General features: G+C 45.8%; 1 protein-coding gene across 3 annotated transcripts; it reads left to right on the top strand.

Annotated features, from left to right (window-relative positions):
• Positions 1-30,171: 30,171 nt before the first annotated feature.
• On the top strand, positions 30,172-69,694 carry SMPD4 (sphingomyelin phosphodiesterase 4). Of its 3 annotated transcripts, XM_075897972.2 has the most exons (21): positions 30,172-30,311; positions 32,351-32,410; positions 32,708-32,787; positions 34,573-34,659; positions 35,089-35,231; positions 35,368-35,443; positions 36,192-36,300; positions 36,829-36,881; positions 37,526-37,677; positions 39,636-39,768; positions 43,875-43,946; positions 49,431-49,520; positions 52,582-52,727; positions 53,388-53,478; positions 55,286-55,386; positions 58,068-58,231; positions 59,044-59,249; positions 59,917-60,150; positions 65,822-65,953; positions 66,778-66,906; positions 67,650-69,694. In XM_075897972.2, exons 3-21 carry the CDS (start codon positions 32,749-32,751, stop codon positions 67,974-67,976), a joined length of 2,484 nt encoding a protein of 827 aa, XP_075754087.2. In that variant the 5' UTR covers positions 30,172-30,311; positions 32,351-32,410; positions 32,708-32,748; the 3' UTR covers positions 67,977-69,694. The 3 variants fall into 3 exon arrangements, with proteins under 3 accessions (XP_075754087.2, XP_075754089.2, XP_075754088.2); XM_075897974.2 differs by lacking the exon at positions 49,431-49,520; XM_075897973.2 differs by lacking the exon at positions 32,351-32,410 and having other exon boundaries at positions 30,243-30,311.
• Positions 69,695-71,659: the final 1,965 nt, after the last annotated feature.

The raw sequence follows: 71,659 nt of genomic DNA, 5'->3' as shown, positions 1-71,659 counted from the left end.
CCTGCTCCCAAGCCCTGATTGGCCTGGGGACAGAGGAGAGTACAAAGTCTCCTCTCCCCATCTTGTCTACCACCACTAGGGGATCCCCGCACTAGAGGGAGCCACCAGCTGTTCAACACAGCTGGCAGTTCCCTCTAGATGCCACGTGACCCTGGCAAGAGGCAAGAGAGTTCACGCACTCCCTGGCCCCCTCACGCCTCCTCCCAGCTGCGATGATTGGCCTGGGGGCGGGGGAGTGCACAAAGCCCCTTGCCTCCCAGGAAAGTGTGGCCCTGGTGGCACATGGAGAGGACCCATGTGGCTGGGCTACCTCAGGGACCCTGCTAGGCTGCTGGCTGGGAGCCGCCTAAGGTAAGTGACTCCTGGCCAGAGCCTGCCTCAGGCACCGCAGCTTCTTGCACCCAGCCCCTCCCACTTCTTAACCCCCTGTCCCAGGTCAATACCCAAATCCTCTGCACACCGCCCCACATCACAATTCCCTCCCGGACTCTGTACCCTCCGCTACACCCCTCCCCGGGTCAAAATTCACTCCTGCACCCCCACTCCCTCCAAAACCCTGCACCATAATCCCCTCCCAAGTCACAACCCTCTTCTTCACCCAAACTCCCTCTCAGACCCCACACCTCCTCCTGCACCCCAGTCTCCTGTCCCAAGCTTCCTTTTGCACCCAGCCTCCAACCCAGACCCCGTGTCCCCTCCATAAAAGTGTGGCCTTTGACCACTTGCCAAAAATCTTGGAATGACCCCACATAAACAATTATTGCCAACTCCTGAGCTAGGCACTATATTTACTTCATGTTGTTGGGGAAATTAAGGTTATCAAAGCACCTGGAGGCTAAAACATCCCCAGGATGTGTGCGCCATAATCAATCATCACACACAACAATACGCTGTGTTCAAAAGCTGCTTTACACACTCAGAGCGAGAACAATCTTAATCATAATTGCTGAACACACTTCTGGCAAGGAATGATATGTTTATGGAACTGCCCATCTATCATAATGTGTTGTATTTTGCTGTCCGTGAACCTAAGTGAACACTAGAACTGACTCTCCTCCACTGGAAAATCTTAAAAAACAATTAATAGTCTTGCAGCACCTTAGGGATTAACAAAGCATGTAGATGGAGCTTTCATGGGCACAACCCACTTCTTCAGATGAATGGAGTTATTCAAGGACCAGTTTCTAAATAAATAGGGTCTGCAGGGGGAGAAGGTAAAATAAGGAGGGCGGGGGAAGGAAAACAGGAGGAAGAAATAGCCAGTGTGGCCATGCTACAAGAAGCTGATAGAGACGGTGCTAATTGTTCTTGAGTACCCGTTGTTTTGTTTTTCATGTCATGAGGATGTGGAATGTGATGTTGATTGCGGCCTTATTGGGGCTGGTTCCATTTCCCCATGGCCAGGCCCCAATACCGCTGTGGGATTTGTGCAGGCAGAAGGATCCACCCTGGGGTCTACATGGAACGCACTGAAATCTGTAGGCGGAGGTGGATTATGGTTTCCTGGAGTCCAGGACCAGAACAAGCGGGGGCTTCCCACCTCTTCCACTTGCAGTCCCACTCCGTTCCGCCTCTTGGTTCTACCCAGAGTTCTTCTATCCCACCTCCCCGCTGCTGCTGCTTTTGCCCCTTTCTGCACCCTCCCACTGTAGCCCCCAGACTGGAGAAGCTCCGTCTCAGCCTCAGCCTGCAGTGAGGAGTGGGAACTCCTCCACTCCTAAGGCCCACAGCAGGGATGAGGTGCTGGGACTTCTGCCAGGGCAGCACGTCCTGCAAGCCGGGAACTTCTGCAGCCGCGCAGGAGAGATTTAGATGCCAGACAATTAACAGAGTGCCCATAGCTAGGTTTTGTTTCTGTGGGTGGTGCACATTCGCACATACCTTGGTGCCTATAAAAATTTATTCTGCACCTGGGTGGAAAAAATCTGCACGTGAATGGAAGAGATTAAAGGGAACATTGGTTGGGCAGACCAAGTCAGGAAGAAAGCCATTTAAGATAATGAACCTGCTCTGAAAACTAAGGTCAAAACCAGGCCTACGAATGTCTTTCTGGCAAAGTATGTTTTGCAGAAAGCAGAACTTCTAGGCTACGTCTAGACTACAAGCCTCTTTCGAAAGGGGTTTTCTCAAAAGATACTTTCGAAAAGTCCTCTTTCAAAAAAGAGCATCTAGACTACAAGTAGATTTTTCGTAAAAGCGAGCCGCTTTTTCGAAAAAGAGTCTAGATGCTCTCTTTCAAAAAAGCACAGTTTGCATTCAATAGCAAAAGAGTACTTTCGAAAAAAGGCATTATTCCTCGTAAATTGATAAAAAAAACTGCCACGTTCTTTTAATTTACTTTCGAAAGTTCGTGGCTGCAGCCTAGACGCAAGTGAAGTTTTTTTGAAAAAAGGCCATTTTTTTAAAAAAACCTGTAGTCTAGACACACCTCTAATGTCCAGTTATAAGCATGAGTCCATGCTGAGTACTATGCACTTATCTTACTTAATGCAACAGTAGAATGTTTTGTAAATGTACACAGTTCTATGAGAAACCAGCAACTATCAGCTAGGGGCATTATTTTCTCTTTAAGGCTATGTCTGAGTACTAAGTCTATACAAGTGCATAGTACTCAGCATGGACTCACGCTTATTACTGGACATTAGTGGTAAGTCTAGACTACAGGGTTTTTTCCAAAAAACTTCACCTGCGTCTAGACTGCCGCTGCATTCTTTCGAAAGTAAATCGAAAGAACATGGCGGTTTTTTCGACAGCAGTAAACCTACTTTTACGAGGAAGAACGCCTTTTTTTTTTTGAAAGAGCTCTCTCGAAAAAAGGCATTCTTGACCACAAACAGGACTTTTTCAAAAGAGAGCGTCCAGATTGCCTGAGTGCTCTCTTTCGAAAAAGCGGATGGCTTTTTCGAAAAAAGTTGTGGCTGTCTAGATGATCTCTTTCGAAAGAAGGGTGTAGTCTAGACCTACCCTCAGTCATCAGGTATGGGCAGTCGGTGAAGATAGGGCTGGGGGAGGCAAGCCCCTAGACCTACCTCAAGCTCCACCCCTTCAGAGGCCCCGCCTCCACAGGAGCCAAGCTCCCTCTACCCCTTGCACGCGCAACCCTCCACGTATACTCAGAGAGGGTGGCCAGACATGTGCATGTGCATGCCCCAGCCTCCCTGGGAGGGAGGAGAGCACAAAGCCCCCACCTCCCTGGCCCCCAGAGCATGGGGTGGGTGGGCAGCACGTGGCCCCAGCCTCCTAGGGTGCACAGCATCCAGCTACAGCCTCCCTGGCCAGAAGCAGAGGAGCACAGACATTGGAAGAAGCAACACTCTGCCCCCAAAATGCCTACAGTAGGCATTCTGGGGCTGGCGCGTGGGCGGTTTGGGAAGGCAACACCTTCTCCTGCTGAGCATACTAGCCACCCATGTCTTCTGGTACAATCAGGAAAAGGAACAAGATGATGCTCTCGGCTTGCTCACATGGACAGCTGGAGTACCGCTCTCCTGACAATTGTAGCGGGTGATATGACATTAGTGAGGCAAAAAGTGGAATGAGAGCTCTGGGAACAAAGTTCCATGTCAGAACAAGAGCCAAACTTTCCCAAAACTTGGCTTTGGTTTATCTCCTTGCCTGACATACAAAGGTCACTGCATGAAGTGCTGCCAATTCATACAATTTATCATGAGTGTTGCAATACTTGGATTTTTATTAAAGCTTTCGGGTTCTGGAGTCATGATTTATGTAAAAATCCCGGCTTTCATTTTTAAAAAGATGTTCTAGCTCTCATTATGTACAAAAGCTTGAAAACAGGAATCCTAATGGCTCAAAATACAGAAAGCAAATAAAGATCCAAAATATATTATTTTCTAAAATCTCATTATTTTTAAGTCTTTCATGATTTGGGGTGCCCCTTATTCATGATTTCTGAACACTTGGCTTTGGCAATACTGCCATCTTGCTTTAAAACTAGTGCGTTGTCTAACATCCTCTGCCTGTTAAAAGCTGACAAAAATGATATTTGTAAAACTGTTAGTAGAAATTAATTGTTTTTTTTTAATATCCCAACAGAAATAAAAACAGTTTATTTCTTGCCCTTTTGTCTCTTCTTTAGGTTGCTTAGAACAGAGCAGTTTTAGAACAGCAGCCCATGCAAGGCTATTCTATTCACATGTGTGCTGTTTTCCTACTATCCTCTGTCGCATGTACATCTCAGCAGCCCCTCCAATAGACACTGTCTCAGATGAAGCACCACCTGATACCTTGTAAGGGATTTTACAGGACCTGTCAAAAACCTCATAAGTTGGAGCAACTATTTTCAATCAGAGAGAAATGATTTTTTTTTTCATTAAAAGAGTTCCCAGCAGTAGAAGTGAACAAGGACAATCTTATTTAAAAATGTTCCACTCTACTGGAGACTCTGACTCTGAAATTGGGGCCCAGAGGTTCCATTCCACAGCTGCTCCAGCAGGTGCCAAACTGGGATGCACAGCTCCTGACTGCATGGAACAAAGTAACCTCATCTGGGAAACAGAAAGGCCTGTTGGAATACAAAGAACAACAGAGTCCCATCCTGTGCATAGGACTGGGCTCATTACAAGAACAACATTCTACAATGGAACCTGATTCCCTATCTCAGGATACGTGTAACAGGCCAGATTTTGCCCTGTTACAATGTCACTGAAGTCACTGGAGTTGTAACAGGGATGGATTTGACTCTCTTTAATTTTTAACATCGGATGACAAAAATCTTTCCAGTGCTTGATTTTTTCTCAGCTGTGTTTCCAGTCCAGGACTAGCCTGATGGGACTGATGAAAACACAAAGGCATCTTCTGGGGTAAAACAACTGCATTTGTTCAGCATGGATGGCAGCAGCTGGCCCATTCATTTTGGGCGAAAACACGAATCTCAGCACAGCGCTAGTTCCTTGTGGGACAGTCTGAATTAGTACCCACTTAAGTCAATGGCTGTTTGCTGGATCCAGTCACATTACCTACATTTTTGAACCCCTGCATTCCAGCTGTTACCTTAGCAACAGGCTTTAATGAGACCTGTGCCTGTTTAAAGAGGAAGTGTGAGCAACTAACTGTTCCAAGAGCTAAGTGTTCAGCCAATCACTAAGAAAAACGAGTTTGTTTACATTCACAGCAGATAATGCCACTTGCTAATTATTCACAATGTCACCTGAAAGTGATAAATTTAAAAAACAACAAGTGGTCTGGTAGCACTTTATAGACTAACAAAACATGTAGATGGTGTCATGAGCTTTCGTGGGCACAACCCACTTCTTCAGATGACCGGAGTATTGGATGTCCAGGACCAAAATAAATAGGGGAGAAATGGGGGGGGGAGGAAGGAAAGGAAAAAAAAGACAAGAAGAGGCAGTGGGTAAAAAATATATCAAGGGGAAAGTCGAGCTGGAATGTAATAGGAAAAACAAATACAGGCAGTCCCCGGGTTACGTACAAGATAGGGACTGTAGGTTTGTTCTTAAGTTGAATCTGTATGTAAGTCGGAACTGGTACATATTGTAGGGGAAACTCTAGCCAAACATTTCTCCAGAGCTCAGTTTTATTCTCCCACACCTCACTTCCCTCAGTCCTTTATTCTCAAGCTGAGGTGTCTGCTGAGAAAAGCCGCTCTGCGTCTCCCTGGTCTGCTGGAGGGGGCGCTAGCTTCGCGTCTCCCTGGTCTGCTGGAGGGGGGCGCTAGCTTCGCGTCTCCCTGGTCTGCTGGAGGGGGCGCTAGCTTCGCGTCTCCCTGGTCTGCTGGGGGGGGGCGCTAGCTTCGCGTCTCCCTGGTCTGCTGGAGGGGGGCGCTAGCTTCGCGTCTCCCTGGTCTGCTGGAGGGGGGCGCTAGCTTCGCGTCTCCCTGGTCTGCTGGAGGGGGCGCTAGCTTCGCGTCTCCCTGGTCTGCTGGGGGGAAGCAGCTAGCGCAGGGTTGCCTCACCCCGTTTGTAAGTAGGGATCTGATGTAAATCGGATCCATGTAACCCGGGGACTGCCTGTAGTTTCTAAGTACCTAAAGGCTGGATAGTCAAAAAAGGCAGATAAGAACCAACTTCAGCAACTTTCAACAACTTCCACCCCACCGTCAACCTCAGCCTGGACCAGTCCACACAGGAAATCCACTTCCTGGACACTTCAGTACAATTAATTAATGGACAAATCTCCACCACCCTATACCGGAAACCCACCAACCACTACCCTTACCTTCATGCCTCTAGCTTCCATCCTGGACACATTTCCCAATCTATTGTATACAGCCAAGCCCTAAGATAGAACCAGATTTGCTCCCATCCCACTGACAGAGACAAACACCTACAGGATCTTTACAGAGCATTCCGAAAAGTGAAATGCCCACCTGGAGAAGTGAAAGAACAGATTGACAGAGTCAAAAAAGTACCCAGACATGAGCTACTTCAAGACAGACCTAAAAGAGAAAACAACAGAATTCCACTTGTCATTACCTACAGTCCACAACTCAAACCCCTCCAACGCATTTTACACAATCTACAACCCATCTTGGAAAATGATCCCTCACTCTCAGACGCCTTGGGAGAAAAGCCTATTCTCACTTACAGACAACCCCCCAACCTGAAACGAAATCTTTCCGGTAACCATGCTACGCAGCTACAACATAAACATCCAGGAACCCAGTCCTGCAACCAGCCGTGGAGCCAACTTTGCCCACATATCTATACCAGGGTGTATCTAGGCCACAGGGATTTTTAAAAACAAGTGGCCTTTTTTCAAAAAATCTTTTCCTGCATCTATACAGCCGCCACGTTCTGTCGACAGTAAATTGAAAGAACACGGCGGGGTTTTCAATGGCGGTAAACCTTGTTTTATGAGGAATAACGCTATTTTCAACAGAGTTCTGTTAAAAAACGGTATGTGTGGACATAGGGAAGGGTTTTTTTTTTTTAATAAAGGCCTCCAGGAAAAAGCCCTGGTGGACACTCCTGCCAGACCTTGCATCTCTATTGTTCCTGCCTGTTGTCATCTTTTAAAGGCCCAGGGACCCAGGAGTAGCACTGTGGCCGCTCCAAGCAGGACCCTGACTGCTCAGCTCTTCCTGGGAGGCTCATTACAGCCAGGCCATGGGCACAAGCCCCGAGATGCCCCTGGCCCTTCCAGGGACACATCCCCACCCCAAGCCAGGGGCAGCAAACACCGGGCACCCTCATGGTCTGGCCCCAAGATCAAAACTCTCTTGGAGCTCTGGTCCGAGGAGGCGTCCCTGCAGTCCAGGAGGAGAAATGTGGACATTTATGCCCGACTGGCCCATGGCCTTGCTAAGAAAGGCCACCACCCTGCACACTAGAGCAAGTGAGAACAAAGGTCAAGGAGCTGCGGCAGGGGCATGTTAGGACCCGTGAGCGCAGCTCCCGCTCTGGGGAAGTAGCACACTACTGCGCGTATTATGAGGACCTGGACCAGATCCTGGGGGCAGGGGAACCCCTGTCTCCACAGAAGGTTGTGGAGTCTGGGATAGAGACCCCTGTGCAGCAGCGGCCACAGCTCCAGGATGACACCCCAGAGGACCAGCAGCTCCCAGACGAGGAGGAGGAGGAGATCAGGAACACAGCGGCCCTCCCCCTGGAGCTGGACACCCAGATGCAGGAGGCCTCCCAGACAACTTCGGACACCGGGGAGGGAACATCAGGTGAGTGCTGTGAGGGTCCAACACACACAGGGCAGGGGAGGGGGAGCAAAGTGGATGGTGCGGTGCTGTGACATGTCATGCTGATCACAGCCTGGGGGGGCGCACACGGCCGACCACAGGGACAGCCGTCCTACCCCTGCACCCGCATGGCTGCGAGGCATCACCTGCTCCTGGCAGCAGCGATGCCAGATGCAGGCATGGGTTGGGGCCACTGGAATTGCCACACAGCTCCAGGCCTCTCAGCAACCTGTGGGAACCCCAACTGTGGCCTGACACTTGTCTGTGCTGCTTGGCCATGGGAGGTGTGGGGGGGAGGGGGGCAGGATGTGGCCTGCACACTGCCTGGGAGCCAGGGAGGCCATGGCTGCTGGGCAGGCCACACCACGCCTTGCTGAGACCACATCAGCATCCCCTGACCCTAGGACAGGTACTGCCTGCTGAGAAGAAGGGCACGCCCCCTCAGGGAAAGAGTGAGCATGCATGACTGACGACTTTTCCCTCTTGTCCTCCACACCCAGGCCAGCTGTCCAGGAGGGGCGCGCCACACCTGCCCCACCACCCAGACGGCAGCATGGAACCTGCCGGCGCTGGCGCACGTACCTGGACCTGGTGCAGTGCTGTGACATCTTGGTCCTGCAAGGGATGCAGGACACATTTACACAGAGGATGCAGGCAGAGGTAGAGTGGAGCAGTCGCACTGCAATTTGCACTGCTATCCAGAAGGCGATGGCCTTCCCCGATCCTGTCCCTGTTCCTGCTGCTCAGCATGTCCCCCCCACCACCCCGTTGCCCCCTGCCATCCCAGACCCCAGTGCAGCCCCACCTCCTGCCCAGCCCCCTACTGTCCCAGGTTGCATACATGGCTGTCTCCGAGCAGGACCCGTACCCAAGGTGGCAGGACCTATTCATTCAGGTGGCAGGACCTATTCATTCAGGTGGCACCCTCCCCCGAGCCTCCCTTCCCCCTTCCAGTTTTACATCCCCCTACCCTCCTTCTTCGAGGTTTATATCTTACACATGAGAGTGAGTGAAGGAAGCACTTCAGTTTGTTAATGAAAAGTTTATTTTTCTTTACAAAAGAGTTATACTGGTTTCGTTACATACAACAGTGCAATAAACTGTGAGCATTTTGTAAACCACCCCTGTCTCTCTTCTCTGTGTATGTGTACAAAGTGGGGCAGGGATGGGTTTGCGGGGGAAGGCACTGGGGGCACGGAGCAAACCCACATTTGGAAGGCCCTGGGGAAAGTCATCGGGTTCCTTGGGAGAATCTCTCCCTCAGGGCCTCCCGAATTCACAATCCCGACTGGTGGGTTTGGTGGATGGCAGCTGTCTAGGGCTGCTCAAACTTCCTCCCCTCCACATCAGCCCATGTCCCCTACCCTGGGAGGAAGGCCTCCCTTTTCCTCTCCACCAGGAAGTACAGCACACAACAGGCAGCAACCACCTCGGGGATGTTGCGTTCCCCCGTGTCCAGGCGAGTGAGTAGGCATCTAAACCTGCCCTTCAGACGCCCGAAGGCGCATTCTACCTGCAAGCGAGCCCGGTTCAGGTGGGAGTTAAACAGTTCCCTGCTCGCCTCCAGGTGTCCAGTGAATGGCTTCATGAGCCAGGGCATACGGGGGTACACCGCGTCGGCCACGATTCACATAGGCATCTGCACATCCCCGACTGCAAAGTTATGCTCTGGAAAGAATGTCCCAGCCTGTGGTACAAGTATGAGTTCCGGAAGATACAGGCATCATGTGCCTGGCCCGACCACCCCACACAAATGTCAGGAACACAGTGGTCGACCAGGGCCTGCAGCACCCTGGAGAAGTAGCCCTTTGTGTTAATGTCCTGGGCTGTTCGATGGGGCGGTGCGTGGATCGGGATGTGAGTCCAGTCGAGTGCTCCACCGCAGTTCGGAAATCCTAACCCCGCAGATCCGGCCACAATGGTATCCAGGTCTCCGAGGCAGACAGTCCTGTGTGGCAGCTCCAAAGTGATGGCCATCACCACCTGCAGAAAGGGACAAATAGAAACACACAGAACAGGACATTAGAGGAGTTGCCTGAGCTGATGAGAGGTGCTCCCCCAACCTTCTCCTCCCAGACCCAAGAGCCCACCCTCAGACAACCCCCCCCCCACCCCCGCACCACTGCAGGGTGAGGCCAGGAGGACTTCTACCACTCCCACCCCATCCCCCATTCCCTCTTCCCAGTCCTGACCATCCCCCTTATCTGCCTCCCCCCCCCCCCATGGACTGTCCCCATAGAGTGACTTACCTCCATCAAGACGGCCCCATCAGTAGACCTCCCCACGCCAAACTGGTGTCCCACCGAGCAGTAGCTGTCGGGGGTGGCAGCTTCCAGGGGGCAATCATGACTAACTTCTGCAGGGGGGTGGCGGGCCGCAAGCAGGTGTCCTGGCGTTGCAGGGCAGGGGTGAGCCAGGCACACAGGTCTTGGAAGGTGGACTTCTGCATCCGGAAGTTTCAGAGCCAAGCCTGGTCATCCCACTGCTCCATAACAAGACGGTCCCAGCCGGTGTCCAGCCTCCAAACTCGCCTCTACAGGGGCAAGGGCAGTGGGGCTGCAGCCCGAGTGAGAGGCTCAGAGCTGGGCTCTGAATCCAGATCTGGCAAAAACATCATGATGGTCTCATGAAGATGCAGCAGAACTTCCACCATGACAGTGTGGGGCCATCACCTGCCATGGGGCAGCTCCGGCTCCACGCAAAAAAAACAATTAAAAGACCAAAAGCAATCAGGAAAGTAACTGCTGTGGTGTCCCAGAAAGCAGGGCAACCAGAGCAAGCCCTGCAGAAGTTTTGCTGTCCCTCTAGGAGGTAGGCAAGCCAGCTGCAGGAGCAGAGCAATGGCTGTTCAGGGGGTCCCTTTAAGCACGTGTCTCTGAAAAGGGCACGTAGCAGCACCCAGAAGTAAATGCTGTCCCCGTGCCTTGTCAGAAGCGGTTCCGGGTGCCTTTTTTGGTTTTGTTTTGTTTTTTTTTTTTTTCAAAAAAGCCTCTTTCGAAAAAGGCGTATTGTCTGGACATAGCCCTAGTGAATTCATTACTGAAGCCAACCACATAAGTCACCAAATCAGAGGCTAATTTAACTGCACATCCGGTAATTTAATGTATACCATCAAATGCCAGCAATGCCCCACTGCAATATATATTAGACAAACTGGACAGTCCCTACGGGAAAGAGTTAATGGACACAAATCAGATATCCGAAAAGAGAACATACAAACACCTGTTGGAGAACACTTTAACCTCCCTGGGCATACAGTAACAGATCTTCGAGTAGCTGTTTTGTTACAAACCAATTCCACAAGCCAAATACACAGGGAAGGACTGAAACTACAGCTCATTCACAAGTTCCATTCTCATACCCATGGACTGAATAAAGATACTGTTTGCCAGTCAACCTCCTAAACAATGAAGGCGACAATGGTTTTGTGTCTATGTAGACTCTCATGATACCATTTACATGTTTTGTCAGTCGTTAAGTGCTACCTGACAATTTGTTGTTTGCTATAATTAATGGTTCTTATCTGCCTCTTTTGACTATCGAGCCTTTAGGTACTTATAGAGTATTTATTTTTCCTATTACATTCCTGCTCCGCTTTCCCCTTGATATATTTTTTACTCACTGCCTCTTCTTGTCCCCTCCCCCGCTCCCATTTTTTCCTTCTCCCCCTCTCTCTCCCCCTTTTCCCCTATTTATTTTGGTCCTGGACATCCAACACTCCAGTCATCTGAAGAAGTGGGTTGTGCCCACGAAAGCTCATGTTCCCATCTACATGTTTGGTTAGTTTTTAAAGTGCTACCAGCCCATTTGTTGTTTTTTTTAAGTTTATCCTGTACAGACTAACTTGGCTACCCCCTGAAGCACCTGAAAGTGAGAACAGGCATTCACAGGGAATTTCTGTAGCCAGCATTGCAAAGTATGTATGTGCCAGTGGTGCTCAACATTCATATGCCCCTTCATTCCAGAGGACATGCTTCCATGCTGATGATACTTGTTAAAAATAATTTGTTAATTAAATTTTGACTGTACTCCTTAGAGGAGAACTAGCTCGGGGAAGGGGTGCAGCAGGACTGAGAGGGAGAGGGGTTGGAAGAGGCAGGGCGGGGCTTGAGGGAAGGGTGGATTGAGGTGGAGCACAGGTGGGAAGAGGAAAGGCAGGGGAGGTCCTGGAATGAAATGGGAGGGTTGCCCTGGGACTGTACCCCACTAGGAATGGCCCTAGGTATAGAGGCAGGTAAATATATCTGTCTGCAATTGGTTAACCCATGTATTGGATATGGTCAGTGTGTTGTTCAGAAAACAAAGAGTTAAATACGTTCTATGTGTGAAGCTTTCCTCCTTTCAGATCCACATAGAACTCCATTCTTACGATTTGCTTTCCCTTTCTGTGCTACACTGTTCTGACTAATGTAACCCTCACACTAGGTGTGTGGGTTACACTAACACGCATAGCAGACCTGTGAGTGTTAGGGAGAGCACATTCAGCGTGAGCTGTTGAGAGCTGAAGAGGAGACTTTTTGCTCAGAGTGAGTAATGTGAGAAATCGTTTCAATGAGTTATGAATTTCCCTTTCTCCCGAGCCATTTCACTCTAGGATTTGTGCCAGCAGTCATGTTCATGACCTAGCAGCCAGGATACATTTCAGTCAGTGATGCGCTGACTGGACATTTTTTGAACTCTTCCACCCTTCTCTGCAGAACTAACACCCAAACAATTTTCCAGCCAAATAAACCTGTGTGCCAGAGCTCTCCACCATCTGCTTACTGGAACTGATGAACATTTGGTAAATATCAGTTAAACTATCTTAACCTTCAGCTCCTTAAAGCATTTGTGTATCTGCAAGGAAATGGGCACATAGGATTTAATGGAGCCATTTCCAGCTTCTTTACATTGGGAGTGCTCTGAGTACAACACCATCCCTTGCATATCCAAAAACTACGTGGAAATGCAGAAGCAGACGATAAGTGGTATCAAAGATTTTTGTATAAAATATACTAACTATAAAGTGACTAAATACAATACTAGAATGGAATACTCCAGATTAAATTCTGTGCTACTGTGAGCTCCAGATTAAACTAGGACAGTGGTTCTCAAACACATTTGACTGGGCTCCCTTTCTTTGTGTTTGTAGTCATTTTCGCCCCTTCACTCCCAATCCATAGACTGCCATCCGGCTCTGAAGAGACAGAGGGCAGCAGCTGCTGGATGGACACCCGCTCTGAAGGCAGCAGCATGCCTGGAGCAGCAGCACAAAGATCTGCGAGTGTACTTGCAGGGTTCTTCTGTACAAGCTCTAGCCACCCAGACAGGGCTAACAGCCAGGACTCTGGAAAAAAATTACATTATATATATAATGTATGTATAAAAATAACTCATACAGCTCACATCTTCCTTGCCATATTCCCTTGGGAGGCTGACCCCACAGTCTTAGAAACCACTGAACTTGGATGATATAAATGTTTCTTCATGATAAAATGTTGACTTGCCTTTGGAATTACATCAGCATAGAGGTGATATCACTATCAGCTCGTGCTACGCATTTCTTTGCCCAACACCGGGGGAAAGGGGGGGGGGAGATTAATACAACAAACCAAGACAATCAAACAACAATTCACCCTATCAAGATGTACTTCTAGCAGACGATAAACAGCTGACCTTCTGCTTCAAACAGCCTGCCAGCTCCGGAGATTCCTTATAGAAACTAAGCCATATGTTGTTACCCCTGCTCAGAGACAGTTGTACAAGTTGAACCTCTCTAGTCTGGAATGCTCAGGACCTGCCCAGTTCTAAATGAGAGAATTTTCTAGACCACGGAAGGTCAATATTGTAAAGCAGCATTACCAGCAGTTCTTCCACGGCTTGCTGGGCTCTTAGAGGACACGTAGGGGTAAATTAGAGCTAAATAACACTAAAAGCCAGGACTGGAGGCAAACAGACTTTATGAAACCACAGGAAACGGCCACACCCAAGAAAAGTGGACATCCGGTTAACTAAAATCATGCTGGACCACAAATGTTTCTGGACGAGAGAGTTCTGGATTAAAGAGGTTCAGCCTGTAGTAGTGAATACAAGAAGGGAGTAAGAGTCAAAAGACCTGGCTCTGTGTGACAAAGGTAAGTGGCTTTAACTTACCTCTGTTTCTCCTTCTGTAAAAACTGAGATAATAATCCTAATCTTACTTTGAGATTTCTACACGAAAAAGAACCATACGGGCCTGACGCCAGTGCTATTTAAATTAATGGGAGTTTACCCATTTACTTCAATGAAAGCAGGAACAGACCCTATAAAGGAAAAGCCTCATTACTGATGACTCTTTACTGGTCCCCCACATTTTATTAAAACTGGTGAATTAACAAATTTCACACCATGAAGTTATATTACTCACTCAATTTCACAAATGTTGACTGAGCCTTTCCCATAAGTCCCATCAATTGTTCTGCTTGCACTTAGTCACAGAGACACAAATCATTTATCGCACAGCTTTCCTGCTTCTTCCTGTCTCCAGTTAATGTTATAACCCACTGACAATGTAGCTAGGCCAACGTCTTTAATCTCTAGCGTAGCTCATCCATCATCGCCTAAACATATTACAAAACTTGCCACAAAAACTAGTAAACCTTCCAGATCTGACTATGGAGATACAGCAGAACCTTAGAATCATGAGCGAAAGCTTCCACTTGGGAAAGAGGAAGCTTTCCTGCTCAGGCCATACCCCCTTTTTACTATCTCCCTCTTTTCTTCCATCCCCCTCCCTGTGTATCCCCTGCCCCTGCTCACTGTCTGCTTACCCCCTTCCACCCAAATCCCTGAACCCACGCAAATTATTTCTGAAAAACTCTCCACTTTTCTGCAATTTATTTTTCAATGAAAAGAAGCATGTTTTGTACCATGTTGCAGACCAACAGAAGGTACCGAACTAAAGCACCAAATTTGAAAATAAGTAATGTCAGTCACAGGTTTTTTATATACCCTGATATCTGACATGCAGGCAGCTCGCAAACCCCTGCCCCTGCCCTCCCTATCCCGCCAACCTTTTTCATTGATCCTGTGGAACACAGAATGGCAAGCATCAGTTAAAGCTAATTGAGAATCTCTGTCCTTTCGTCACACAATCAAACAAGGTGTCAGGCCTCACACTTGGCTGGCATTTGCCCCCTGACAGGAAGAAAATGGATGGAATCAGACTGCAAACGTTGCCACTTCATTTTCTCTTCTTCTCACAAACAAGCCAAGGGCTTCCTGTGTTGAAACAGCAAAAAGCACCCCAACAAGGCATAGGAATTGCCAAAGACATGGAACTTTGCGGTAAAATACAGGCTGGCTGCAGCATTAACAACAACAGCGCTGTTCACCTCCTTGAACCCAAGAAGACAAAATGTTCCCCAGAGGCAGTGCTGGAAAAAGTAGCCCAAAAAGTTATTGAGTAAAAGTACTGCTACTCTGAAAAGAATGTAATCAAGTAAAAGTCAAGAATCCTTCTGGAAAATGACTTGAATAAAAGTACAAAAGTATCGCATCTTAATTGTACCCAAGTATCCAGAAGTAAAAAGTAGCCTATGAAAATGTAAGGTTAACCACCTGAGTTATCATAGGACACCATTATTTTTCATATTATATATATACACACACACATAAATATATATAATATGCATGTATATATATATCTATTGAGGGGGAAAAAAGGGTCTCGGCCTCTTTAAGAACCACATGTCCTGAGCGGGCTTCCGTTGGAAGCCAAGCCACCCCAGGAAAATGCTGGTGAAGTCTCCTCTGACAATAGGTGCCGGAAGGCCCAAGAGGAATGGCATTCATTTCTGGAATGCTGGGAAAATAGGTACCGGTATGCATTTTTAGCATTGTAATAATTAATTACAAAAACATTTGTTCAACCTCATAAGCTGTTGATTCTTAAAACGATCAGAGTCAAGCCTTGCTCTCCTAGGACAAAATATGAATCCTTCAACACAGAAGAGTCTTCCACAGGCCCCTGAGGCAGGCAGAGGTGTGTTGGGCCTGATAGCTCCCTGATGACAGGAAAGGACCCCAGCAGATTCATGGTGTCTGCTGAGCAGGCTAAATACCCATAAAGCTAGCTGGCAGTTTCATTTATATGAGAAGACTTCATTGAAGCAAAGAAGTCTTCTTCATCAGACGAGCCAGTCTACTGCTCAAGCGAGTCCAGTAGGAGCTCCATCTGTTGTCTGATGTAGTCAAGACTTGTACTGGAAAATAAATTAATGATAACTAATATAAAAACTGAGGTTAGTTATGAAACAAAATAAGAAGCGTTACATATGTAGTTAAATAAACTGCATCCAACAAAGTACGTTTATACAATCCACATAAAGCTATCGTCATAAACTAAATCAGACAGCTACAGAAAAGAGAACTTTACATACCTCCACATGCTTCTTTAAATTGGGCAGCAAGCTGATGGACGCTGCCACTGTCTTTGGTAAACAAAGAAGACATCAAAGGTGAACTGAAGATCCTATAAAATCTTTCCATTCAAAAAGATCCTTAAGGTATGGCCAGGGGTGAACCGTACTGTTGTCCGCCATCTTAAGTATAAAACAGCAGCCTTTGACAAAGAAGATGCTCCTTCTGGAAAACTGTAGATTGGGGTGAGGAACCTTTTTGGGGTTGGGGGCCAGTGATATACAGAAAAATCAGTCAGGGGCCACACAAGTGAAAGGCAACTCCCGCCCCCGGAAAAAAACAAACAACCCCCACTGATACGGCCCCCACCTGAAATACCTCACTCCCTTGGCACTCCCTCCCCACAATGGAGAGGGGAGGGGAGAGAAGGCAGGGAGGGAGGCCTAAGCTTTCCAATAACTTTTTTGAGGTGCCAGGGTTAGTAGATTTTGTAAGCCCCACCCCAGGCTCTGGAGTGAGGCCAAAATGAGGGGTTCAATGTGCAGGAGGAAGCTGCAAGGGAGTAGGATATGGATGGGGGTGAGAGTGGGGGTCTGGGTAGACTGCTAGAGCAGACTGGGAGTGGATGTCTGGCTGGGAGGGAGGTGAAGGAGTTGGCTGAGGGTGGGGTTTCTGGAAGGGGGGGAGGTGAGTAACCAAGCACTTCCCGAAATGGGAGTGGAGTAAAAAGTACAATATTTTCTAAAAAAAAGGTCTTGAATAAAAGTCGAAGTATCACAAAAATAAATGACTCGAGTAAAGTGCAAACACTGAAAAAACATATTTGGGTAGTATAACGAAGTATTTCTGCTTCGTTACTTTTCACATCGGCCCAGAGGCAGCATGGTGGAGCCAGCTTCATGTACCAGTATCCCCAGAGGTGCAGGATCCAAATCCCAGCCCTGTGCTCACCAGGCAAATGGAATTCCCCATCCAGTGGAAAGAGTTGAGGCCTGTCCTAGCAATACCTCCTCTCCTCCCTGTCACCACATTCCTCCTTCTTCTGCTCCCCTCTTCTTCCTGCCACACCCCTCTCTCCCCAGGTTCCCACAGCCCTCTCCAACCTAAAGTTCCCTCTGCCCTGCCCATCACAGAATTCAAAAAGATTAAAAAAAACTAATTGTCCCAGCCTCAGCCACTGCCTACCAGTGGAAACCCTCCGAAGGGCTCCTGTGGCCCAGGTGAAGGGGATCCATTCCTCCTGGCCATTTATTGCTCCACCAAGTCCCACTTAGCTGCCGTTGGGCCTGCGGACAGGCCATCACCAGTAGGGTGGCCAGGTATCCAGTTTTGAACCGGATAGTCTGATATTTGAGCTTTCTGTCTGGGAAACAAATTGAGAAAATTCCAGACATAGAAATGTCTGGTGTTTTCTAATTAAGTAAGTTTTATTGTTATCATGAGTATCAGTACGTAGTTGCGTTCTGCGTGAGCGTGTCTACCAGCCAGGCCGTATGCAGCTACGCAGACGAGGAGAGAAGGGCAAGGCTGGGGCAGGATGGAATCCCTGAGACTGGACTCCCTCGTGTGCCCCGCTGGGACTGTGCGGGGGACGAGCAGCACCCCGGGATCTGCGTACGCCCGCGTCAGCCCCGCTCCCCACCAGCCGGTTCTCCCCAAGCAAGCCCCACTCTTCCTGACCCCCTCCGGGCCATCCCTGCTGCCCACCAGCCGGTCCCCTGCCTCTGATCTCCCCCGGCCAGCCCCGCTCCCCCATCCCCCTTCCCGGCCAGCTCTGCTTCCCGCTCGCTGGTTCCCCCCGGCCAGCTCCACTCCCCCCAACTCCCTCCCGGCCAGCCCTGCTTCCTGCTGACCGGTCTGTCCATCCCCCGCTCAGCCCCCGCTCCCCCCGTCCCCCCGACACCCTCCTAACTAGCCCCGCTCCCCTCCCGGCCGGTCCCCCCTGCCGCCCCCTGTTCTGAGATCATGTGTGTCCAGTATTTTTTGAAAGCCATCTGGTAATCCTAAAAACAGGATGCCTGCAGCCACAAATCATCCAGCCCTACTTGCAGGGCATACCCTTACTAAGGACACTCAGCATAAGGCTGGCAGACCTACCAGCATCTTGGTCTAGCCCTTTAAAAAGTCAGAATAGGGGGCAGAGGCCCCATGGGGCCCTGCTTTCATTATCCCTGACTGTTCTGGGAAATTGCTCCAATAATGAGAGCAGCAGTGGGAGGATGAGTCATCCCATAAAATTCCAAAATGAAATTCTCATGTAATGCAGGAGGAGGGACTACTGCATGAATAAAGTAGAAAGGTTTTGGAATTTAAAAAAAAATTGCAAAATTGTACTTCTCAGCACTTTCCATCTGATGACCTCAAAGCACCTCACCAAAACCAATGAATTTACACATACTCCTGTGAGGCAGGCATGTATTATTATTACCGTTCCTTTTTTCCAGACAGAGAAACTGCTGTTTTTTATAAATCAGTGGGAAAACTCTCCTGAGAACAAGTCTTTCACGATGGGCCCAATGTCCTACTGGAAGTCTATGACAGGCAGGGCCATTAAGAAATCCCCAAATCTACACATTTCTAGCAGTGGGGAGCCCAGCCCACTGGCTGCATTGAGGTGGGAACATCACCCAGAATTTCCCATGTCAGGGCTGTTTCCTACTCTGGGAACACACAGGCTACGTCTACATTGGCATCCCTTTCCGGAAAAGGGATGCTAATGTGACGAGTCGGAATTGCAAATCTGCGGGGGATTTAAATATCCCCCGCGGCATTTGCATTTACGTGGCTGCCGCTTTTTTCCGGCTCGGGGATAAGCCAGAGAAAAGCGCCAGTCTAGACGTGATTCTCCGGAAAATAAGCCCTTTTCCAGAGGATTTCTTATTCCTACTTAAAAGTAGGGGGGGATAGAAGTAGCTGCCACCACCAAGTGAAATAAAAGAAAACCCCCTTTCTTCTTGAGCCCAGGAAGACAGCACTTGGACTTCTTCCAGCAGGGTACCCCCATGCTTCTTTACCACAAGATAGTGTGAAAACAATGAGAAAACAAGCTGCAGTCTCTGGTATCCGACCTCTGAGTCTGAGGCATGCATGTACACCCACACAGACACTCACACCCACACACCGCTCCTGTTTCTTTCCAGAACACTAGGCTCAAATCATCGTCTTAAAAACTGCTTTTATTATCAAAACAAAAAGATCTACTTGACAAAGCATATTTGGTTGGTAGGTGTTACAGAGCAACTGAGTAAAACAAATTAGAACACAGAGAACATCTCTGGGTGTGCTCTTAGATAGTGAGTGGGGGAGATCCACACAGAGACATTTTACCAAACAACCAAAACAAAGAAAAATACCCTGATTGCGACTGAATGCACCTTTTCCCTCTACTCACGATCCGGGCTGATCCATACTTCAAGGCCCAGTTCACTCCTATGCCCAATATTTCTTATAGGCATGGTAACTCTCATTACTGCCTCTGCTCCCTCCAGCCCGTAACTTAGAATTCTCTTTCAAAAGAGAGCAGGCAAGGTATCTAAATACAACTCAGATTTCAGCACTGTATCCCCTGTGGTTCTTCTGGCCAGAAAGATCAGCTTTCGAAAGGGAGATCGGAAGAAGATATGCAAATTCCTGCAGCATTTGCTTATCCTCTTTCAAAAATGGAACTTTTCTAGACAAAGCCTTTGTCACTGGGTGCGGCGCAGTGCTCCTCCTATCCATCACACCCCACCTTCCCCAGTGAGGCTGCCCCTGACCCCGACACAGAGTGAGGGCTGGCTCTGCCCCTCTGTGCTAGGCGTACCAGGTGTGACTGGGCAGGCTCAGCCCAGCATAACCCAAGCATGCAGGGCTTAGAGTTGGAAGATCCGGGGGTGGGGCAGTCAGGGTGTGGGTGGCACAGGGGAAGATCTGGACGCACAGGGACTCGTTGTGGGGTTCTGCTGTAGGGGCGACGGGTTGTGCTCAGTGGCTCAGTGTGCTTAGTGGGGAGTCCGGGTCCTGGGGAAATGGGACTTGATGGGGTGGAGCTTGCTGAGGCTCCGTGGGATGGGAGTCTGGGTGTGGGGAGCTCGTTGGATGAGTCCAGGTGTGGGGGAGCAGGGTGTGTCAGGGTGAAGGTTACAGGGTCCTGCTTAACCAGGGAGCCCCAGCTGCTGCTGATGGGACCTGGCATGCAGGACTCCTGCTTCCCCCCAGCATTCTTCTCCATCTCCCCACTGCCGGCGAGGAACCCAGGGAGGCTGCCCTCCCAGCACACAGGAGGGGAGCCCAACGGGCACTAGAACTCGGCCAGCAAGCTGCGTTCAGCAGCAGAGCTGGGCAGCCCTGCATTGGAAATGTCAGCTTGTGTGTTCCATGCACGCTCTGGGGTGGGCGGTTGAACCTGACCCTGAACCTCTTCTGGTCCATGCAGGTTCCCTGCCACTAGCCCTTCCCTGCCCCCCGGGAACCTGCATGGACCAGAACAAAAACATCAGCCCATGGAACCAGGCAGGGGTTTCGTCATGGCAGCTGTGGGGGAAGACAGAGCCTTCCTTTGCCTTATAGACATGCCACCCATGCTCAGTATTACAAACACCTTGGGAATAGAGAATGTTCATAACTAATTTCCCATGTCTTTTGGCCAATCCGTACAGTCTCTGGGACAAAGGACTGATGGACACAAATCAGACATCAGGAATGATAACACACACAAACCTGTAGGAGAACATTTTAACCCGCCTGGACATTCAATAATGGATTTAGAAGTAGCCATTCTTTTACCAAGGAATTTTATTACCCAAGTACAGAGGGAGACTGTTGAACTGCAATTCATTTACAAGTCTGACATTATCAACATGAACTTGTATACAGATATTAACAGGTTAACGCACAAGAAAGGCAATTTCCCCTGCCTTTGAAATTCATGTGTACATATGAAAAGCTATGAAAGGGACACATCCAATATGATTCAATTAGCATCATTAGCACTGGTCCTACAATGGATAGGTAATTGCTCTTGCTGTTATACATTCTTTGGACTCTGTAATTCCCACTCCAATTCATCTGGTGAAGTGGATTTTACTCATGAAAGCTCATGATATATCTGTTAGTCTCTAAGGTGCCACAGGACTGCTCGTTGATCATGAAATGTTCATAACTCTGAACAAAAAGTTATGGTTGTTCTTTCAAAAGTTTACAACTGAACAATGACTTAATACAACTTTGAAATTGTACTACACAGAAGAAAAACAAAACCATCTTTTAACCATCTTAATTTAAGTGAAATAAGCTCAGAAACAGTTTCCTTACCTTGTCAATTTTTTAAAAACTTTCCTTTTTTAAAGCAGTGTAGAGTTTGTACAATACTGTACTAAATTTGCTTTTATTTTTCCTCACCTCCAATCCCACCTCTACTGATGCCTGACTGCATATTTTTGGTTCCAAATAAGGTATGGAGATTCTGTCTCTGGCGTTTGTACTTCTGAAAGTCTACGTTAGCTCTTTATTACCACCTAGAGGAAATAACTTTAAGAAAGCTTTTACTCAACCGCGAGTAATCTCCACTTTCAAATGCATTACTATGAAATGCAAAATATCCTTTCACCAATCTAGGAATTTTTATTTTGAGAGAATTGATAGAGACATTTCCATTTATTTGCAATGTAGCATGAACAGTTATATTCGATCACAAAGTTGTATGTATCAAAACAGCTTCTTACCACGAATACATTGAAAATAACTGATGTTTCTGAACAAAATGTTCAATGTGAAACGCACAACAAAGAAAAGGAAAAGAGTTAGAAAACCAAGAGTTTCCTAGGCCTGCTTCAGACATGTCAAACTGTCCACAGAACACTGATGATACAAGGAGTCCTACCTGTGCCTGTCAGGGGAACAGCTGCTATCTTTCCTCAGTTATTCCTAACTGTCAGGGTGGTCAAATATTGGAATAAATTGCCAAGGGAGGTGGTGGAATCTCCCTCTCTGGAGATATTTAAGAACAGGTTAGATAGACATCTGTCAGGGATGGTGTAGACGGAGCTTGATCCTGCCTTGAGGGTGGGGGGCTGGACTCGATGACCTCTCGAGGTCCCTTCCAGTCCTATGATTCTATGATTCTATGATTCTATTTGGCTGTCATCTCATCAGCTGTTTTTCAGATGCTGGTTGTCCTTTGGCCTTTAAGTGTTTGAGAAAAATCTAAGCTCCGGTGGAGACCAACATTTTTATTAATCTATAATTACAGCTAACACTGTATTTTTCTCTTCCTTGTACCACCGTTCATTTTTTCACTGATGAATACCAACATGGCTCTTGATTTTTACTACAAATTGCACCGCTATAAACTGGAACTTTCTGGTCTGGCAACATCCGTGGTCCAGAAGAGTCCTGGCTCACTGCAAGGAGTGGGGGGGCTGGGAGCCAGGATGATATAGGGGGAGGGAAAAGCAATATGTGATTAGCTGGGCTGCACGTGGTAGTGGGCGGGGGAAAGCTGAGAAACCTGGTACATGGCTCAACTGGACTGTGGAGGGGGGAGGGAATAGGAGCTGGTGCATGGCTCAGCTAGACTGGAGGGGCAGCTCCGTTGGGCTATGGGGGGAACAAGAAAGATGGCTGGGGAGGGGGCAAAGCAGGTGGTAGAGCTGGTAGCAAGGGGGAGGGCCAGAAATGACCTCCCCTTATCCAGAAAAATCCCTCATCCAGGACCAGTTAGGTCCCTAGTGAGCTGGACCAGGGAGGTCCAACCTGTAGTGCAGTGGTTGTCCACCTGTTTACCGTTGTGTATTACACAGGCCACAGCCAATACTACCTCTATGGCCCTGAGGAGGTCACATGTGCCACTGATCTGTGCTGATCGGGCCACGAATGACCTGCGGGCCACGAACCGCTGCACTAGTGAGAACAACAGCGTGCAAACAATTTCTGCCTTTATAAATATTCCTGTCCAAGCAGCCTTTCCCTTTGACTGATGTTGCACTGATGTAAGCTCAGTTCTCAGGTTCATTTACCATCAGGACTTCAATGGGGGAACTGGGAGAGAAGGGATGAATGCTTTTACCTCTTCTTTTTAAAACAGTAACCGTGGCAAATGGAAATTCTGCTTAGTCATCTCCACTACCACCTACTCCCACGACCCATTTGGTAACTGACAGCATCAGGGGCTATTCAGGAGGCTATGTCTTCTCCCCATGAGGAGAGGAGGTTTGTCCTGGTGTTGCCTGAGGACATACAGCCTCTTCCCACGCCGCTATGGAGCATGTTGTTTACCAGCTGCTCTCCAGCCTCCAGACGTAGCTACATTTCAGTGACCTCTGTGGCTGGAAAAGTGACAGAATGGAAAGGGCTAGAGACATCAAATGGCGTGATAATTGTGGCTGTCGTCTTGCAGTCATTTATGAACATATGAACTAACTTTACACGTGTGAGCCGTCCCATTAAACTCACAGGGCTATTCAACTTGCGGAAAGTTGCACATGAGCATGAATGTTGGCAGGGTCAGGGCCCATGTTTCAATTCCATTCAATCTATACCTCTTTCTAAATTAGACTAATGAGATTTTACATATTAAATTTAATCAGAGATTCATAGAATTTAAGGCCAGAAGGGGCCATTAGACCATCTGGCCTGACTTCCTGTATAGCACAGGCACAGGCGCCGAATCTGCGGGTGCTCCAGGCCTAGAGTACCTAGGGTTGTTAGGTGTCCGGTATTCACCCGGACAGACCAGTATTTTCACCTCCTGTCCGGTAAAAAAATTCAGAGAATACCAGACACCTAAGATGTCCAGTATTTTCTGATTTTTTTCCCCAGCCAGGAGATGAAAATGCCGGGCACGTGGCAACCCTACAAACACTCAGCGCCCGGTCTCCCCAAGTCCCCCCCTGCCTCCCAGCACCCGCAGCCCCCTGACCCCAGCCCCCATGCTTACCTGGTTCTGCAAGGCTGCCGGCACAAAATGGCTGCCAACCAAGGGGAAGCATTGCTCAACCTCTCCCCTATTCCTATCCCTGCACTCACTCTTAAAGGGGACATGCTGTTTTAATGCCGTTTTATTTTAATTTTTTTTTTGTCTCCCCTCCCCCCTTTTTTTTCCTTCAACAGAATTTTTTCCGGGTGTTTTTTGTGGGGGGTGTTTGGTATTTTTGTTTCAACCATCTGGCAACCCTAAGAGTACCCATCTGCAACGAAGCCCCCCCGCCCGCTACCTCCAGCCCCTCTCACCTGCCAGTGACCTCACAGACAAATTCCTCCCCCTCTCTCTTAGACCATCCAGTCTGCTGTGAACAGCTTTCTCATGTCATGCAGATTGGCTCTAGGAGGTAGGGGGAAGAGCTGAGAGGAAGGTGCTTTTGGGGTGTGGAGGAGGCAGAAAAGAGGTGGGGCAGAGGCAGGAACTTGGGGGTGGGGTAGAGCTGGGTGAACTGAGCACACCCCAGCTGAAGGGGAAATCGGTGTCTAAATGACTGGCCAGAGAATTTCTCCCACTTACCCCTGCATTGAGCCCAGTTATGTGTATGGTTAGAGCATATCTTCCAGAAAATCGCAGGACCCCCCCGCGGCTGCGGCTTCAGTCCGGGAGCCTGTGGTCTGCTGGGGACCGTCCCCAGCAGACCACAGGCACCCAGACTGAAGCCGCAGCCGCGGCGGGGTCCCTCGCCTCTGAGGCTTTGCCAGAGCAAAGCCTCAGGGGCGCGGCACTCCGCTGCCGCTGCGGCTCTGCTCCCCGTGTCCCTGGTCTGCTGGGGGGGGGGGGCGCAGCTAGTGTGCTCCCCCCCCCCCAGCAGACCAGGCTTTTGTTTTGGACTCTGGGGCAGAGCAGCTAGGGCGCTGCCGATTGGTCCTGCAGCGCCCGCTCTGGGCACTACTGGACCAACCCGGCAGCACCCCAGCTGCTCTGCCCCAGGCGTCCCCAAGTCAGCTTCTGCTGAAACTGACCAGCGCTGACTACAGGAAGCCCCAGGCAGAGTTGCTCTGCCCCGGGCTTCCTGGAATCAGCTGCTGATCAGTTTCAGCAGCAGCTGACTTGGGGACGCCTGGGGTTCTTAAGTTGATTCTGTATGTAAGTCAGAACTGGCGGTCAGTTTCAGCAGTGTCTGAATCTGGACGCCAGTTCCGACTTACATACAGATTCAACTTAAGAACAAACCTACAGTTCCTATCTTGTACGTAACCCGGGGACTGCCTGTAGTGCTAAATTTTCAACAGAATATCAGACAGTACTTCTGCGTTACTCACCTAGATCCCTTGCAAAAGTCTTAACGGTAGCTACATACAGGTAATTACATATCAGTCAAATTTGAGATCTCATCAAAGAATTAAATCAGGTGTGATCCACAAGACCTATTCTTCGTAAAACTGTGTTGATTGGCATTAATTACATTCTTATCCTTGATTCTTTATCAGTTGAATTCCCATGTTATTAACCTTTACATTAATTTGCTTAGGATAGGCTAGCCGCTAAGACCCAAAGCATCCCACTTGTCCTTTTTGAATACAGGCACAAAATGAGCACTCTTCTACTTGTCTGGAATTTCCCCAGGACTCCATTTAAAATTAACATCCACAGTTCTGAGATTTCTTCAGCCAATTCCTGTGGGACTTTTGCATACAAATTAGCTAGGCTTGCTGACTCTTAAATGTTTATCTCTAAAAGATGTTGCTTAACATCCTCACTTACGAATAGATGGAATGTACTTTATCATCCTTATGTGATTCAAATGCACCATCTTGTTTCTTTCCAAATACAAGACAAATGTTTATTGTACATTTCTGCCTGTAATGTAACATTATTAACAATATTATCATCTCCATCTAATAATGGACCTGTAACATTGCTAGGATTAATTCTGTCCCTAATATACATTAAAAGCTCATTATTGTCTTCAGCCCTGCTAGTCATATATGTTGTCCTGATACATTTAGCTTCATTTATGAATTTTCTACACTTCTTAACTTCTTATACTGATTAGTATCTGTTTCTTCTTTTTTTTCTGTATGTTATATATTGCTGACTTCGCTTCACCTCTGAACTAGGACGTATCTTCAGCCAAAGTGGAACTTTGTCTTAGCCAACTAATAAACCTTTCTTGAAGAACTCCCAGGCTATGTCTACACTGGCGGGTTGTTGTGCCAGAAATATGCAAATGAGGCTAAGCATGGAATATCACCGAGACTCATTTGCATACCTTATTGCGGAAGAGGTTCTTGCGCCGGAAGGAGTGTCTACACTGCCCCTTCTTGCGCAAGAAAAACCCTCTTGCGCAATGTCACTACGCTGATTATTTTCAGGAAGAACAGCATTGCGCAAGAGGGTTTTTCTTGCGCAAGAAGGGACAGTGTAGACGCTCCTTCTCGCGCAAGAGCCTCTTCTTCAAAAATGGCGGCTCATTAGGTATGCAAATGAGGCTCAGTGATATTCCACGCTTAGCCTCATTTGCATATTTCTGGCACAACAGCCCTCCTGTGTAGACATAGCCCCACTGTTCATTTACATTTTTCAGTCATGTATCAATACATCTTACTCATAATTTTCCTAACTTTGGAAAAGTATTTCTTTTCAAGCACCAAGTTTATATATAACTGGTTGGGACTCTTCTCTGCTTGCCCATATTGAAAGTAATCAGGCCATGATCATTGGTCCCTCAGCAATCACCAACTTTGAGTCCAGGGATTAATTCATCTTTATCCATTGCAAGGAGTTTCACAATGTTATTCTCTTAGGATGGGTGCATTATCAATAATTTTTAAACCCAACAGTGATGTTTTACAACTGTCTCCATGAATCCTGCCACACTTATCTCCCAAATGGAAGTTACTCTTAACAACTAGGGATGTGAAGGTGTAAAGGTGTATATGATTAACCAATGAGTCTGGGGCTCATCAGTTAACCTCCATGGTTACACACACATAGGCTGCCTCTGTATCAGAAGCAGCAGAACTGGAGGGGTGTACGGCGGGAGGAGGCTTCACGCGCTCTCCCGCTTCCAAGTCCTGATTGGCCTAGGGGTGGGGGAGCGTGCGAAGCCTCTTCCCGCCCTGCCAGAGACGTGTGTGCCTAGTGGGAAGGGGGGGCAAAGGGGCTCCCCCATCCCCAGACCAATTATGGTCCGAGGATGGAGAAGCCCAGAACCATCCTGGCCCCGCCCCTTCTGATTTAGGCCCCGCCCCTTCCGGGGCTGCTCTGGGCCAAAAATGATTGCCCACTCCTGCTCTACAGCCTTGTATTTATCCTGCCCTGACAACCATGAATTTCTCCTCAAAGATGTGGCCCTCAAAATCAATGGAGACTGCAGGGTATCAAACCTGTCCTACGTGAAGCTCTCTGCCTCAACCAGCAATTAAATGCAAATTCTTCATCAGTGATCATTTTTCATGATAATTAAGGATGTTAAAATCCGGTTAATTGACTAATAAGAACATAAGAACGGCTGTACTGGGTCAGACCAAAGGTCCATCTAGCCCAGTATCCTGTCTGCCGACAGTGGTCAGCACCAGGTGCCCCAGAGAGGGTGGACCGAAGACAGTGATCAAGCAATTTGTCTCTTGCCATCCCTCTCCAGCCTCTGACAGAGACCAAAGACACCATTTTATCCCCTGGCTAATAGCCTTTTATGGACCTAACCTCCATGAAATTATCTAGCTTCTCTTTAAACTCTGTTATAGTCCTATCCTTCACAGCCTGCTCTGGCAAGGAGTTCCACAGGTTGACCACGCGCTGTGTGAAGAAGAACTTTCTTTTATTAGTTTTAAATCTGCTACCCATTCATTTCATTTGGTGTCCTCTAGTTCTTCTATTTAGGGAACTAATAAATAACGTTTCTTTATTGGCCCTCTCCACACCACTCATGATTTTATAGACCTCTATCATATCCCCCCTCAGTCTCCTCTTTTCTAAACTGAAGAGTCCCAGTCGCTTTAGCCTCTCTTCATATGGGACCTGTTCCAAACCCCTGATCATTTTAGTTGCCCTTTTCTGAACCCTTTCCAATGGCAAAAATATCTTTTTTTTGAAATTCCATCAACTAGTCGACTAGTCAATAGGCACTTCCGCATTCCTACTTCCCCCAACTAACCCTGCATTCTGGGGAAATGCCACACAGAGCCCAGAATCAGCTGGGAAGTCCCCAGCTGATCCGGGGCTCCACTGCTGCCCCTTTGATACATGTGGAAGTGGCATTATGCAGCGGCTGCCCCTTTGAAACGCTGCTTTGGGGTTTCAAAGCGGCAGTATCCTGCACAGCTGTGTGGGGTGCTGCTGCTTTGAAGTACCTTTCCCGCACCCTTTGCTGCCTCAGTCTCATAGAGGCAGCAAGGGGGTGGGGAGGAATCGACTAGTTGACTAATCAGATAGTCTTTTGACAAGCAAATGTTTATCAGATAGTCGACTAGTCTTTAACATCCCTAGTGCTAATACTAATTATGCCTCTGCTGAGGTGCTTTTATTCAAGAGCATTTGATTTCACACATTTAGCATCCCCCAAGTATTTAGGTTTGTTTGTTTTCATGGAAAATCTGTGTTTACAAACTGAAGGAGGAGAGATCTGCTAGCTCCCACATCACAGTCACCAATTTTTGTGATTTTATTATGAGTCCTATAGATCAGTGGTTGTCAAACTACAGTTGCCACCCACTACTGGATCAGACACTGGTTTGCATTGCTGAGGGTACTAAAGCAAGCTTCCTGCCTGTCCTGGCCTCACAAATCATACTGCACCCCCCTCCCCCCCCCCCCCCCCCGAGGTGGCCAGCTCCAGCTCCCAAGGAGGGGGTCACAGATCATTAGGGATAATAAGCTCCACTTTCAGCCCCCACTCTCACCAATTGGAGCTGGGCAGTAGTGCCTATGAGTGAGCAGCATCCTTACATACATAAAGGGAGGAGTTGGGCCTTCTGCTGGCTGCTTTGTACATACCGTATATTCTGGTGTACAAGACGACTTTTGATGTTAAAAAACATCCCCCAAACATCGGGGGTCGTCTTGTACGCCTGGTATACTCCCAGGCGCGCCTGGGATGCCCCCCCGCCGGCTTCCCCCGAGGCTTTGCAAAGCTGCTGCGGCTTTGCTCCCGGTGCCTCTGGTCTGCTGGGAACCGTCTCCAGCAGACCAGGGACACCGGGATCAAAGGAGGCGGAGGGGCGCTGGGCTATAAGATGAAACCCTATCTTTTAATTAAAAAATTAGGGGGTCGTCTTATACGCCCAGTCGCCCTATACACCGGAAAATACGGTGCTAGTGTAACCCATACACCACCAGGTGGATTTGAACCTGGGATCTCTACAGCTCAAGCGTTGAAGCCTCTACTACAGCTTGAGCTATAAATCCAGCTGGAGTTCAGCTAAGGCCCTAGAGCTCCCTGGTTCTGATCTCTCTCTGCAAGTCCTCTAAGTGCCACTGCATGGGACAGTGAAACATGCTAGGAGGTCCTAGCGCTGGGCGTGCAGTAACCAAGTTAAAAGCGACGAGGAGTCCTGTGGCACCTTGTAGACTAGCAGATGTGTTGGAGCATGAGGTTTCGTAGGCACAGACCCACTGCGTCAGGTGCATGTCAGATTAGGTGGGTCTTTGCCCAGGAGAGGCTCTAAGGTGCCACCGGACTCCTCGTGGCTTTTGCAGATCCAGACTAACACGGCGGCCCCCCCGAGCCTTGACCAGTTAAACACGAGGCGGGAGTGGCGCCGAAAGGCTCCAAAACCAAGTGGCCCCCGTGCCGATTTGTACAGTGTGTAAGACCAGCCGCGGGAGGCTGTGCCTAGCTGAGCGCAGGCAGGTCCCAGCGGGCTGGGGGCACCACCAGCCGGGGTCCCTGCAGCTCCCGGGGCTTACACAGCCCCGGGCTCCTGCAATTGGGGTGCCTTAGCGCCCCTTCTTCGGGCGGCCCCAGCGCTGCAACCTGCTGTTCAGGGGGCCTGGCCGGTGGGTCCTGCCCTAATACAAGGACCACAATCGCTCCCCCCGCCCCGGGGTGCCTTGGCTAGCAGGATGCAGGCCGTTGCCAACTTCCCGGCCGGGCGCCATTGCCGCGAATGGGGGTCCGGACGGCCCGCTCGGGAAAGTTGGCAACGTTCGGATGCGGAGGAGGGAAAGCGCCACCTCCCCACTGCGCATGGGCACCGCGCGCTGCTTTCCCGCCCGCCCGGGAGAGGGGCAGGGGCTTCCGTCATTGCCGCGCGCCCAGAGAAGTGACGTCAAATGACCGCGCCGGTCCCGCGCAGGGAGGAAGACGCGGCGGCGGGTTGAAAATGAGGCGGGGCGCGCGGGCCGGGACAGCGGGCTGAGGTGCGGGGGGGCGGGGCCTGGGGGGGCTGCGGGCCGGGGCCCCCCGGTGTCTGCCCGGGGGGGGGCTGCGGGCCGGGGCCCCCCGGTGTCTGCCCGGGGGGGGGCTGCGGGCCGGCCCCCCGGTGTCTGCCCCGGGGGGGGGGGCTGCGGGCCGGGCCCCCCGGTGTCTGCCCGGGGGGGGGCTGCGGGCCGGGCCCCCCGGTGTCTGCCCCGGGGGGGGGGCTGCGGGCCGGGCCCCCCGGTGTCTGCCCCGGGGGGGGGGCTGCGGGCCGGGCCCCCCGGTGTCTGCCCGGGGGGGGGCTGCGGGCCGGGCCCCCCGGTGTCTGCCCGGGGGGGGGCTGCGGGCCGGGCCCCCCGGTGTCTGCCCCGGGGGGGGGGCTGCGGGCCGGGCCCCCCGGTGTCTGCCCGGGGGGGGGCTGCGGGCCGGGCCCCCGGTGTCTGCCCCGGGGGGGGGGCTGCGGGCCGGGCCCCCCGGTGTCTGCCCGGGGGGGGGCTGCGGGCCGGGCCCCCGGTGTCTGCCCGGGGGGGGGCTGCGGGCCGGGCCCCCCGGTGTCTGCCCGGGGGGGGGCTGCGGGCCGGGCCCCCCGGTGTCTGCCCGGGGGGGGGCTGCGGGCCGGGCCCCCCGGTGTCTGCCCGGGGGGGGGCTGCGGGCCGGGCCCCCCGGTGTCTGCCCGGGGGGGGGCTGCGGGCCGGGCCCCCCGGTGTCTGCCCGGGGGGGGGCTGCGGGCGGGGCCCCCGGTGTCTGCCCGGGGGGGGGCTGCGGGCGGGGCCCCCGGTGTCTGCCCGGGGGGGGGCTGCGGGCGGGGCCCCCGGTGTCTGCCCGGGGGGGGGCTGCGGGCGGGGCCCCCGGTGTCTGCCCCGGGGGGGGGCTGCGGGCCGGGCCCCCGGTGTCTGCCCGGGGGGGGGCTGCGGGCGGGGCCCCCCGGTGTCTGCCCCGGGGGGGGGGCTGCGGGCGGGGCCCCCCGGTGTCTGCCCGGGGGGGGGGCTGCGGGCCGGGCCCCCCGGTGTCTGCCCGGGGGGGGGGCTGCGGGCCGGGCCCCCCGGTGTCTGCCCGGGGGGGGGGGGCTGCGGGCGGGGCCCCCCGGTGTCTGCCCCGGGGGGGGGCTGCGGGCCGGGCCCCCCGGTGTCTGCCCCGGGGGGGGGGCTGCGGGCCGGGCCCCCCGGTGTCTGCCCCGGGGGGGGGGCTGCGGGCCGGGCCCCCCGGTGTCTGCCCCGGGGGGGGGGCTGCGGGCCGGGCCCCCCGGTGTCTGCCCCGGGGGGGGGGCTGCGGGCCGGGCCCCCCGGTGTCTGCCCCGGGGGGGGGGGCTGCGGGCCGGGCCCCCCGGTGTCTGCCCCGGGGGGGGGGGCTGCGGGCCGGGCCCCCCGGTGTCTGCCCCGGGGGGGGGGCTGCGGGCCGGGCCCCCCGGTGTCTGCCCCGGGGGGGGGGCTGCGGGCCGGGCCCCCCGGTGTCTGCCCGGGGGGGGGGCTGCGGGCCGGGCCCCCCGGTGTCTGCCCGGGGGGGGGCTGCGGGCCGGGCCCCCCGGTGTCTGCCCGGGGGGGGGCTGCGGGCCGGGCCCCCCGGTGTCTGCCCCGGGGGGGGGGCTGCGGGCCGGGCCCCCCGGTGTCTGCCCTGGGGGGGGGCTGCGGGCCGGGCCCCCCGGTGTCTGCCCTGGGGGGGTTGCGGGCTGGGCCCCCTGGTACCCACTCCTGGGGGGGGTCCCAGTTCTTGGGGCAGTTGCAGGCTGGGGGGGTCCCAGTTCTTGGGGCAGTTGCAGGCTGGGCCTCCATATCCAGCTCCTTCGTAGGGTTTCCTCCCCAGGGGGAGGCTGCTGGGACCTCAGCATTCAGGGCCCTAGAGGGGTCTAAGCACCCCTGCTCCCCAGCCAAGAGAAAATCTTCCAGGAGCCTGCTTCTCTTAGTCCCTTCTTTGTTCTTTCCTGAGAGACAGCAATTTGGGGGTAATGTGCTTGTGCTCTCCATGTCGGTAGCCACCACCTCAGGGGGAACTGTAGCCTTAATTGTTTGCAATCTCTCATCTGGGTAGTGTCTTCTTTCTGCAGCTGGACCAGTGCTTCCCTGAACACGTCATACAGTCCATGCTGTATGAATTGCACCCCCAGGTACGGTTTTGTGCTCCTGCAGCAGCTGCAGTCTATAAGCAAGGCTCTTTTTGCATCCCCCTTTTGCCTCCCACTCAGTTATGTTTTCATTATGAATGTGCTAGCAACTATAAGGGGAATATAATGTAGTTACCATTGTTAGGGATCTGTCTTGGTTTAATCCCGTCACAGAGCCATAATAAACATACATTTGCCTGTTTTTGTGCATAAACGTAAACGTATCAGAAAGTGAGTTTTACCAGTGTTATAACATGAGATTTTAATATTCATGAAGATGTTTCTGACTTTTCTTTGCAGTGTTTTCCTGAGGCCATTTTGAGTATTATAGAAAGACAGTTATGGCTGTTCCTCACTTACAACAGCCTAGCTTCCTATTGGTAAGTGCCAGTACGAATGGTCATCGGTATTAAGAAAGTATTATAATGCTATTACTTTTGACTAATGAATTGCTAGATAATCACTTAAAAATTTTCATCCTCTACACATTAATTCCTGGCAAATTATCTACAAGAAAAATGCACAGCATATAATCCAAAAGCAATCTGTGAGAATGGCATGGAGAAAGTTCCAGATCCTCTTCTCAAATACTCTAATGCACGGGTTCCCAAACTTTTTGACATGGGGACCAGTAAATCAATTCACGAACTTTTGGAGGACCGGTAACATTCATTTGCATATTTGCATATTCATTAATCAAATGATGAATGTTCAAGTAAGTTGTTTCTAGTCCTCTCAAAGCCCCAGTGCTAGCTTTAGCAAAGCTTTTGATATGGTCACCCACAATATTCTTGCCCTCAAGTTAAGGAATATGGATTGGATAAATGGACTGTAAGACAGACAGAAAGCTGGTTAGACCAGGGTTTCCCAAACTTTTTACTTTAGTTGGAACCCTTTTTTTTCAGTACTGTTTTTTGCAGCCCAAAAATATAAACACATAAAAAACAAACTGAGAAAATACCAGACATAGAACATGTTTGGTATTTTCTCATTAGGTATGTTTTATTATTATTAGATGTATCAGTTTGTAGTTTCGAACTGCCTGGCTGGTAAATGTGCTCAGACTGCATGAGTGTGTCTACCAGCCAGACAGTTCGCAACTACTCGAGAGGGGGTGTGTGTGTGGGGGGGAGGCACAATAGAATCCCTGGGCTGGAATCACTTGTGCTTTGCGGGGTGGGCAGCGCCCCAAGATCTGCATATGGCCGGGTCAGTCCCACTCCCTGCTGGCTGATTTGCTCCCCCTACTGCACCTCTGGCCAGCCTCGCTTCCCCCAATCCCCTCCCAGACAGCCAGTTCTCCTTGCTTCTCCTCCCAATCTCCCTTGGCCAGTCCCACTGCCCGCGTCCAGCCCTGCTTCTGGCGGCCGCTTCTCCTCCCCCCTCCTCCATCTTCCCTGGCCAGCTCCCTACCCCCAACCTCGCGCCCCCTGGCAGCCCTGCTTCTGTCAGCCTCCCAATCTCTCACGGACAGTCCCGATGCCCAAGGCAAGCCCAGCTTCCAGCGGCCGCTTCTCCTCTACTCCTTCTCCTAATCTCCCCCGGCCAGCCCCCTGCCCAGCTCTGCTTCTGCTGGCTGCCCCTCACCCAATCTCCCTGGCCTGCTCTGATTCCCCCGTCCAGTGCTGCTTCTGATGGCCGGCTCTCCCCTCCTCCTCCTCCTTCCTTCCTTTCCCCCCTCCTCCCAGGTACGCATCTGCCGGGCGCCAGAAGATCCAGCTGCAGACTCTGCCCAGGCCGGCCAAGGGCTTGGGGAACCTGGCGCCACACAGGCACTCCGGGCCCAGAACATCCCAGCAACCACACCAAGGCCCGGTGCTTTTTCCCTGTAGCCCAGTACTAGGCCACGGCCCATAGTTTGGGAAAGGCTGCTCTAGTGTTTGTTGGCCATTCTAAATGTTATGTAGTCCTATTTTCATAGAACTTAAATGGTCACAATTTGACTACTTGTTCTTTATTTAAAAATTGTAATGTAGGTCAAAGTAGGTTAAAAAGTCCAAGTTTAAAATATTAAGTCTTATGATGGAAACAATGACAGCCTGTTGCTTTGTTACAAGCGCAATATATAACACTGTTACTACAGAATTCTCTTCCAAAATCTTTGCCAGTGTTGTCCTTTTTACTTTCTCTTGAAGTGATCTGATTTCAGTTTCTGTCCATAACAGGCCAGTTTGAAGGCAGATTGCATGAACAAGCCCTTTGTTCAGAGGTGCCATGATCTGGAGATAGTAATTGAAGACTTTCCTGCCAAGGTACAGAGCAGCATCCTTTATGTTAGTGTTTGAGCTATGCTTCAGTGGAGTTGTATAATTCTTATTTTAATTTTTTTTCATTTGTGCCTTTTGTAAAAAATTTGAGATCCTTCTGTGAAATTTTAGGAGTTCAGTAGTTTCCCAAATGTTACATTGCTGTTCCATTAGTAACAAAACTCCAATATTTTAATTGATCACATTTAATTGAATGCTCTGCACAGAGAAGTGTGTCCTGGCAGTAGCAAAAATTATGTACATGACACATATTGACTGTAGTTGGTGGAAATTGTGTCATGCATTCAGATGTCTGAAATTTAGGTTCTTCCAGACAAAGAATCTACTTGAACAGAAACCTTTCTTTTTTAAAAATTATATTTAGCTGTCATCTGTTATGATTGCACTTTTTTTTTTCTGGTTGTTTTCCTGTAGGAACTGCATGCCATCTTCCCATGGCTGGTGGAAACTATTTTTGGTAGTCTGGATGGTGTTATTGTAGGTTGGAATCTTCGCTGTTTGCATGGAAGAGCAAATCCTACAGAGTATGCAATTGCCCTGGATTTCCTGGACCCCAGGTAACTTCAGAGCTGTGGAATATACGTGGTGAATTATAAACTGGTATTTGACTGACTTCCCATTATTTAAACATATAACTAAAATAAGGGTGGGAAGAGAGATGCTCACAGTGTTTTTCCTTGTCCTTGCTTCCAGTGGCCCAATGATGAAGCTGGTTTACAAACTCCAAGCTGAGGAGTACAGATATGAATTCCCAGTCTCCTGTCTTCCCGTAAGTAACTGTTAAAGGCCGTGTAAGAGAAAATACACTATGGTATTTGAGTTACTATTCCATAGCATAGTAGGCTCTGGAGACTCGCTTTTTAGCTTGTTGATTGTTTCAGAGGGCTGTTAGAAGCAGAGAATGCATCGTCAGGGATTTCATAGGAAGTTGTGCTGTTAGCTTGTATTACGATCAGCAGGGCTCGCCAAGCTGCGGCAAGCCCCGCTTACCAGCCGCATGGTTCAGGATGCTGTGCATGCGCAAACTGCGCTGCGCATGCGCTGATCTTGCTGCAGCGCCATGCCGGGCTATAATCTACTTGTCTGTGGCTCTAAATTGTCGAGCCCTGACTGAGCAAATTTCTGTACTGTTCAACTAAGAAATGTCACTTTTTTTTAATTTGGATGCCAAAAGGGGCACAAGACTATATTTGTCTTAATTATCAGTAAACATTGGGGTTTAAAACTTCTCTTCCAAGCTTCTCTTACTCCTATCATCACATACCTCTCAGACACTTCATTTTTGTCTTAATGAAGATTAGCTATCCTCCTGGTCATGGAACATAACGTTTTATGGTTGAAGGAAAAGAAGTGTCTGTGAAAGCATTGTGAAATAACTTTTCCATTGCTACCAGATAGCCATAATCTAATAACAAGAACAGATATCATTTTACAATTTAATACAAGAATATATTCTCAAATGCATCCACATTTTCTGAGTAGCTTGATAGAAATCTCAATTCTCCCTGTCTTTTCAGGGCCCTGTGAAGGCTTCAATGCAAGAGCGAGTCCTACCAGAATGTTCACTGTACTACAACAAAGTCCATTTCCCTCCATCTGGAGGCCTAGGTTCAAACTTGGCCCTCAGTATCCTTTTAACAGTTGAAGAGTTTATATTTTTTTAATTCCTTTTAATATTTTAAGCTACTAAAACTGAGAAATGCGGTTCTGTTTCTGTTTGTTTGTTGAACTTCTACAGTGAAGTGTGTTAGTCCATTACTTCTGTGTTCAGATTGCAAACACGGTAGGTGAATCATTAGACTTAAATTTGTTTGTCGTTGAAATCTTGAATCTTTAACAACAGCTATGGTAAAATTCTGGCCTCATTGAAGTTGATGGCAAAACTCCAATTGACCTTCAGTGGGGCCAGGATTTTACCTTTCATGTTCCATATATACTTCTAGGTTGTTTGTCTGGTAGAATGAGAGAACCTAAATTACCTGACAGTGTCTAATAAACACTGGGAAGAGAGTGAAAGCTCAAATCTGAACTTGCTGTTGAGCTATAGAATATCTTCTAACCCTAGCACTGAGACACTGAAGTTTTAAAAAGCCAGTAAGTTCATATTGTGTTTCCTGTAGCTGTACTTATTGTATCCTTGACTTGTCTCTCCAGATCCATTTGAGTATTACATGTTTTATTTTGCAATAAGTCTTATCACACAGCGGGTAAATACATTTTATGTTTTTTTACCTTTAAAATGTTTTATTCTGGCAAGCCATTTCTTCACTCCACTTTGAAAGCTTCCATCTCTTCTCTAAATGCATGAATCCAGATAAACTAAATCTTGTACCTGTTAACTTGTAAATACCATTTGGTATGATGAAAACACAGGTAATGATTATAAACCTCTATAAAATTATACACATCCTTCCTCTTCTCAGTGCTGCATTCCATTGTTGGTGGCTGAGGATGAATAAGGTATAAAAATGTCAGCTTTCTGTGCACTCTATACCTGCTGAAAATGTGGGTCATCTTTTTTCCTTTGTTGTACAGACAATGCACATAGCAATCTTATATTGGACATTAAACTTCCATTGTTTTTAGCAGTATCTACTGGTGCTGTCAGATGTGAAGTCCGATATGGTCTACGGACTCATTGCAGAAGAGCTTATGAAAATATAGATCTTTAAGAACAGAATACAGTGATCCTCCAGTATGATTTTTTTATAATGTAGGCAATATAATTTCATCCAGTAATTGCTCCATCAGACCCACAATGAGATGCATCAGGTCCTGAAATCCTGGTACCCAATGACTTATTGTAACAGTCTTTGTATTTGCTTATTGTAGCTATATGTATATATTCCAGAATTCTCCCACTACCCAACATGTCAGCCCTTCCAACAACGCTTACTTCACTCTAGTGGACACATACCTGAAATGGTTCCTCCCCACGGAAGGAAGTGTTCTTCCTCCACCGTCTTCCAATCCTGGGGGAGCCATCTCTTCACCGGCTCCTAGGTAATGACTTTGTAAACTTGCACTCTTAATGATAGACTACTTGAGTATTGCTCACAAACTGGCTTGCTTCAGTGTTGAGTTTGTGCCACAAATTGTGAGAAAATACCACCAATTTTATATTGTGCACATGTATACTAGGGATGTTAGATACAGTGTAGTTGAATAGTCGTGTAACTGCATGAAATCTTATCAGTTAAATGACTATTCGATAGTCCCCAGGGGCAAGTCTGGCAGCCAGTACACTCCTAGCCCTGCTCCTGGGGAGCCCCCTCTGTATCTGACAGAGACAGCAGCATGGGCAATGGGACAGGTGGCACTGTGGAGCTGGTGCTGGGGGAAACTGACTCTTAAGCTGGTTTCCCTCCCCCCAGCACTAGCTCTTGCCTCGGGGGGAGGGGGAAAGAGAGGAGAGGGCAGGTGCATCTGCAGAGCTGGCACTCATGGAGAGCCAGAGTTGACCCCCTGCACATATTGGCTCCACCCTGCCCCCCTCATGCTGTTCTGCTGCTTCTATTAGAGAGGCAGCAGCATGGAGGGAGTGAGAGGGGGCAGGTGGATCTGGTGTTCATGGGGAGCCTGCTTAAAGCCAGCTCCTTATGGGCAGTGGCCTCCTCTTTCCCCCCACCCCCATCTTACACTCTCCCCTCTCTCTATCAGAGGCAGTATGTAGTTAAGATTAACCAGTAAGACAAGGCAACCTATAATAAACGTGATTGTACATATATAGTAGACTTATACAGGTGTCATTGAAAGTAGAGAAGCTTCTATCCTGACAGTTTGCTAGACTAGAATAGTGGAGCTGGAGATGAGTTATAAATATGGTTTGTAGCTCTTGGATTTTTTTTTTCATTTAGCACCACTAATTATGTTGCTTGCTGTATGCTGTGACCAGTGTGGGGGGGACAGTGACCATTCACCCAGGAGTGGTGTATACTACTGAATGCATTTGCGTGCAGTCAGGGAGCAGTTGAGCTGATTTTGGCTGTAACTCCAGGAACCTCTCACATTCTAACAACTTTGGTGCTGACTTTAGACAATTATGGCAAACAGTACTTTGTGTGATAGCTTTTTTATATTGCCTGCTTCAGTCATCTCTGCTGCTATAATCTTTCATGTCCTACTTGAGAATGTCAGTGTTTTCTTGCAAGCTATCAGTTGTTGTGGGTTTCTTACTAGATCTCTTATCCCCAAGCATGGGTAGAATTTTTATTTTACTAATCAGTATGTAACAAGGCATCAAAGTTTGTGAAAGACTATGCATGATTCTCTGTTGATTGTTTGAACCACAAAGTAAAAGGGACCTGAGAAAAGAGTTTCAACCTCTTAATAAAGTTTAAGCTTGTATGTAGTTTTAACTTGCGTTTCTCAGTTAGCCGTGTAAAATTGACATGAAAAATTACTACCGTATGCACAAAATCTGTCTACTTATCTGCCCTTTACAATGATTAATAATGACAAAACTGAAATTCACCTGCAATGGTTGGGAATGTACAATTTTGTAAGGCTAATTTTTAATTTGGTTTTGTATGTGTTGTTTTTATATTAAAAAAATCTTTATTCAATAACAATAGCATTTTGAGTGACTTCAAAAAGCCATCTCTCAGGCTTTTTTCACACTTAAACTAGATTAAATAATTAAAGTCTGTTACTGAACCAGACAGTTGACTAATGACCAATCTCACAATCAAATTGAATAGACGGCAGAGCTAAATAAAAGCAGAATGCAGTGTGTGGTATGCACAGTAAAATTAAACATTATAAATGAAAATAGGCGCAGAATACTGACTTGTACTGTAGCTAGTAACTATAAACTCTTGCTTAATTTTAATTCTGAATTATGCAGATTTACTTACAAAAAATAAGAGTTTTATGCTATGTCCTTGTAATTTTAGTGTATGACTTCTGTACCTGTACAGAGGCCTATTGACTTCAATATTTATATGCACTTCTTTTTAAAGATCACCAGCAGTGCCTTTCACTTCTTATGGCATGCATCACACTAGCCTGCTGAAACGGCACATTGCCCATCAGCCTTCAGTCAATGCTGATCCTGCTTCCCAAGAGATCTGGAGATCAGAAACATTGCTTAAGGTGAGTCTGATTTATTTTCTTAGTTATTTCAAGGTAGAATGGCTGGAAAAGCTTATTTGCAAGTAAGTCTTTTTTTCCCTAACTGACAATCACGGTGCTTTTCCATTCCTCTCTAGTTTGCAGTCTGCTAGTGGAACTGAATAATGCAGCTGCTGTTTTCTGTTAACCTCTTGCTATGTATTTTAGAAATGTGCATCTGTCTGTCCGTCCATCTGTGAGTCTATTTGTTCCAGAACTCCTCCTAAACCATCTACATGTTTTGTTAGTCTTTAAAGTGCTACCAGTGTATTTGTTGTTGTTAAAGTTTTTCCTCCTAAACGGTAAGACTAAGACCACCAAATTTGGTATATAGCTTCCTCTTATCATAACATAAGGGGGCGGGGGTAGAGAAGGGGACTGCTAGCTACCTATTGTATATTTCAGAGAGTTTGTCTGTATGCCTGTTTGTGTGTGGATCTGTTCCCCACCCTTACCCCATCTGTGCCTGCTGCAGCTGCCATGAACAGGTGCTTCTCCCTTAGCCCCACACTGTTGTGGTGAGAGAGGACTTGGGTTGTCCTCTCTCCTCAGGGCAGTCTGTGCACTGTACTCCTCAGCCCCAGCCCTGCCCCAGATCAATGATTTGGATGAAGAAAAAAACTTTTGAGTTACGGACTTGAGCAATGCCAGGCATGTCTTCTAGTAACATAAAAAGACACTGCTACATTATTAAGCAACAGTTCTCATTCTCATTTGGATTTCAGGGGGCTAATTCTCTTCTAGCTTGTACCAGAGTTGCTCCTGGTTTAGGAGAACATCAGGAACTAGGAGTATATATATTTAAAAAAAAAACCCTTATCTCTTGCCCCCATGCTGAACTGAAATATTGATTTGTACAGTGTTCATGACTGTAGGATGTTTATGCAGAAGGATGATCTAGTGACTAAAACATGATTGGGAGTTTGTAGGTTTATTCCTGGCTCTGCCACAAACTTCCTATGTGATTCTGGACAAGATAATCTTTGCACCTCAATTTAGGGACTCAACCTGTAAGATAAGCATATGAGGACTGATTCATTAATGTTTTTGCGTTATTTGCATTTCTCTTATGACTTCTAGCCAAAGCATTAATAATATTATGAGGAGTCGCTTGCTAAAAGACCTAAGTTGTTATCTTTTCCAGTAAGCAAGCAAGCAAAAATCAATTTTTAAATCCTACAGATTAAACTGTAATCCTACAGTTAAGGTGATCGGGGTCTCATCTCCCAAAAAAAAAAAAGCTGTCAGTGCGGTCAATGTAGTTTTATTTTAAGATATTGTGACTTTTATAATGTGTCTTTTTCAAATAAAGCTGCTCTTCCCTTAAGTATAAGGGTATGTCTTCATTATGGAGCTAAATTGGTACTGCTCTAAGCAAATGCAGTAGCATCAATTTGGTGGGTCGGTTGAAGGTATTCTAAATCAATGGGAGAATGCTTTTGTCAGTTTCTGTGCTCCCCAAGAAGTGTAAAGTCAGTCTGCCAGAGAAGGTGCTTGTGTGTGTCTTTCTGGCACCTCTCCCGCTGACTCAGCACATTGTAGACACCACAGTAAATGGATCTAGCTACATCAGCTTTAGTTACGTCATTCATGTCATGGAAGTAACATAGCAGATTGATTTACTGTGATTGTGTAGACCAGGCCTAAGTGATGTGGTTCTTGTTCATTTCCTCCTCCATGCTCCAGTCATCAGCTAGGCAGTTGAAAAAAACCCTCTTTAAATGATTCTTTCCATTGCCACATATATGTCTGTGTGTAGTCTGTAAATTCTTCTTTTCAAGGATAATGTATTTCTCTATATGAGGGAATTGACTAACATATATTGGGTGCTATTGCACACTCAATAATAAAACAACAGTATCTGAGAGTCATCCACTGAAGTCTGTGCCTGCATCACCCCCAAGCGTTTTGCTTTCCCTTGATTAACAAATAAACGAATATTTCACTTGAATTGATGTATCTTGGCCTTAAGAAACCTAACCTTATGTTGGTAGGTCTTGCTTCAGGATTCTTAGATTCTAAAGAGTAAACTGATCATTGAACTTCTATTCCTAAAGCAAGTTGGAAGGGAAGTGAATTCAGATGGAAGAGTCAAAAGGGATAGATAGTTCTGCTAAGGTATTTCAATTCAGGGATGGATAAGTAATAACTGTAGGAAATGTGTGATGTGCCTGTTACGTAGTTCACTTGCAGCCTTTTCCCATCTCCCTTAGAGAGAGAGACACACACACGTTCTTATTAAATAGATATGCCAGTTAATAAATTTAAAGCTACTAAACTTGGATCACTGGTGTTCCTAAATGAGTGAATACTGCATACAGATGTGGTTGCCTCATCTCAAAAAAGATACATTGGTATTGGAAAAGGTTCAGAAAAGGGCAACAAAAATTATTAGGGGTTTGGAACGGGTCCCATATGAAGAGAGATTAAAAAAACTGGGACTTTTCAGCTTAGAAAGAGGAGACTAAAGGGGATATGACAGGTGCATAAAATCATGACTTGTGTGGAAAAAGTGAATAAGGAAAAGTTATTTATTTACTCCCACAGTATAAGAACTCGGTGTCACAAAATTAAATGAATAGGGTTAAACAAAGTTTTTCTTCACGCAGCTCACTGTCAACCTGTGGAACTCCTTGCAGGAGGATGTTGCGAACACTAGGACTTTAATGGGGCTAAAAAAGAGCTCGATAAATTCGTGGAGGTTAGGTCCTTCAATGGCTATTAGCCAGGATGGGTAGGAATGGTGTCCTTAGCACTGTTTCTCTGGAGATCTGGAGGTAGGTGACAGGAGAGGGATTACATGAGGATTACCTGTTGTGTTCCTTCCCTCTGTGGCATCTGGCATTGGCCACTGTCGGCAGACAGGACACTGAGCTGGATGGACAGTTGGTCTGACCCAATATGGCCATTCCTATGTTCTGCTATGTGACCTAAAGGAGGAACTCTTTTAGTGTTTCAGAACTGTTTACACAATTCTTCAGACTTTACGATGTACATCATGTTTCTTAAGAGTGTGCCATGAGTCCACTTGGGAAAAAACACTAGCAGCCCACACAGCTTTATTTTCCTAAAGCAGGGGTGGGGAAACTCAGGCCCAGCTTGCCTAGATCTAGCCTCTGAGGGTCAGGGCCTCCCCTAGCATTTGGGAGCCCACACCGGCGTTTCGTCCCCGCTGCTGGAGCACACACTATCTACTAGGCTGGGCCCCCTAGGCTTTGTGTGGGAGATCACATAAGTGGCTTTTTTGCTTTTCACTTGTGTATGACCCTTAACTGATTTTTTTCTGTGGGTCAGCAGCCCCCAAAAAAGGTTCCCCACCTCTGACCTAAGGGGTCCATAGTAGGTATGTTAGTTTGTACATATTTACACAATTAAACAATGATAAACAATGAGCCCAGGCTTATCAATTAATCAAGTTAACCCTAATGGTTACACATACACGTCCCTCCCCTTGCTGCCTCTTTATCAGAGGCAGCAAGGCAGGGGGGAGGAGGGAGGAGCTGGTGCCCATGGGGAGTCAGTTTTTAAGCCAGCTCCTTGTGCCTGCTGGCCTCCTCCTCCCGCGCTTCTGCCTCTTTTATTTATATGAGTTGTTTTGACTTGTATAATTGTTTCCTCAGAACATCTAGAGCAGGAACATGTTCAGTGAGCATACAAGTAATAGCAGAAATAAAATGGGCCTCAAAAATATTGAGAAAAGAAATAGAAACCTTGGGTGCAGAGAGCTCTTGCACCTATGTAACAACATTGAAATGTAGTAGTTAGATTTGTGTGTGTGTAACTGGGAGAAGTTTTGGCCTAATGACTGCATTATGCAATGTAACTATACAGACGTGTGATTGCAGATCATGTGAAATAATCCTTAGGGATAATAGTATAATATGTATCAGACTTATCTCACTAAATGTAATACATTTAGCAAAGGTTCTTTCCAGGTTCACCATGTCTGTAAGAAATGAGACATCCTTAAGTTGTGTCTTTTGTTGAGTGATGTACCACAGTTTGTCCAGTCAAAGGCAGCTTGTGATTGATTATTCCTGGGGCCTTCCGCTTTTCCTCTAGCTAAGAAAGCATTTATTGTTTTGCAGGTTTTTGTTGAAATGTGGCTTCACCATTACTCACTGGAAATGTATCAGAAAATGCAGTCCCCTCAGGTCAAGGTAATAAGCCTGTGTGTCATTCTTGGATGTCTTTTGCTTGTTGGCTTCTTATCTTGCGGTGAACCTTTATCACTTCCCATCTTATGGCGGATTTTTAACTGGATGGTTACAAAGGAGCGTTCTTAAAAGCGTACATCAGAGCTTCTAAACCTCAGTGATGAAAAGGTGTTGTGAACAAATGCTTGTGTCATCCAAATTTGCCTTTGTTGCAATAGCTATATAAGTCAACTTTTGGAATGGTATAACAATCAATGTTACTTGTTGTAATTGGAGTAGTAAATACTGGTAAAATCTCAGCATAAAATGCCTTGTTAAAATCCCACACAAAAATATCAACATGGCCCTACAAGAGATTTAAATTTGGTTTCTGGAGCTGACAGTGTTACAGAGGAATTAATGACACTCTTGATGATCCAGTGACATGTTTTTCAAGAGCAAAGATTTTAGCTTAAATCCAATTTCAAGGGGTTTTCATAAACTATCTTTATAGTTTTAATTGGTTAAAGCATATTCTGTGTTTCCTGTCCCAGAAACTGACCTTGTGAAATATATGCTGCATTTCAATGGTGGCCAAAAGTGCTTTCTGTGTGTATGTAACTTTAGGATCTCTTATAAGGTCTGACTTAAATAAGACATTAAATTGATTACAAGCCATTTGTTCTAGCTGTTCTAAAATAAAATTGATGTGCTTAAAGGGGAACCTGATATAGGAAGGATTGTGAATGCTGAGATTGAGAGAATTTGGGAGGGAAAACGTGGGACTAATGATTCTTAGGGGAGAAATGCAAAAGTTACTAAAGGATGTTCATGTGTGAAGGAGCAAAATAATTGCTTGACTGAGAAATTCTGATCATTTCATCAGATTATTAAACAAATATTTTGTTAGGAAAGAATGATGAAGTGTAGTGAGTTTGCATGTTTTTGTTCAAAAATTATTTGATATCAAAGTACAAACTATTCATAGAGATGGTAGGTCTCCACTCAGGAACCCCAGGAGCATGGCTGTGCACTGATGACGCATAGGCTTTGCTTTTAAGTACCTTTGTTCTCTGTCTGCATCGTATTTGTGCATGCAGCTTTATGCTGACGTAAAAAATGCATTGCTTTAAACTTCTCTCCTCTATTCACCCTCTGTAGTTGAGCCACTGTCCACTAATGGTATAGCAGCATTCAGGCAGACAATGGTTTCTTAGTGCTCATACACAGTGTGATTAACGCTGTGGAATGTATGGCTAGAACCTGAAGGGGTTTTACCACATAGGCTCCTACCCGGATGCCTGGATTAGGTTAGGATTGAGGCTGTGTCTGCCTGATGGCTTTCTACTTCTGTCCCTGATTATTTCCCAAGAATCACTAGCTATGGACATGTAGACAGATGACATCCTCCTGCTTTTTTGGTGGGTTGCTGGATAGGAAACAAGGCCACGTAGTGTCCTCATTCAAAAAGATACCTTCCTCCAGACCTTTGAGAGGTATGGCTTTAGAAGGTGTGGAGACAGCATCATCTCTCCAGTAGTGACTATTTAACTGACCAGGGTATTATGTGGAGGAGTTGAAGAAGACTAGTGAAGCTTATCATTCAGATGTGAGCAAGAAACTAGAACTTGCAAAAAATAACATTTCTCTGGTATCGAGAGGAGGTTTTTTAAATGGCTGCTTTTGACTGACAGTCTAGAGCACATCAAAACTTTTTAAAAAGTAAATTGAATAAAGACCGCATATCCTCCCCTATTTCCACGGCCCTTTCTGCATGTATAGAGCAGGGGGATGGTTAGTGCAACAGAAAGTCTTTATACCTGGGTCTCTTAAATCATTGCTGTTTTATCTCTCTCGCTAGAAACACTTCTGTAAAGAGGAGGGAGGGGATAATGTTCCTCAGAACTTGATGGCTCTTTCTCCATCAGAAAGACACAGTGTGCTGGAAGTGCCCTGCTGGGTTCCAGCTGTGTCATTTCCCATTGCCCCTCTGAATTGTCTGAAAAAACAGGCAGATCCTAAGAATAATTCGTGCCATTAAGGATCTCTTACACTTCAGTAATAAAGGGATGGGTGAGGTATGGGGAGGAGCCGTAGAGAGTTTACTTCAAGAGGAATTACCTGTAAGAAGAATTACTTTATTTTGTGATTATCCTGCTTCTAATTGCTCCCAGATGTGGAATAAGCCTGAGGTTGACACTGTTATCATGCTGGGTTTGATTACTGCTCTATTAATTAAATTTGATTCAATTTCATATCCCCTCCCCCACTTTTTGCTGTACTCTCCTTTCCTCTCTCTGTTTTGTAGCAGCTCAATGCGGGGAGCAGGTGTGCAGTATCTGTTTTCCTTTTAGCTTCTGCTTTTGCCATTATTTGATTTATTTTAAGGGGTCAGTATCTCACTGGCTTCTATGGAAAGCCTGTTGCACCTCCACTCACAGGATCTCAGTAACAATTGCATGCGTGGCACCTCTCAGGTATCTAGATCTTGCTTCAGCATATGGGAGGGGAGTTAATTACCATGGCAGAAGATGAGTTCTGCTCTTGGGGAGCTTTCAGTGGTATAACTACCACTCTCTTAGCAGTGTAGAAACAAAGCAATTCTGAAAAACTGAACTGAAAATAGAGGAGAAAGAAACAGATAATCTTAGAGGAGATGAGATGGAGAGTTAATTTAGAAGCCTGATAATACTAATTGAAGTCTCTGTTTACATTTCGTTTTGATTTTTTTTATTTATTCCATACATGTCTATGTGGCTACAGTATCCTCTTCACCACTATATTGGTTAGTCTTAGAAAATGTTTCTGTCCCCAAGAAGGGTCGCAGTTAAGGCTTCGGAAGATCTCTGCAGTAGACCTAGAACTTTAATAGCCCTGTTCTTATTTCAGCATGTCATCTTTACAACAAGCCTGTCTTTTTGTTTTGTTAGGTTCTTTTCCCCCCATGCTTTAATAGCAGAGGCTATTCTCTTTGAGACCTGTTAACTTTCCACAGACTTGTAATTACCATAATTAGTATTTAGCCTTTAAATAGGAGCTTGCATGTTCCATGCTTTGTTTTCCTATCTGGCAATTGCTAATACTGCAATTAATTAGACTCCTAGGGTGCTATCAGCTCTTTCTTTTCCCCCTCCATTTCTCTGGGACACAACAGTCCTCTGATTTACAAGTCCTCTGACTGACAAGGTTCCTAATCAAAAGCTCTTAAGTAAGTTGTCATGGGAGAAGAGGGAAGGTCCACTCATGGACTGATAACGGGGTAAAAAATAGGAAACAAAGGGGAAGAATAAATGGTCAGTTTTCAAAATGGGGAGAGGTAACTAGAGGTGTCCCACAAGGGTCTGTACTGGGACCAGTACTATTCAACATATTCATAAATGATCTGGAGAAGGGGGTAAACAGTGTGATGGCAAAATTTGCATATGATACTAAACTGTTCAAGATGGTTCAGACCAAAGCAGACTGTGAAGAGCTTCAAAAAGATCTCACAAAACTAGAAAATTGGGCAAAAAAATTGCAAATTTTAATATTGATATATGCAAAGTAATGCACATTGGAAAACATTATCCCAGCTATAGATACAAAATGATGGGGACTAAATTAGTTATTACTTCTTAAGAGAGACTTGGAGTCATTTTGGATAGTTCTCTGAAAACATCCACTCAATGTGCAGCGACAGTCGAAAAAGGAAGCAGAATGTTAGGAATCATAAAAGAAGGAATAGAGAATAAGAAGAGAATATCTTATTGCCTCTGCATTAATCGATGGTACGCCCACATCTCACATACTGTGTACAGATGTGGTCGCCTTGTCTCAAAAAAGATATCTTGGCATCGATAAAACTTCAGAAGAGGTCAACCAAAATGATTAGGGGTTTGGAACAGTTTCCAGATGGAGAGATTTAAAATACTGGGACTTTTCATCTTAGAAAAGAGAAGACTAAGGGGGTTATGATAGAGTAGGGATGTTAAATTTTGATTGACTAATCAAAGGGATTTCCATCAACTATTTGATTAGTCGTTAAGGGCTAGCATAGTGTTCCACCTTTGGAATGTACAAGAGTCCCTGTTGAGGTTCTTGTACAAAGAGGATGTGCTGCATGGAGTCTGGGGCCGGCAGGGTACTCAAAGTTCCAGGCTGGCCCCAAGCTCCATGCAGTGCTGCTTCTTTGAAATGTACAAGATCCCCACCTGGAGCTCTTGTACATTTCAAAGTTGGAATGCTTCCTGCACCCTTGCCCCCTCCCACAGAGCTGGAGCTGGGGAGAACCAGCTTTTAAGCCATCTCCCCACAGAACCCTCTCCTCTTTCCCCCTCCCCCTTGCTGCCTCTTTGTGATAGAGGCAGCAAGGGGGGAGAGAATGACTAGTCGACTATCCAATAAGCTTTTGCTTATGAGCTAGTCGATTAGTCACTTGCCTGCCTATGAAAGAGGTCTATTAAAATCATGACTGATGTTGAAAAAGTGAAAAGGAAAGTTATTTGCTTGTTCACATAACATAAGAACTAAGGGGTCACCAAATTAAATTAATAGCTAGTAGGTTTAAAACAAAAGAGAGTTTTCTTCCCTCAGCCCACAGTCAACATGTGGAACTCCTTGCCAGAGGATGTTGTGAAGACCAGGACTTTAACAGAGTTCAAAAAATAACTGGGCAAATTCATGGAGGGCTGGGTCCATCAATGGCTATTAGCCAGGATGGGTGAGAATTGTGTCCCTAGCCTGTCTATCAGTGGCTGGGAATGGGTGACCGGGGTGGGGGGAATCACTTGATTATTCCCTGTTTTGTTCATTCTCTCTGAGGCACTTGACATTGGCCACTGTCGGCAGACAGGTCACTGGGCTAGAAGGACCTTTGGTCTGACCCAGTCTGGCCGTTCTTATGATTCTCTGGCACATAAGCCTCAAACATTGGCTTCCCAATGCTCTGTAGGCTAAGGGATGACTTTATAGTAACCTTCCAAACACTAGTTTGGGACTAAAAGTTTTCAGAAAAATTACTGGGTTTGCTCCATTTCAAAGCATTCTGCATAGTTTAGGTGTTTTCAAGTGGAGAGATCCGACTTCTTTTCATGAACCTAAGATTTCCTCAACATGGAAGCTGTATGGCTCTGTGCATTGCTTGTTAGGTCATTGACACAAGCCTGTTGCTTTTGTGGTAGAGGCAAAGACAAAGTCTGCCCAATCATAGCTCTTTCCCCCTCCCCCACTGCTCCCCGGCCACTGTTAATTGTGAACCCAATAACAACATCCTGTCAATTACTTTCCCAACTTGAGTGAGGGTCAAGGTACCTGTGGAATCGGGCAACTGAGCCCCAGAAGAAGAGGATACTGTGGCTGCAGCTGTTGTGATATGTTGTCATGAACTGTATTTGTGACTTCCATTTTTTTTTCCCACCCCTCCTCCTTTGGATCATTCTCACTGTTTCTTGTTTTTTTTGTTTGTTTTTTTTTTTCTCTTGCTTTTCTCTCTCTCTTTTTCCCTCCTTTTTTGTTTCTGTTGTCTCTTAGCTGGAGGTTCTCCACTACCGACTCAGTATCTCCAGTACACACCACAGTAGTCCTGCCCAATCCGGCTACCAGGCCCTCCACGCATACCAAGTATTACCATCTTTTCATTTTGTTTCTTTTTAAAAATCTTGTTTCATCATATAATCTGCAAAGTGTATTAATTGACACTAGCAGAAAAGGCAGCTGTACAGCCAATGTTTGGTTTGCAAGATGATTCAGAGATTAGTTCCGCTGAAACAAAATTTGGCAAAGCTAGGTGAGAGATGCAGGTGAACACCATGGAAAAGCATGTTAGCTGAATAGCACATATTAAAAGGAGCAACTGGACTCTTCATTTTAAGAGACGCATCTCTCAATAGATTGTAAAGGGAAAAAAATTGGCACTGTGCTAATACCTCCTTGGCCCAACAACTTGCTTTGCTAATGACAGAATCGTGATTGTCATGCACTGCTCCTTTAAATGAATCTTGAAGGGAAGAGGAGATCAGAAATTGCACAGCTGTATCTCTAATGGGAAAGGTAGGTAACATGGAAACAATCATTCTGCACTTCCAGTAGAACAGAGCTGGACAGTGTTAAAGTAATATTGGCAGCCTGAGCTTAATTGCCTAACTTCATGAAGGGGTATGTGGGTTGCCCATCTGCCGATTGAGGACGTACCTGGAACGCCATTCCTGTTGGAGCAGGCACCTGGGTTCATCCTCCCCTATTTCAGCCCTTTTATTCAGTGGTTCCTCATTTGGTGGAGCGCATATTCCATAAAGCCAAGTTAATGTTGGTATGAATTCTCCTTGCCTGTACCATCGAGTTCTCTGCTTTTCACACGAACACTTTTATTACTAATCATCATACTGCTTAAGAAGGAAAATAAGGATTTGCTACCAGGTGCTTGGTTTTATAGCCTTAAATCATCATGCCAAGCCACAGTGGTGTTCTTAAATGTATGTGAAATATGTATCTTTTCCACCTTCCTGGATGGTTGTGTGAACATTCCTGCAAATGGGAGCTGACAGTTAAAGCTTTTCAAAAGAGCAGGGGGAACAGAAGTTACCTTTTAAGATGAAAGAACAATGCTCATGGTGATGCTTATGGTCCATCTTATGAGGAAATTAGCCTGTTAAACAGCTCTTAAGTGTCAGAGGATTTGTTAGTGTGAAAATGCAATTAAACACTGCCACGCAAACAACAGTGGGAAACTCCTATAAAATAATGGAGAATGCTTTCTTGGAGGTAGTTGATGGCCAAGATTTTAAAAAGTGACTGGTGATGTTGGGTGCCCAGATTGAAGTGAAAACCAGACACATTCTAGCTTTTGAAAATTTTGGCCTACGCTCATTGCATCAGAAAGACCCTTTCCAAAAGTTCTTTGTTAGGTATTTTCTTTTTCAGACTTTATATAGACTAACTGATTTACAGCCACTTCTCAACTAGTGTGACGCCTTTTATAGCTTCACCTCCATTGGGGATGGATACTGGCAAGAATACAAATGAAGTCTTCATTAATCCTAGTAATAGGGACTTTACTCCCTTTAGAAAAGGCATTGGTTCAACTGCACTGTTGCAGTAAGAGGCCCTTCACCACCTCCCATTACTCAAGATTTGAGCCTTTTCCCAGAGGGAACCTTGCTATGTAAAAGCGGTCAGGGAATGTTCAGAACTGTTTAAACATGTGAATGCTGGTAGCTTCTTCCTCACCGCCATTGGAATTAGGAGAGGCTCTAAGGTGTTATCACAGCTTCAAGAATTGTTCTGAATTGCTCATAAACACAATTAAAAATGAACGCCTTTTCCAAAAAACAAAACAGCCCGTCCCAAGTAATCAAATTCTGCTGCTTTGTTGTTTTACCTGAATTACCACTTCAGTATAGCATCCAGGAAACTCCTTTCATAGCTGCCGCTAACATCCCAGTGGGACCCTCCATTGCACTTGGTTTTGTTACCATGGTGCTTTTGTTTGGCTATCCTTCCTCTCCCACAACCATCAAGAGCTGTGAGATTTAGGAAAACAAAAATGCTCTACAAATCAGCTCTCAATAGTGGTTTGAGACTAATTTACTGTTTCCAAGGCAGGTTACAACATGAGTATATTTGGTGTGTGCCACTGGGCTCTGTAGTCACACAGCGCGTAGTCAACCTGTGGAACTCCTTGCCTGAGGAGGCTGTGAAGATTAGGACTATAACAGAGTTTAAAGAGAAGCTAGATAATTTCATGGAGGTTAGGTCCATAAAAGGCTATTAGCCAGGGGATAGAAATGGTGTCCCTGGTCTCTGTTTGTCAGAGGATGGAGAAGGATGGCAGGAGACAAATCACTTGATCATTGTCTTCGGTCCACCCCCTCTGGGGAACCTGTTGGCAGACAGGGTACTGGGCTAGATGGACCTTTGGTCTAACCCAGTATGGCCGTTCTCATGTTCTCTGCAGAAGTCGGGAAGGATGCCCCTGATTCCCTTTTTCTCGCCCTTTAGATTTTCCCTAGACCTATATATCCTTCTTCTGGCAGCAATACCAGACTTGCTCCCCTTTGTTTCTTGTGTGAAAAAGATCTTCCTGTCTCCTACACTTCCAGTAACAATACCCCAGCCAAACACTCTTCCAAACTTACCCCTATGTTAAGTGCAACCGAATCATTCAGTGCATGAGCAGCAGAAGCAATATTGCTCTTACCATACCTTTGTGTAGGATTTTTCTTTTTTTAGGAGGAAGGAGAAAACCCACATAAGAAGGAAGGCATAGTAGAGAGTTAGCTGAGAGCATAACAATAGTTCTCTGGTGATACCCACAGCATCTTTAATTTATTTATTAATATTTAGTATTTTTATTTTTTCCTGGGAGGGCATAAGTTAAACTAAAACTTAATGATGTTCTGTTACTACTCTCTAGGGGTTGCCATAACTTGAAGCAAATAGTGATAAAACCCTCTCTCCCGGTCATTACAGTGAATACAAATATTGTTAGTAAGCTATTGAAGGCAGAGTTGTGATGCAAATTGTTCTTTTGGGGAAATAATCTGTTCAAATCAGTGCAGAACTAAACATTTAGGGACACTCCTGATCTGTTTAAATATCTGATATGAAAATACCTTTGTGTTAAGCTCCCTCATAGGGGGTTAACCCGTAAAATTTATCTTTATGCCTATTGCTTTGAATCCAGGAGTCGTTTAAACCCACCGAGGAGCATGTGTTAGTGATAAGACTACTTGTGAAGCATCTACACGCTTTTGCCAACAGCCTGAAACCAGAACCACTCTCGCCCTCAGCCCATTCCCATACAGCCAGCCCGCTGGAGGAATTCAAGAGGTAGGCATACTGTAAAACTGCCTTTTGAGCATGCAGTACACCAATACACACCTTGGCAGTTTTGCCTTTGTTGAGCACTTGAAAGCAAGTTGTTTGCAAGGCTGTCAGAAATTGCATTATTAGGAGGATGAGAGAACCTGTTGTCACATTCCTCATGTGCTTTGGGATTGAGTCCAAATCAGAATAGGGAAGAAGGAAGTAGTTAGCTCCCACTCAAGAATGTTTCCACAGTGGAAAATATTTCTGTTTTTTCAGGAAAGGGAGAGGGGATTAAACTGCTGTACAGGTGCTAGCATTTGTTCTGAGAACAGCGAGAAGTTGAAACCAGTTTAGAAGAGCAGTCAGACTGGTGCAGAATTAATTTCTGTATATTTCTCTGCAAAGGAGACTTGCAATTCAGAATCGGGTAGAGAGAGAGTTGTGTTACTGTAACTACACTGGAGGGAAATTCCATTTAAGAACACAAAGCAGTTGTCTTAGGTCATGGAATTGCAGGTTGTGTGAATCAGGATTAGAACTCTGCAGACTGACTTTCATCTTGAAAGAGACCATGATTTGAGAACACCCATCCAAACTCATTATGTCAGTATTAAACGTTGGCGGTATTACTTTATTATCTATTATTTGTTTATACGTGTTTGTGTCTCAATCTCATTGCAGAGTTGTGATTCCTCGGTTTGTCCAGCAGAAGCTTTATGTCTTCCTGCAGCATTGCTTTGGCCACTGGCCTCTGGATGCCTCTTTCAGAGCTGTATGTACCAGCCTATATTATTGCTGAGTCTGTACAAAAATCGAGTTAGTGTTTAATAAAACATTGAGCTGACCACAGTGATAAAACTGCTATTTTTATAGAATTGTTCCCCATTCCTGATTGGTTTTTTCCCTCAGGAGGAGGGAAATTAAAACATTTATTAAGATAAGAGTTAGAAATGAAGTGTAGCAAGATGTGGAAGGGGGGATTCTGAGATACTGGTGAAATTGAGTGGTGGTTGTTTCTTTCTCTTTCCTTTTATGGAAATGATCTCTAGTTGAGAACCTGTTTTTGTTAATACAAATAGCCTGTATGGATACATTTGTCCTATCTAATAATATGCTCTAATCTTGTAACTAACCAAACCAGAAGGAATGTGGCTTTAATTTCTCTGTCAAGATATGTTTAATATACATTTCTCCTCCTCGGGGAAGGTTGGTTGGTCAGCCAGTTGACCCCCTTAGAAATTTGCCCTGCCCCTCCACCTCTCCAAGAAATCATTCCAGGGACCTTCTACCCTTTTCCCAGGATATACAAACAAGGGAGTCCAAGCAAGCTGTGGCACTGAATGAATATTGGGATTTATAGAAACCATCCTCCAGCCATGCATCAAGAAAAGGGCCAGGTTCCTCCAAGACACAATCATCTTCTTCCACAAACTCTGCAACATTAACAGCCTCCCTCAGAACATTGTCCTTGCCAGCATGGGTGTCACTTCACCCCAGCGTTCTTTGCACTGAGGGCATAGCTGCCTGCTTCAAGTATTTATAAGACAATGGCCAGCCGGCAAGTATGCACCCAAATACATCAGCCAGCTCTTCCATTTCATCCTCACGCATAACAATTTTGCACTCTGTCCAAACCAGCAGAACGGGTCTGGATACTAGGATGGCTCCTCAATAGGCCCTATCTCCTTGAGTCAGTCCCCTTGAAAAATGTCTGGACAAATGCACCATGGCATCAATACAATATCTGGAATATGTTGATAGTATTTTCACCCTTTGGACAGATGTAACTTCAGCAACAACGCCGCTGCCCTGCCCTCCCACCCCCCAGTCTATTAAGGTCTCTGGAATGCTCCCACACTAGCACCAACTTCCTGGACACTGCAATCAGGATAAAGTCCAGGATATACACCTTAACACACTCAAAACCGCCTTACTAAATTACCACACTCCACCGGAGAAGCACATCCCATCATGGAACAGGCTGCCCAAATACCCCGAGAAAACCTGCTTCAGTACAGAAATAAAACCCCTCCAACTACACACCCTGGTTGTCACCTACCATCCCACACTGGCACTGTTGAGGTATCCTCAGAAACTACAACCCATTCTTGATGGAGGCCTGATCTTGGAAGTATGGTTCCCAGATCTGAAGAGCCCTGTATAAACCTGAATACTTGAGTCTTTCTCTCCAACCCAATAGATATTATATCCCTCATCTTGTCTCTCTAATATATTAGGCCCAACACTGCATACACCAGTATTAGTGCATCAGTTTGCTTGGTAAGTGCATGTTCTTTTCTGTGACAGCCGCGTGTGCACGCTTTCCTCTCGTTGTAGAGGTGGAACTGCTTGTTCAGTACAACAAAGCATTTCCTAAAATGTTTTGTTAATGAATTGCTGCTAAACATTTAATTCTCTTCAGCGCTGATGCAAGGGCACATGATCACCAAAAACTTGTTCTTCAGGCCTGAGACTCTTGCAAGAAAGTGTTATCGTCCAAAAGACTTAATAGAACAGACAAGCAAAATCTTTCTTCTTCTGTTGAATTGATATTGTATGTTTTTGTGTTCTTGCCTCAGGTGCTGGAGATGTGGCTAAGTTACTTGCAGCCTTGGAGATATGCTCCAGAGAAACCACTTCTGGGTGCAGAGCCTCAGCCTCGCAGTGTGTCAGAGAAATGGTAAAAATAGGAATATTCCTGAGCAGAATCTGCAGGTCGCTCTAATTCTGACATCAGCATTTATTAACTACACTAGACCTCTGTACTCTGGGTGTCCCCGCTGCGGGAGTGGCAGCATGTAGAGCTAATTCCCCTGAGGCTTTTCTTCACTGCTCCCGTACTGGTGTGGGGTAGTGCCTTGGAGCAGTGGGGAGTGTGAAGCCAACTGTACTCCCGGGAGCAGGGTGGCAGGTAAGTGCCCCATCCCCTCATGTCGAGGCCCCACTGCGTCTTCTCTGGCCCAGCAAAATCTTTAATCTGACATACACTGTTTCCCAGGGTATGCTGGAGTAAAGAGGTTCAAGTGTATCAAGTAAGGAGGTATGCCAGAGCAAGGAGGTTCAAGTTGTACACAAAAATTTCAAAGGCAGAGTTGTAAATGTTGTTCCTTGTAAACATCCAGTTTATGGATTTTGAACTATGGAATTGAGACCAAGCACTCTCTTGTTTTATTGCCAGGTGGGGTCACAGAATAGAAAAGGTTAAGAACTGCTTTCTAGTTTACCCCCATTTGGTTCTTCCTGACATGTTACTCCATATAGCTCACTTCGCACAGCAGGTGCCAGACTGACCTTCCTGCTGAAGAAGAACAAAGATGGCATATCTATCATCCTGACATGAGTAAAAGTGTTTCTTTGGCTTAAAGTTATATTGAGAAGCATAAGCCCTGTTCACTGTTTGTTCTGTGTGGTCTCCTTGGAGTCTTTTTTTTTTTTTTTCCCCCTCTCTCATGTGTTCAACAAAGTCTCTCTAGAAACAATAAGCAGTCCTGTGGCACCTTGAGACTAACAAATCTAATATATAATGAGCTCTATCTAGATTGATCGATAGATATTCAGCAAAATCACTCCACTGTAGGACCAGTGTTAATGTAACTAATTGCATCAGGCTGGATGTGTCCCATTCATAACTTTTGATATGTAAATATGAACATCAAAGGTGGGGGAAATTGTCTTTGTAGCGCATTAACCAGTTAATATCTTTATTCAAGCCCAAGTTGTTAGTGTTGAACTTGTAAATTAATTCCAGTTCAGCAGTCTCCCTCTGTACTTGAGTGATAGAATTCCTTTCTATAATGGCTACTTTTAAATCCATTATTAATGTTCAGGGAGGTTGAAATGTTCTCGAACAGATTTGTGTGTTACCATTTCTGATATCTGACTTGTGTCCATTAATCCTTTGTCGTAGAGACTGTCCAGTTTGGCCACTATACATTGCAGAGGAAGCATTGTTGGTGCTTGCTGTCAGACATCACATTAGAGGATGTGCAGTATGAGCCCTTAGTGTTTTGGGTTATGTGGTTAGCTCTTGTGATGGTGTCGCTTGTAGGTGGACAAAGTTGGCAGTGTGGTTTGTTGCAGAAATAGGTTCTTGGCTGAGTGTTTCTGAGTGAGGTGTATGACTGCTGGTCAGTATTTGCTTACGGTTGGGGGGCTTTCTGTAGGTAAGGATTGGCATGTCTCACAAGGTCTGTGAGAGTGAGGGATTGTTTTCCAGGATTGGCTGTAGATTTTCAATGATGCTCTAGAGGGGTTTAAGTTGGGAGTGGTAGGTGATGACCAGTGATGTTCTATTGTTTTCTTTGTTGAGCCTGTCTTGAGGTAGGTGGCTTCTGGGTACTTGTCTGTTTCTGTCAGTCTGTTTCCTCACTTCCCCAGGTGGGTATTTAAGAATGCCTGATAAAGTTCTTGTAGGTGTTTGTCTTTGTCTGTTTGATTGTATCTTAGGGCTTGGCTGTAGACAGTGTATCATGTGACATGTCCTGGATGGAAGCTAGAGGTATGTAGGTAAGAAGGTAAGATCAGTAGGTTTCCAGTATAGGGTGGTTTGTGTGACCATCCAGTTCCTTCTAGGTGGCTCCAGCATTACAAACTACACTGCTCATTGCATAGTGTGCGGAATCCAAAATCCTGACCCATAAGAACAGCCACGCTGGGTTAGACCTCTGGTGCCTTCTAACGCTGTCTTCTGCCAATACCAGATGTTTCAGAATGAATGATCAGAACAAGCAGTCATTGAGAGATCTATCCTCTTGTCCGCTCCTGGCTTCTGGCAGTCAGCGGCTAGGGATGCCCAGAGAATGGTTTTGTATCCCTGACCATCTATTATAGACCTATCCTCCATATATTTATCCAGCTTTTTTTAACTCTGTTATAGTTTTGACCATTACAACATCCCTCGGCCATGAGTTCTGCAAGTGACTGTGCGTTGACTTTACCAACTAATCTGAGGCACCTTCTCCTTCTCTAAGACCTGTAGTGACACACACCATTTAGCAGTGAGGGTGGGCTTCATGGAGAGTCTGCACTAGTTTCCCTGGTTCATGGATATTTATCTGGGAGGAGGTAAAGTCATTGTTTTTGATAGAAACCACACATGAGACTTCAGCTTGCCTCTGAAGTCCTCCCGTTACACATCAATGCAACTAGATATCTGCCAGCACAATGTCAGAGATTGCTATGGATAAGTAAAAACTCTTGAGTAAGGAGGGACATTCTTTTGTCTTTGTGGGAAATGGAAAGGATGAGATCATTCTGGTTGAGTTCTAAAATATATTCTATGGGATTATTTATTTGGCAGAAGACTGACTATACTTACTCATTTTAATATCTGTATTCATAAAACCACCATCACTTTGGCAGGGCTCCCTTCATTCAAGAGAACCTGCTGCTGTACACCAAGCTATTTGTAAGCTTTCTGAACCGAGCTCTCCGCACGGATTTGGTCAGTGCTAAAAATGCCCTGATGGTATTCCGAGTAGCCAAGGTCTTTGCTCAGCCCAACCTCGCTGAAATGATCCAGAAAGGTACATGAATATCATGTTGCCTCCTTGCAGTTATCTGTCCTGTGGTGACTCTTGCCTCAGAAGCGTGGAGAAATATGAATTGTCTGCTTCGTGTGACATTGAAATTCAGTGATCTGATGTCTCTGTTCCTATTTGCAGTGTTGGTTTAAAACGTATATTCAATTTTTTCTTTTTTCTTTTCTAATTTTCATTTAATCAGTCTCACTGATTCTTATTTGTACTAACTAGTGTGAAAAGAATATTTTCAGTAAACATAAAACTCCTATCTGCCAGCTCTTTATTGTTTGTAGTGATTGGTTATTAACTCAAAAGTAAAACTTTGTAATACCTTCAGGAATGTATATATTTACTCAGACTTCAGCAAGATGGCTAGTTATCAAAAACTTGCACCCCAAGTTCTAGATATCAGTTTAAAGTGTCTTGAAAGGTGCATGTTGAGAGTATTAGGATACTGTGGGCAGGGAGAGGAAAGGTTTGGTGGGGACAGAAGAGTTTGGGCAGCTACAATTTCAGGTGCTGGAACATGCTCAGCTGGACAGGTATTGGGACCATAATATCCTTTCCACCAGCCATGCAGGACCCAGAAGTACTCTGTCTATAGACTTTTAGAGGCATTATAATAATGAAAGCACTTTATTCTTTACAAGTGAAAAACTTGAATGTATAACTAGGGTTCTGCCGTCTCTCCTCCCACCAAATAATCTAGCAGCCTTGTTACAATGAGTAGTTAAAAACCTGTATTGCTAGAACTCCAGATCAGAAGGAAGGTAACCTAGTCTTCTCCACCCCACATTATCTTACCCCAATTCTAGGGGAGCAGTTATTCCTGGAGCCGGAACTTGTTATCCCTCACCGTCAACACCGAATTTTTATGAGCCCCAATCTTGGTGGGAGCTTCCTGTCATCATGGCCTCCAGCAATCACAGATGCCTCATTTAAGGTGAAGAGTCATGTTTACTGCCTGGAAGGACAGGACTCCCAGTACAAGCAGATGTTTGGTCTAGAAGTCAGGAATTTGGTAAGAAATTATCTTGCTTACTTGCTCCACATAAGCCCTTTATTGCTGATGTGAAGAAAATGAATCCACAGTGAATATCTGCTCTGTCACATGAGAGGGGAGAAATTGTATCTGTTTAAAAGTAGAGAGTAAATCAAGAGGAGTTGTTGGTTGTAGGGTCGGATTGGAAAGCCCAGGACAAGTATTAAAATAGAAATGTGCAGATTGCTTTCCAGCCTTGAGGAGTGAGGTAGACTAGGCATACTGCTTTGGAGCAATCTGCTATGGCCATGTACTTGTTTCATCTCTCAGCAGTGGTTGTGTCTTTCTGATTAATGGTGTTAACAATCAATAGCCAGCAGCAAGGCAATCACCAATGGTTTAGCAGAGAGAGAGAGAGAGACTCTCCCTAAGCACCAGGCTAATAATCTGAAGGAAGATGCATCTCAAAGGATGCAGAGGGACACTCCCATTCCCCTCTGTACTTCAGCTGCTATAACTTCCTTTACTCTGTTGGAGATGGGGTGCATGACTGCTACCAGCACAAGTCCATTTTCAGCTAATTGAGTTAATGTACTGATTCTGTTCTGACCATCGGACCTGTGTGCACATGCTGGTGCGTGCTTATTGATTTGTGTCCTTTATTCTGTTGCTTTATTTAGTCACCCTCCCATTTTTTGTTTTTCAGGTATTGAGGCTGGCCCAGTTAATAGGCCAAGCCCAGCAAACAGCCAAATCCATATCGGACCACTCTGCAGAGACCATGGCTAGTCAGTCTTTCCTATCCTGGTTTAGGTTTGTCCCTTCTGACATGAATGGTTGCTATACAGGCAATGACCTAGATGAAATTGGGCAAGACAGCATCAAGAAAACAGATGAATATTTGGAGAAGGCACAGGAGTACTTATGCCAGATATTTCGGGTATGTAACTTCCTTCTAGGTGCTGTCACTAGGAAGTAGCATGAATGGAGGAATCCCGACTCCCAATCTACTTCCAGATTTCTCACTTCCTTGCAGTATGATCATTATCAAGTCACTTAGGGCAAAATTTTCAAAAATGGCCACTTATTCAAAAATGGCCATCTTGAGACACTTTCAGGATTTTTTTTTCCAAGGTGCTGAGTGCTTATAAACAGCTTGATTATTGCTAGAATTGTGGGTGCTTTGCACTAGTGAATGCCAAGGCCAAGCTATCTTACTCTAGGTACTTTGCTATAAGTGACCACTTTAAAAATCGCATATTTTTCCTGCCTACCAAGGGGCATTTTATGGCTGAGTGTTTTTAAAACACTTTAGCATCTTACATTAGAAGGTTTCATAGAAATGCAAAAGGGTGTGCACAAGGCGATAAAGCTAATAGGAGATACTAGAAAGAGGCTGCCTTTTTCATTAACCTAAAAGGAAGCAGAGAGACTTTACATAAGTTCTCTTATAGACTCATAGACTTTAAGGTCAGAAAGGCCATTTTGATCATCTAGTCCAACCCCCTGCACAATACAGGCCACAGAATCTCACCCACCCACTGCTAGAATAATCTTCTCACCTATATCTCAGATATTGAAGTCCTTGAAACGATGGTTCAAAGACCCCAAGATGCAGAGAATCTTCCCGCTAGTGACCCGTGTCCCGTGCTACAGAGGAAGGCAAAAAACCTCCATGGCCTCTGCCAATCTACCCTGGAGGAAAATTCCTTCCCGACCCCAGATATGGCAATCAGCTGAACCCTGAGCATGTGCGCAAGACTCATCAACCAGACACCCAGAAAAAAGTTCTCTATAATAACTCCTATCTTCCCACCCTTGGCCTATTTACCACTGATAGTGAAAGGTCAATTAATTGCCAAGATCAAGTTACCTCATCAAACCATCCCCTTCTTAAACCCATCTAGCTTTATCTTGAAGCCAGATAGGTCTTTTGCCCCCACGACTTCCCTTGGAAGGCTGTTCCAGAACTTTACTCCTCTGATGGTTAGAAACCTTCATCTAATCTCAAGTTTAAACTTCCTACTAGCCAGCTTATATCCATTTGTTCTTGTGTCCACATTGGTATTGAGCTTAAATAATTCCTCTCCCTCCCTGGTATTTATCCCTCTAATATATTTAAAGAGCAATCATATCTCCTCATAGCCTTCTTTTGGTTAAGGTAAACAAGCCAAGCTCCTTCATAAGACAGGTTTTCCATTCCTCGGATCATCCTAGTGGCCCTTCTTTGTACCTGTTCCAGTTTGAATTCATCCTTCTTAAACATGAGAGACCAGAACTGCACACAGTATTCCAACTGGGGTCTCACCAATGCCTTGTATAACGACACTAACACCTCCTTATCCCTACTGGAAATACCTCGCCTAATACATCCCAAGATCATATTAGCCTTTTTCATGGCCATGTCACAATAGCGGCTCATAGTCATCCTGTGATCAACCAGGACTCAGAGGTCCTTCTCTTTCGTTACTGCCAACGGATGTATCCCCAGATTATAATTAAAATTTTTGTTATTAATCCCTAAATGCATAACCTTACACTTCTCACTATTAAATTGCATCCTATTACTGTTACTCTAATTTACAAGATCATCCAGATCTTCCTGTGTGATATCCCTATCTTTTTCTAAATTGGCAGTACCTCCCAACTTTGTGTCATCTGCAAACTTTATTAGCACACTCCCACTTTTAGTGTCGAGGACAGTAATAAAAAGATTAAATAATAATAGTCCCAGAACTGATTCCTGAGGAACTCCGCTAGTAACCTCTCTCCAGCCTGACAGTTCACCTTTCAGTATGACTCGTTGTAGTCTCCCCTTTAACCAGTTCCTTATCCACCTCTCAATTTTCATATTAATCCCTATCTGTTCCAATTTAACCAATTAACCAATCAAATGCCTTACGGAAAAGGAGGTAGATTAGATCCACTGCATTTCCTTTATCTAAAAAATCTGTTACTTTCTCAAAGAAGATCAGGTTGGTTTGGCACGATCTACTTTTTGTAAAACCATGTTGTAATTTGTCCCAATTGCCATTAACCTCAATGTCCCTAACTACTTTCTCCTTCAAAATTTTTTCCAAGACCTTGCATACTACAGATGTCAAACTAACAGGCCTGTAGTTACCTGGGTCACTTTTTTTTTCCTTTCTTAAAAATAGGAACTATATTAGCAATTCTCCAGTCAAATGGTACAACCCCTGAGTTTAGAGATTCATTAAAAATTTTTGCTAATGGACTTGCAATTTCATGTGCCAGTTCCTTTACTATTCTTGGATGAAGATTATCTGGGCCCCCTGATTTACTCCCATTAAGATGTTCGAGTTTGGCAATATCTATCTCCACATCCTTATTCCCATTTGTTATGTTGCCATTATCCCTAATCTCTTCATTAGCCTAATTAAATACTGAAGCAAAGTATTTGTTTAGATATTGGTCCATGCCTAGATTATCCTTAACCTCCACTCCATCCTCAGTGATTAGCAGTCCCACTTCCTCTTTTTGTTTTCTTCCTATTTATATGGCTATAAAACCTTTTACTATTGGTTTTAAATCCCTTTGCAAGGTCTAACTCTACATGACTTTTAGCCTTTCACTTTGTCCCTACATGCTTGATCTTCAATAAGGTAGCTTTCTTTGCTGATCCCTCCCATCTTCCACTCCTTATATGCTTTCTGCTTTTTCTTAATCACCTCCCTGAGATGCTTGCTCATCCAACTTGGTCTAAAACACCTACCTATATATTTTTTCTTCTTTCTTGGGATACAGGCTTCTAATACCTTCTGCAACTTTAACTTAAAATAATCCCAGGCCTCCTCCACTTTTAGATCCATAAATTCTTTAGTCCAATCCACTTCCCTAGCTAATTTCCTTAATTTATTAAAATTAGCCCCTTTGAAATTAAAAACCCTAGTCTCAGATTTATTTTTGTTTATCCTTCCTTTTAGTTTGAACTGAATTAGCTCATGATTGGTCGAGCCGAGGTTGTCCCCTACAGCCATTTCTTCTATGAGGTCCTCGCTATTCACCAAAACCAAATCTAAAATGGCTTCCCCCCTTGTTGGTTCAACAACTACTTGATGAAGAAATTCATCAGCTATCACATCTAGGAAAATCTGAGCCCTATTATTATTACCAATATTTGTTCTCCAGTCTATATCTGGAAAGTTGAAGACTCCCATGATTACACAGTTTCCATTAGTATTTACTACTTTAAAAACATTAAAGAGGTCTCTATCCATATCCAGATTAGATCCTGGTGGTCTATAGCACACCCCAAGCCTCTATCACAGGGGAGGATCTAATAGTTTTCTTCCCCAATGTGATTTTTGCCCAGACACTCTGTCTTCTCCATTCCTTCACTTTTTAATTCTTTGCAGTCTACCTCATCATTGATATACAATGCTACTCACCACCTTTACCTTTATTTCTGTCTTTCCTAAACAGCACATACCCTTCAATACCTGTACTCCAGTCATGCCTAGTATTCCACCATGTTTCTGTTATTCCTGTAATATCTGGTTTCACTTCCAGGACCAGTAGCTCTAGTTCCTCCTTTTTGTTACCTAAGCTCCTCGCATTGGTGTACAAACATCTTCATTTTTGCTGTTTCACCTCACTCACATTCTTTACCCCATTTGGCATGGACATTGTACCTCCAATATGACCTATTAGACTAGTATCCACTCTGCCCTCCCTCCTTATGTTCAATCTCCTACCCCCGGCTATATCCTTTCTTACTTCATTTTCCTCCCTCTCAATGCTAAAATCCAGCATAGAGATTACCTGGACATCTCCCAACTGTCTCCCCCAAATTCCTAGTTTAAAGCTCTCTTAATCAGTTGATCCAGCCTCCATCCTAGAAGTCTGTTTCCTTCCCTACTTAGGTGAAGTCCATCCCAAGAGAACAGTCCTCTGTCTGTGAATGCCTCCTAGTGGCCATACATCCCAAAGCCCTCCTTATAGCACCACTGCCTGAGCCACCTATTGAGCATCATAATCCTGTCACATCTTTGTTGCCCTTCTCTAGGAACAGGCAGAATCCCACTGAAGATCACCTGAGCCTTGATTTCCTTAAGCATCCTCCCCAACCTAGCATAGTCTCCCTTGATTCGTTCCAGCGAGAATCTAGCCGTATCATTTGTTCCTACATGAAGGATGATCAATGGATTCTTTCCCACTCCCTTTAGGATCCTCTTCAACCTTAGTTCGACATCCCGTATCTTAGCACCTGGCAGACAGCACACCCTTCTATTCTCTGGATCAGCTCTGGTTCCAGGCCTGCCTATTTTTCTCAATAAGGAGTCCCCAATCACGTAGACCTGCCTTTTCCTGGTGACAGTGCGATTCTCTGGTCTATCCCTTGTTTCCTCTGGCTGCAAGTCCTTTCCATTCCTATCTTCTCTTGTTAACTTCAACCCATCCTGTATCCTCCTGGTGCTCATCATTGGTGTTTTCCCATTCGACTCCTCCCCTTTATGTATGGGACTAGCCACTCTTCTCTTCTTCCTTGCCTTTCCACCTTCAGTGGCCACTGGCTGTATCCCTTCTCCAGTCTCCAACTCCGCATACCTGTTCTTGAGCTCTATTTCTCTTTCACTGGCCCATCTTTTCCTCTGCCTGGTTCTCATAGTCACATGCTTCTACTGTCCATTTTCTTCGCCCAGCCGTCCCTCCTCAGAGGCCTTTGATCCTGCTTCAGTCTGCATGTCTAAGCTTTCCCCTTCAGTCACCTCATGCCTTTGCTCCATCATCTGCTCAAACCCCCTTCTAAACTCGATCAGAGTTTCCACCTGCATCTCCAATCCTCGGATGTTTTCTTCCATCAGTTCTATTAGGCGGCATTTCATACAAACAAAACTCTTTTCAGGTACCCCCTCCAGAATCATATACATACCACAGCTGCCACATCCACTCACTCTCATTGTGTCCGCCACTGCTTGGGTTATGGCCACTGCTGTCTCTGTGTTAATCAGCCTTCTCACCTAAATCCTGTTAGTCCAGCAAACACACACACACAAAAAATCCCCAAAACACCCCCTATGGCAAAAACAAACCCTAAACGAGTCCTACAGTCCAAACTCCCACTCAAACTCCCCTGTTGACCGCTCTGTTTGCTGGATCCTGCGCCGCTGCTGCTGTCTGTGCCGCTGCCTGACTGGAAGGCTACCTTTATAGGACCTCTAATCAGTGAAGGCCCACCCCCTAATCAGAGCTCAGCTTCTTTCCCAGCACACTGCCCCTACAAGCCTCTACACATACAAACAATACAAATACAAAACCAAATACAAACTTCTCCTCCAACAGAACTCCCACTCAAACTCCTCTGTTTACAGCTCTGTCTGCATATAGCAAGAGAGAAAATAGAACTTAGTAACAGCTGGGAGAAACCAGGATGCACTGAGCAAACAATTCTTCTGTCTGCCAGGGCTTGCCATCTAAGTAGTTAGTCACTTTTTAAATTTGTATTGTAGTCTGGTAAATGGATTGTTTTCAGTTCCTGTTCTGTTGCCAGTCACTGGCTTTGTGGTTGTCAGGAGCTGGTGAATAGGGAAATAGAACAGAAAAAGGTGGTTAAACCGAGTAATTATGAAGAAATTGATCTTGTTGACTAGCTGAATGAAGCCCAGCTGACCCAGCTGATGATGAACTGTGGAACAGCTCAGGATGAGAATGGAAAGAAGCAACTTCCAGACTGCGTTGAGAGTGAGACAGGACTAATTCTTACGCCTCTTGGCAGGTATCAGGTAAGAGAGAAACCTTCCAGCCCAGTAGTTCTAGAGCATCTGTTTAAGAAAGCAGCCTATGCCTCTACAGCAGAATAAATAGCTTGTCAGAGATGAGAGGAGAGAGACCAGTATCAATGCATTTCAGATCTGAGCTATAAAGTACTAGAATATTTACCCAGTGTTACTTGGGTCCTTAATTAATTTCCATTTTTTGCAAAATAAAATGGAATGTCCAGGCTTCATTTGAACCGTTGCTTTGGGGTGGGGCTGGGATGAGGGGTTCGGTTTTCAGGCTGCCCCAGGAAGAGAGGAGTATCCCAGCTTGCTCTAACCACCGCAGCTTGGGGCCAGGTGAGAAGTGCTTCTTCGTAGCTGCAGCAAGTACAGCTGAGGGAGGGATCCATGTTCCCCGACTGGGGTAGGTCCAGATTAGGCTAGGTGGGGGCCAGGGAAGGGACCACCTATCCCCTAGCAGCAGCAGCTCTAGGTTGGGTGTCATGGCTGGCCCCCCTCCCAGACCCGCTAGCACGGAGCTGCCGCAGCTGGGGGGAAGGCACTCTGCATACCCAGCCTGAGCCTGCCCTGAGCCCTCTTTCAACATTAGTCATATCCGTTTGGAGGACTGTACTTGATTTGGTGATTCTGTCTCTTTTCCTTTTGGTTTTGAGAGGAAATCCCCTCTTGTCCTGGAACAACCAAACCTGACCGTGTTGAAGTTATGATAAGAGGAAGCTGCCTACTGAATTTGGTGGTCCTAGCTCTTACCATTGAGGAGGAGTTCTTGGACAGACCGACAGTTCTCTCTCATATATCGTTAATGTGATTTTCTTTCTTGTTCGTAGATCATAAATGGCTTGCGCAGGTTTGAGATAGAGTACCAGGGAGATACTGAGCTCCAGCCCATTAGAAGTTATGAAAATGCCACTCTAGTGCGACTGTTCTTCCAGTTATCCTCAGCAATTAATCAAAGAGTAAGTCCAGTGAGACGTCGCTTTCTCTTTTCAGTTGCGTATTCCTATTCTCCCTCTGACTCTGTACAGCCTACACACTTGCTTTATACTCTCACCGTTAATGTGACGTCTACATGAGTTTGCAGATACTCCATAGGGCTCTCTTAACCTGGAATCACTTTTTTTTCTCCTATTGCTCAAGAGTCACAGCAAATGTCACAACATTCTCTTGAAATCAGAAATGGTCAGTACACTGAAATGTATTGTTCATGGTAGATGAGGTAGAAGGAATATCCTTCTCAGAATCACATTAGCACATGCAACCATAATGAAAAAACACTCTTTTCCTAGATGTCAAAATAAGCAGGAAAAGGGTTAATCACTTTTATTCCTTCCTCCTGCCTCTTACTCCTTTAAGATCTGCCTTGCAATGTGCTGGTTAGTCCTCTCTCCACTGTGTCATGACATAAGATTTGCGCACGACTTCTGTTGTTATTCCAGATTTCCTTCTCTTGGTTTAGTGTTTTGTACCACTAATAGTAAATGAGCAGAATTACTACAATACACGTGTATCTTTTTGTTGGAACAATTTTATATTTTGAAATACATATGTGCGCTGAGTTAATTGCTATAATCCTCTTTCCTATTTCCTTAATAGACACCAAAATACAAAAAATTTTCCAGTGTGAACTTAAAAAATAAATTATGGATTTTGCTTACATTTTTCTTGTTCTGTTACTGACTTTAAGTTTTTCTTACCTTAGTTTGCTGATCAAATGGAGATTCTCTGCTCTAGGGAAGACTTTATTGGCAGATTGTGTCGCTATCATCTTACCAACCCATTCCCTGCAGAGAGGAACAGACATAGCCCAGTACTGAAACAAAGATCAAGACGTTCTCCGCAACCAAGGATCAGTCTGAGATTTCTGGCTAGCTACAGGACTCTTCTTTCCTTGTGTATGATATACTTCTTTGCATCCTGGTTTTGTGTTGGACCACTGGCTTGCACATTCATAATTCTTCTTGGGTATCTACTTTATGCAGTAGTAATGACTTTCTTCACTGAAAGGTGGAAACCTCATCAACACTAATTGTTGCCCTTCAGTGTACACTGTAAAACACCTTTACAGGATAAAAGTACAGTGCTTAGTAATTAAAAGGTTTCAGCAAAAGGATCACTTTTGGGTTTGTGGTTGTAGAAGACACTGTAATCTATGTAAATTCAGTTTTGATAAACCCTTTTCTATACAGAGTATTGAATATGCAGGATGAGACATTGCTTGTGGTTCTGGGAACAAGCTCCAACAGTTGTGGAGCTAAATCGGACAGCTCAAAGCAGTATGGGAAAAATACACATACAAACAGCCCTAGATTTGACACTATATCCATACTGCAGCTTTTTTACTTATCCCACTTCATTTGAGCTGCTTTCTGCAGGTTTTCTATCATGTTGCTGTGGGGAGGGGTTTTCAGTCTGACAAAGACAATAGTAGTCACAATTCATGAGTTCTGGACAGAAAGCTGAATCCCAAGAAAGCAATAGAACAAACATGACATGATTAGCAGAAGCAAGTTTTTGGCTTAAGTTACACAACAGAAAACTGAAGGAAATAGAGCAGGGCTCGACAAATAATACAATCTACTTGCCCATGGTGAGTAGATTGTAACCCGGAAGAGCCAGGTTTGGGCGATCTGTGCATGCGCAGATCGCCGGACAGAGTGGCTGCTGAGCAGGGGTCGCCGCGGTTCAGCAAGCCCTGGAAATAGGTAATAATGGTTTGGCTCAGAAATGAGAGAGGGAAGTTGCATCTTGTTGCCAGGTACATATACTTGCTTTGATTTGAAAAAAAAATGCATTATAAATATTTCAGAATACAAGGAAAGAAGGATGTGACAGCTAGAATCCCATAGCCTAGCCCAGGATGTAACTCTGAATTCCCTTTTCTGAACCAATACCTACTTGTTTTTTTCACTGTCCCTGTCTATTAAAAATGAGTAACTCTGGATATTGATTCTTTTAGCATTTAACGTCACCATGAATCATGTGTTAAAGGGGAGAATTCAGCATTCATCTAAACTAAAATTCTAGTTCTCTGGATATTCCCAGATGCTATTTATCCAGCATTCCCACTGTGATGGCAGTTAGCATCTAGTGGGAATAAATCAATCACTTCACACCAGTAGTATAAAACTATCAGAGAAACTGTACCTTCCATGGTATTGAGACTCACTCAGTTGTAGCAGGAAAATTTATCTTTTAACATTTCCTCCAGAACTTGAGCTCTGACTAGATGTTTGTGTACCAACTATAAAATGGGATCCTTCTCTGCCCTCACTGCCCCTTTCACAAATGTGCTACCTCCCAGCAATAAACTATTTAAGAACTAACCAAAGTAAATTGAGATTCTTTCGTTTAACCTGCTCATACGCTGCTGTCAAATGTATTGTGGCATTTGTGGTGTAAAGGACTAAATATACCTTTGAGTAGAGAGATGAGAGGTACTATATGATTTACATCATGTGGAGTAAGTGTGTTCATTTTTTTTCTTACCTGTGTGTATGCATTTAATAGACACGTGTTTGGAAAACAGCTAACATTTGGCTCTTAACTGGGAGTTTTCTTTTACATTAGAATTTGTAACTCTTTGGCAGCACCCAAACTATTTTTCCATGTTTCCTGATAACTGCTTGTACAGTTTGTTTACCAAATCCAGAGAAACTTTCATCCATGTTCATTCAATTTTTTTCTTTTTGGTACAAGATTTTCCTTTGGATCAGCATGTGTCAATTAAAGTACTTGCTTGACTTATATGTAAAGCAAAGTCTTCTGGTATGTTTTGTATTGCACCTTCTTTTTGAGTAGAGCTGTGTTGCAGTGTGTGTGTGAAATAGTGAGTACTGTGGTATGCATTTATTTTTAGTAAGATTTTGTCAGTTTCTTTTTAGTACTGCAAGTTGTTCTGGTAGATGGCATAAAGGAAGTGAGTTCAGGCTAGGGGTATAAAATCCCATTTAATCAGTTAACCTGTTATACATAAATGTGTAAGTATATCAGAAACAGGAAGCTTACTAACAATCCAGTGGAACCCCCAGACGGTCGAGATGCAAAAGAAGCACTGAAAGATAAGAGAAACTAAATGAATTCTTTGCTTTGGTCTTCACAGCTGAGGCTATTAGGGAGATTCCCAAACCTGAGCCATTCATTTTAGGTGACCAATCTGAGGAATTGTCCCAGATTCAGGTGTCATTAGAGGAGCTTTTGGAACAAATGATAAGCTTAACACTAACAAGTCACCGGGACCAGCTGGCATTCACCCAAGAATTCTGAAAACTCAAATGTGAAATTGCAACACTATTAACTGGTTCATAACCTATCCTTTAAATCATCTTCTGTACCTAATGATTGGAAGATGGCTAATATGACACCAATACTTAAAAAAGGCTCTAGAGGTGATCCTGGCAATTACAAACTGGTAAGTCTAATGTCAGTACTGGGCAAATTAGTTAAAACAAGTAATTAAAACTAGTAAAGAATAAAATTGTCAGACACAAATAAACATAATTTGCTGGGGAAAAGTCAACATGGGCTCTGTGAAGGGAAATCATGCCTTACTAATCTACCAGAGTTCTTTGGGGGGGGAGGGTGTCAACAAACGTGGACAACGTGGATCTACTAAATATAAGTGTACTTAGATTTCCAAAAAGCCTCTGACAAGATCCCTCACCAATGGCTCTTAAGTAAAGATAAGAGGGATGGTCCTTTCATAGGTTAAAATAACTGGTTAAGACAGGAAACGAAGGATAGGAATAAATGGTAAGTTTTCAGAATGGAGAGAAGTAACTAGTGGTGTTCCCCAAGGGTCCATGCGGGGACCAATCCTCTTCAACCTATTTATAAATGATCTGGAGAAAGGGGTAAACAGTGAGGTGACAACATTTGCAAACAATACTAAACTGCTCAAGACAGTTAATACCAAAGCAGACTGTGAAGAGCTTCAAAAAGATTTCACAAAACTGAGCAACAAAATGGCAAATGAAATTTAATGTTGACAAATGTATAATGCCTAATGGAAAAAATCCCCGCTATGCATCCAATATGATGGGGACTAATTTAGCTATAGCTACTTGAGTGAGACCTTGGTGTCGCTGTGGATAGTTCTCTGAAAACATCCACTTAATGTGCAGCAGCAGTCAAAAAACCATTAAAAAAGGAATAGAGAATAAGACAGAGAAGATCTTTGTGCCTCTGTATAAAATCATGGTATGCCCACATCTTGACTACTACGTAAAGATGTGGTCACCTCAATTCAAAAAAAGGTATCTTGGCATTGGAAAAGGTTCAGAAAAGAGCAACAAAGATGATTAGAGGGTTTGGAATGGGTCCTATATAAAAAGAGTTTAAGACACTGGGGCTTTGTCTACATTGGCACGATCTTGTGCAAAAGCAGCTGCTTTTGCACAAAAACTTGCTGCCTGTCTACACTGGCCACGAGTTCTTGCTCAAGTACACTGACTTGCGCAAGTTCTAATGTATGAAATCAGGGCTTCTTGTGTAAGAACTCTAATGCTCCCGCTCAGGAATAAGTTCTCTTGAGCAACTGTTCTTGTGCAAGAGGACAGGCAACATGAATTTCTTGTGTAAGGAAGCCCTATGGTTAAAATGGCCATCAGAGCTTTCTTGTGCAAGAGAGCATTTACACTGGCATGGATGCTCTTGTGCAAAAGCACATCTCTTGTGCAAATGCACATGCCAGTGTAGACGCTCTTTTCTGGA

This window comes from Pelodiscus sinensis, chromosome Z, assembly GCF_052426305.1.
Source record: "Pelodiscus sinensis isolate ZL-2025 chromosome Z, ASM5242630v1, whole genome shotgun sequence".
Lineage (NCBI taxonomy): Eukaryota > Metazoa > Chordata > Testudines > Trionychidae > Pelodiscus > Pelodiscus sinensis.
The sequence above is the reverse complement of the archived record's forward strand: the minus strand, read 5'-3'. Positions and strand labels throughout refer to the sequence as shown.

Coding starts and splice junctions, on each gene's coding strand:
- SMPD4 (XM_075897972.2), top strand. CDS start 32,749: ATGGCTGTTCCTCACTTACAACAGCCTAGCTTCCTATTG. Junction 35,444..36,191: donor TCCCAGTCTCCTGTCTTCCC/GTAAGTAACTGT, acceptor CTGTCTTTTCAG/GGCCCTGTGAAGGCTTCAAT. Junction 37,678..39,635: donor ATCTCTTCACCGGCTCCTAG/GTAATGACTTTG, acceptor TTCTTTTTAAAG/ATCACCAGCAGTGCCTTTCA.